The 60,817-nt window shown below is 36.4% G+C and overlaps 1 protein-coding gene across 9 annotated transcripts; it reads right to left on the minus strand.

The window, feature by feature from the left end:
• Positions 1–1,307: 1,307 nt before the first annotated feature.
• On the minus strand, positions 1,308–53,469 carry LOC129257479 (inactive histone-lysine N-methyltransferase 2E-like). 9 transcript variants are annotated; one of them, XM_054895809.2, is made up of 24 exons: positions 52,951–53,469; positions 43,501–43,653; positions 38,768–38,969; positions 31,770–31,878; positions 29,596–29,771; positions 28,632–28,816; positions 27,043–27,272; positions 26,351–26,421; positions 24,198–24,482; positions 21,182–21,299; positions 20,272–20,381; positions 19,247–19,427; positions 18,200–18,769; positions 16,979–17,085; positions 16,039–16,288; positions 15,262–15,480; positions 14,137–14,254; positions 13,533–13,741; positions 12,655–12,729; positions 9,789–11,123; positions 8,949–9,475; positions 7,878–8,101; positions 6,003–6,115; positions 1,308–5,377 (listed from the first exon to the last, which is right to left on the minus strand). In XM_054895809.2, exons 3-24 carry the CDS (start codon positions 38,839–38,841, stop codon positions 4,859–4,861), a joined length of 5,805 nt encoding a protein of 1,934 aa, XP_054751784.2. In that variant the 5' UTR covers positions 38,842–38,969; positions 43,501–43,653; positions 52,951–53,469; the 3' UTR covers positions 1,308–4,858. The 9 variants fall into 9 exon arrangements, with proteins under 9 accessions (XP_054751784.2, XP_063952854.1, XP_054751782.2 ...); XM_064096784.1 differs by having other exon boundaries at positions 16,039–16,285; positions 26,351–26,445; XM_054895807.2 differs by having other exon boundaries at positions 26,351–26,445.
• Positions 53,470–60,817: the final 7,348 nt, after the last annotated feature.

Genomic DNA, 60,817 nt, shown 5'->3' on the forward strand with positions numbered 1-60,817 from the left:
AGCGGGGAGGGGTGGTAAGTGTTCAGGTTAGAACAGTTAACTTATGTGACCCTAGAAAAATATTTAACTCTATTGAATGCTGTGATTCACATAGGCTTTGTACAGGTTCCAGTAGGCAATGGATTAAAGCAGTAGCGTAATATTGAAGAAAAAAAAATATTATAATTCTCACCTCTGCATTTAAAGACAAACACCCACTTTGTTCTGATGATTAAGTCATTATAGTAGGCCGAAAGTGACAGAAAGTGAGGCGATAATTGTCTTGTTGGGACAGCTAGATGCTACCTGGGCTTATTTTCTCTTAGGTCTTCTACTCAGTCTGTTACCACATTGGCTTAACACATTTAGTGTACTACCAATTTGGTCAAATTGTCCCTTTTTCTACATTACATTTGGTCTCATACAAACTCAGTACAAGTCTGATTTAGTCAGATGCCTAGTTGGTGTAATTCCCAATTGGTTTATTTTTATTATTTTTACTTTGTCAAATGAAAATTTGGTTCATCAACAGTTCACTTAACTACAGTATATAGACCACAAGCATATTGGACCAATTGGCCCGTATTCTGAAGTCGGGTTTAACTTAAACTCAGGTTTAAAGTTGTGGTTTAAGTATGGACAGCCAATTGTTACATAAATCACTAACAGTAGAGATATCATACTTCAGCTCATTTGGCTCTCAATCATTCATAATTTTCTAGGAAATATGAAAAGATTATTGTCTTCACCATCGATGAATCAGGAAAGAGCACAGTAAACATAAGAAACGTTCAACTTAATTAAAAATTTTGATACTTTTGGCTTCCCATACTTAAACCACAACTTTAAACCTGTGTTTAAATTAAACCCGACTTCAGAATACGGGCCATTGGGTATGTCCCAACTGGAAATAAGACAAATTGGTATTAAAATGGGCTAAATAGCAATCATACCAAGCTTGCTTCTCTAATACCCCTCCACATTACTTCTCATGTTTCTTGCATCTGCATACATTTTTTTGCAAATGTATTGCTTATGTTGTATCATTACATGTTATTGTACTGATGCATCTTTTGTTTTGTGGAAATATTGAATGAACTAAACTAAACTAAAATGGTTAGAAGACAAACTGGTTGTAGAGAACTAGAGCAAATCGCAATACAATAGAATGTAAACCAGGTATCACATTTTCCGCTTCCCATAATTTTAGCAAAGAGTTAGACCATGGCCCAAGTGAAGAATACGGGCAACTCACCTTTCACACTTTCACCACAGATCTCATATCAAATGAATAAACAACTATGACATCACAAATCGCGAAACGTTAGTTGTCTTCAATATATTTATTCTCTGTCGGTCGGCCATTCAGCAGAACGCTAACATGACCAAGGAGTATGTATTATTATCAATACAGACTAGCTCAGTGGACAAAAAAGGCAATTTATCTTACATACACATGTACACTTTGTACAGTCTAACTCTATGGAAAACAATATGAAATAGAGAGTGTCCTGCAAAGTGAGTATTAATCAAGGAAAGCTGCAATGGAATAAATTAGAATTAATGTCATTTCTTTCCTTACCAATCTGAACAAACTTCATACCAAATAAATAGAATCAGCCAATTTCATCCTTTTACATATTTAAACAAGTCTATGGTTTTACATTTAGTTGAATAAGGATCATATTGTGAAATTACTTTGATGAAGAGTAGAATATGATGGTTATGATATGGTCTATTCAGAACATTTGGTGCAGGTACAAAAATAGTTATCCAACAAAGAAATACATAGAGTACAGTTTTACAAGCAATATCAAAATAAACAGACACAAACACAATTTAAAACTATTTACATTCAGAATGTAATTTACAGTTCATACATATTTATAATACATATATACAGATGCTAGATAATTACAATGGAGTGTATGTACACTTAAGTTATCGGCAAGGAACATTTTTCTTAGGTAATCAACACATTAATATCATTAAACACGACACAAATTTGAAAAATGCATATCTGGGAGAAAATTCATCTGTATGAGAAAAATAGCTGTTCTATTTTACAATGACACTGAAACTCAACCATTCCAAGACCCAAACAGTGAACTTTCTACAACTGTTCCTTTAACTAAGAAAGAAAATGAAGAAACGAAAAACAAAACTACATCATTATCATTGACTTGACCTTTGAAAATGATCATTAAACTTTATTTTTATTTGATTCATTAGTGTACCAACAGGAAGAAATACACACAGGAACTGAAAAGGATCAACAAGTGTTATCTTCATTTCCCTCCTTATTAATTAGTGTACCAACAGGAAAAATAAGACACACAGGATATGAAAATTGTGCTTCTTTGTTTGTTAAACTCTGAAATGGAATAGATTTTGGACATTAATAGAAATCACTAAATATTTAGACCTATATTCCATCTTATTATTGTTCTTGATATTGAAGTGTATTTAAAAAAATATCAATACTTTTTTGTGAAAGAAAACCTGATAATTTGATTTTCAGTGTTAATGGAAAAGAAATGACATGCCCCCCCCCCAAAAAAAAAAAAATCCCACTGAAGAAATGAAAACAATACATCTGTGAACAATGATTCCTTGGTGATCAGTTTAGATAGAAAATACACACAGAATAAAAGGGAAATTATGAATACAATCTGGCTAAAAAAGAAAGTTTCTATAATCTCTACATATGGGTAATAGACATTTAGAAAGTCTATCAAAGAATACTATGCTGTGACAATGACATCAAAAATATAATTCAAAGATAACTATACACAATTAAAATGCGTCACTCTTTGTAAACTTTCTATAACAAACGATCAAATAGGTTATCTTCTGATTTTATACAAATAAATTAATTTAGCCTGAATGTCTACGTCAGGAAATGATATCTTGGGATGATGAAAAAATAAATACACAATGAAAAACATCACCAGAAATACATGGATTTCACATGCAATATGCAAAATGGTTATCAGTTGAAACCATGGTCAAGAAAAAGATATAGCTGGTAGTCACATATTCTGTTGGGGGAGGGGCAGGGTCATATAGATGTTTGTAATGATATGCATGATTTTATGAAAAAAATGAATATCATAAGATATTCTAATTGTTAGATTTTCTTTCCTGATGTTTAAATGAACTAATGGGGTTGTATTTTAATAGCTAGTATTGATTTCGTTAACCCTTAGTTAACTTCGACCACTTTTACGGAGTGCCAGTTGTCATCTAAATTACCAAGTAAATCATCAAAATTTTGAGGAGAAACATTGTCAAAAAAGATAATTTTATTATGACTAAGAAACAGGAAGAGTGGGTTCACTTGAGTTATACAATGAATTTCAACAAGGATTTGATACATCAACTTATTAACAAATATTGTAGGAATACAATGACACTTAGCATTACATAGAAGTGTGTGGACCAAAATCATTGTTTAGTCTGAAGTTTCCCGCTTCATAAAGACTTGTTATTACGACAAATACTCAATTTTTGCCAATCAGATTGTATGATTTCAGTAGCTTTTAACTGCTATTGAAAATTTGTTATAATAACAAGATTATGGAATAGGCCCTAGGCTCTCATTATCAGAGTAGCACTCATGGCGTTCCAAGACTACTGTGGAATTAGTATCCAATTTCAATCCACTTCTATATTTATACAGAAAAGTTCCAAGTTATCAAAAAGCCACAATGATTTTGCAAGTACATGTATCACTGGCCACCTGCAACAATTAAATAGGCTTCCTATCATGTACCCTATTATCAATGTCATTTGATATTTTAGCACAAATATGGCCCAATAAAGAGCTCCTCCAAACACAAAACAACAAAAACAAGTCCGCATCAACCACAGAAAAATCTCAACAATCAAACCTCATAAACAACACAACAAAAAGCTTGTCTGTACAATGAAAGGAGAGTCAGATTGCATATTTTGATGCATAGAATGATATCCTTGATTTAAGAATAAGATATTACCACAAAATGGCATCTAGTGATAACCAGTTCGTGTGAAGTAAGCTTAATGACATGTAAATGTACTTCTAAGGGAACAGGTGTAATAAAATTAAAGAAAAAAAAACCCTCTCTAGATTGTAGCGTGCTGATGAGACTTGAAGGACGACAGTTTAACCGATGAGAATTCAACTGTGCATTGTTTAATGGTTATCAAGTATAATGAGAATTTGTGTATTAGTTTCAAACTTCAGAGGAGTGTGATTGATATCACAAATGTTCTATTCCATCAAAGTGTAACTCAACTAAACATAGTACAGTTTGCTTTAATTATTCAGAAACTTTCAGAATTCAGAATACTTTCTTATAGTTGACAGTTGTTTAATTATCACTCTGTTCATGTTATTCTTAAAGCCTGACTAAAGCTTAGGTAAAAGGTTCATTAATGTGGATTTCATCAAAATTTTAATCTTTTTAATTTGTATGTTTCAAATGTGACGTGATTGTTTACATCACTTTCTATTGGCTGATCCTTAAAAAAGTCATCTTACAAATTAAGTGATTGCTAATAAGAAAAAAATATGCAATAATTATATTCTTAAGTTTGCGCCCAATTCCTTGCTTGAGCATTGGTTTTATAACCATAGGTTAAAAAATAAACATTCTTTTTTTTTCATAGGGAACGGACTCCAGATATGTTAAATGTTCAATTTTATTTGGGTGAAAAGTGATGTCGGGTAAGATTACTGATGTGATCCAGAATGAATTAGGTTTGTCTGCATGAAATGTTCAGTCTTTCCAAGGAATAGGGCAAAGACATCACTGATTTCATTATCATCTAAGGAAATTGCAATATATACAGACTAAAATCCAAAGATTTTTTAAATAGAATAAACGGACAGGCTTCACTTTGCGTGAAAATTCTTCTGCGCAGGATACGCATTGCTCTTACCCCGATTGTAAAAAGTGTGTTGTCTATTGGAGTCCTGGCTACCATAGGGGGATTTGCGTCCATTTGTGGGGAACTTGTTCTGAACCCCAAAGTGATTGTTGATCTGGTTTTGGTTCTGAAGGTAGGGTAGGGTGGGGTAGCCAACACGCTGTTGCTGCTGCTGGGGGAATCCTGGAGCACTGGTTTTCTCTGTAGATTGTGTGTTGTATTGGAAGTTGAAATTGCCGTGTTTCTGAGGCGGGGGCACAGGAGGAGGTGGTACCGGTCTTGGGGCTTGCTGCTGCTGCTGCTGTTGTGGTTGGGTGATGGCCGCTTGGGGGTGCTGTGGTAGGGACGGTTGTGGGGCTTGTTGTTGCGTTGGATGAGGATGGTAGGTAGTGGTCGCAAATTGAGGCTGCTGTTGAGGTGGCTGCTGACTATACTGCATTTGGTATTGTGGATTCTGGTTCCGATGAGCTATCCCATACTGGGCCTGTGATGAGGAAAAATATAATAATTCTGGTTTATTCACATTCACAGGTTTTTCATCTAACAAAGCCTATTTCATCAGCATAAAACAGGATCCTGTATCACTAAAAACAAAGATAGATTAGATGACAGTCAAACTGCAATTGATCTAAATTTCCTATCTCTCAACTACACAAATTTAGATTAAGTCACAATTTGACAATGATTTTAATCCATCGCAACTCTTCGTAAGACTGGGCCCAGGTATTTACAGGGCAAGTGCAAAGTCAACTTATATCAGATAGTTTTTAGCAATCATGACTGAATTAAAATGGGAATCCAACCTTGGAAATAACTATTTGCATTCAAGGAGAACATTGAGAAAAAAATGTTGAAAGTTTGAAAGAAATCAGACAATAGAAAAAAGTTCAGGCTTTTAAAAAAATGAAGACCACTAAGATAGGTCTAAAATTGGCAAATTGGGAATTTTCACATATTTGCCTCTCTGAACAGACGGACAGATGGATGAGCCTAGGACATAATGCTTCCAGTAACCACCTACGGTGGGAGGGAGCATAAAAACTGATATTGTGAGCATCTTAATCAGAATTGGCCAAGTTTATGGTCCAGTTAAGAAAGCAACTACTTACAGGAATAGCATTTGCAGACACATTCTTCAGAGGGGAGCTTGTTGTCACAGGACCAGGAACACAGCCTCCGGGTGCACTGTTCTGTCTCAGGGGACCTGTCGGACCATTCTCCACTGTATTGTAAAAACCAAGAAGACAAATCACATTTTTTAGTACAAATTTCACAGTACAGCCCACTGCAAACTACACAACCCGATATAATGGTTTTTTGTGGACATATCGCATTTTGCATTAAAGATAAATACCAGTTGTGGACTTGTGGTAACAATTTCAAAATGAGTTCGAACAGAATCCAATGAAATTATCACCAAGGTATTTGTATGTAAAAATAAAATATATGTGCCAAATGACTGGGAGAAAATGTGTAATTGCTGAGAAATGAGCAAAAGAAGCACATAATACCATCAAATGTCAGGTATTTTCCAAATCAATATTAATAGTGTCCATATGCTTTTCTGTTTTAGTGATCATCAGAATTGTCGATTTTGAGCCAAGATTTCATGATTTTACAAAGATAAGTTTACATTATTGAACCAGATCTAGATGTATGATAATAATTTGACTATTAACCTTGATTTAAAAGACTTTCTCAAGAAATAATTGTTTGTTGCAACTATTGTCTTTTACCTTTAAATGTGAGAGTTCCAAGAAAGAAAATAATATTATTTGAAGTTCGGCATAATGCTAGGAATACTAAAATCGGAAATCTGCTTTTCTTCAAGCCTTGTGGTCGGAGTAAAGTCCAAGTCGCAGCCAATGACATCATTACAATTTGGAAATGAATTTGCTTATTTTTCTTCCAGGGAGGCTTGAAATAAACATGAATTTCAACTTCAGTATTCATACGACCATTCGCAACGTTGATCATGAAGATTTGATAGGTTGGAATGGTCATATCAAATGCTACAACAAATTTTTTGAAAATCGGATCACGATGGATCATGTAGTGTGTATCACCAAGGCCCCACAACATAAAGCTTAGCGACTCATTTTTACACTTGATCATACACAACAGGTAATTCATTCAATCATAGAAATCAGCCCAATGATCAACTGCTAAGATTTATGTCACAGGGTCCAGGGTAAAAGAATGTAAGAAACTGCCCACATGATGGAACTCAATTCCTTCTTGTTGAATGGCAGTATCTCAAGTACTTTAATTTACCAAAGCTTTGGCCCTGATATCACATGGAAACGCAATGTCAGGAATTTGACGACTTTGGAATAATCATTTTGGGGGGATCAATTTACAGCACATGTGCATGAGTTCATCCTCATCAAATTTCAACATAACAATATAATATAATATAAGTTGTTGCATATTAAGGCACTAAGTTTAAAGTTGCCTAATCAATGGCACAGTAACCATTACCCATGCTTAAGCTTGGTGCATTCAAGGAATTAATGCTGCCAGGTACCCATTCACCTCACCTGGGTTGAGTGTGGCAGAGTGTGGATAAATTTCTTGATGAAGGAAATTACATCGAGGCTTGGATCTGAAACCACAACCCTTTCATTCAAAGGAGAGAGTCAGAACGATCAGAACACAACACTCCATATCACAAGTAATTACGAGTAGGGGTAGAGGTGTTGTGGCTAGGTGGATACGTCTCCAGACTTTGAACCACAAGGACTGAGGTTCAAATCCCACCATTGCACTCACATCCTCTGGTTAGGTGATTATCTACATTAGCCACTCTCCACCCAGGTGTGGTAAACTGGGACCCAATAGGAACGAATTCCTTGAATACTGGAACGCCTGGTGAGAGCAGCCATGAAAAAGCCCAGGTAGGAGTATGCAGTACTTAGCAAAATGTATTAAGCGCTTTATAAATGTTGGATATAATCATTATTAAGTGGATTCAAAGACCTCACCTGGTCTTGCCTCTCTTGAGATGGCACCTTTTGGAGGTGGAGGAGGGGGCACGGGACCTGTACAGAGCTTCTTGCCTGGTGGAGGAGGGGGAGGTTCAGGGGACAGGGGTCTCTTCAGGCTCCCAGCAGCATCACCTCTTCCATCTTTCTCCCAGGGTTTGTCCTGGTAGTTCCTCCTGGAATATCTTGAATCGCCTGGGACACTGTCTGACCTTCGGATAGTCCTATACAGTCAATGGATAGAGGAAGTAGGATTTGAATTGATGATTAGGACAATTGGGGTCAATAGTTTACAAACACTCATATATCTTGTCCACTAGCCCAAATCATAAAATATACCATATCTTAAGACTAATTGTCCAATCGTAACGAACTTGGTATCACACAACAGAGCTAATTCTTGTTAATTTGACAGATTTGTGTTTTTCCAACGTTGACATATATGTGATTTTCATTAAAAATCTTGTTTTGGGGATAAAACAATGTATCTAACTTAAACAAAGATATCGTCGGCAGTCATCGGAACCGTCTTATCACACATACGACGGTTTGGCTGACTGCTCATTTTCATATTAACTGCACACAGCTGTTGTTTGCTTTGCTACAGCACACGTTTCTAATGGGATTTGCGTATCAACACTTTGTATGGCATCACCTCATATCTCAAAAACAAAAATAAATTGCTGCCTAGAAATTTTGTTATGAACAGAATAGGACTTTCTGCAAAAATCTCAAAATCAATTTAAAAAAAAAAAAAAAAAAAAAATTGACTGATACAACGGTTCGGGTGAAAGCTGACGATTTGTCATGTGTTGTTTGTGTTTAACAATATTACTGAGATTTGATTTTGGGATGTAAAGTTTGATAAGAGGAAGATAAGCCAGCAAGAACGATATATAAGACCTTTTAAAGAATAAAGAGATCACAGGTAAAATTGTATATCTGGGCTCCATAACACAAAACCCTAGTGATTGACCATGGGGCTTTTTGCTACGATTGATGGCATTGGTTATTGTCAATCATCAATCCTAATGAATAGCCTCGTGATCAATTGCTAATCTCTACGCTTACCTGTCCTTGACATCTCCATTGTGAACGTGCGATTCCTCCATCAATAATGAAGTAATCGAGTTGATGACCTGTTGGGCTTCACTGGTCAGCGTTAACGTGGGCGTCTGACCATCTTTGGTCTTAGTACTGAATATGGCAAAGCCAGCTGATGACTTTGAGTCTGGTTTCCCTGCTTTACTGGTGGTGCTGCTGCTGCTATTCTTTATTGGAGGAGTGCCTTTGACCCCTGTCTTCAGCGAGGGGGTCGTCGTTGACGGACTGGAAGATGATAGCTTGGTAGGAGCCTTGGACGATTTCTTTCCAGGTTCATCCTTGAGAGGGTCTGCAGGTGGGATATCAGGTAGAGGGATGTTGGGTAGCGTGATGAGCGGAAGCTTTCCAGAGCCTGTTGTGGACGTTGCTACGAGACTGGCAGCGAGGGAGGTGGTAGAAGTGGTTGTGGACGTGCTGGTGGCGGAGGAAGAGGAGGATGAAGAGGCTGGTTTCACCGACGAGCCTCTACGCTTCCTGTACTCTAATAAAGATACCTGTAGAATTAGAAATCAATATGAATTATGAGACTGCAGTGCTTCATTGGGAAAAGCTAATGAACAATCACAAATTGCTATGCCAAAATTATCACCGAATTAAACATTAACAAAAGATCAGATAATCTACAATATAACAGGATGGCTTGTTTCCTTCAGCAAAATACCGGTGATCTTCCTTATTTTTTTACTTTCCAGAGATTTGGTTTTTATATTACAGCAGTCACTGGATATCGGGAATATCTTTTATACTTGACATTCGAACTCTTGAAGTGCGCCTCTATACTTTTACTTTATCAGTAAATAGATTTACCTTTTTCTTGACAGGTGTAGACTGTGCAGAGTTTGGCGCACTTTCTCCAGAACTAGCTGTGCCACCTGTTGTGCTACTTGATACACTACTAGTAGTTTGTGAAGTTTGGACCTCTGTTGATTCCTGATTACCCTCTGCAGCAGATAAGGAGGTTCCTAGATTACGGACAGCCAACAGAGGAGGGGTTCCTGGTTTTACACTACCTTGAGCAGGTGCACCAGATGGACAAAGTCCTGGAGATGGACTTGGTGATGGAGTTGTTCCTGGATCTAATTTCTTGGGTGATACTTCTTGTCCGTTGATATAAGGCCTTACATCTGATCCCCATGAGGCAGATAACCTATCAGGTGATCCCTGCACTGGTTGTGCACTTGATGGCACTCCAACAGTTGGTGTCACAGTATCTTTGTGTGAAAGATTGTGATTTGGTCCCCGAGACTCGTCTTTGGGACTGACGAATCTCTGCGGTGATGTAAATTTCTGCTGAGGCCAAGAGTTAGCCATCGAAAGCCCAGCATCACGCTCACTGGGATCTGTGTTCTGTCTCAGTAGACGCTTTTTAGGTGAGAAAGGAGTGTACAAGCTGCTCGATGAAACATTATGATCATCGGCAAAGGAAGTAGTCAAGGTGAGTGGTCCAGATTCGTTTTTATGTCCCTGCATGGCTCCTGGGCCAGAAACGTGCCGTGTTCTCAAACTATTTACATATAGAGAGTTAAGATCACTCCTGGTCACATTAGTCAACAATTTATTTTTTAGATCTTTGGATTTTTCCACTACATCATCATTTTTGCTCTCATCTAAGAGTTCAGGCTTTGCCGTTTCATGTGACTCAACTGCAACTGCTGTGTTTTCTTGTTCAGATGTTGGAACTTTCACTGAAGTATCAATAGCAACATCAATTGTATTATTGGTCTCTAAAGTTTTCTCTCCTACTGGAGACCTAGTCCTTCCGTCTACTTCCATACTGACAGTTCCGTCTACTTCATCTTTTGCATTCTCTTCATTTTCAACCAACTTAATCTCTTCTTTGTTTCCTGTCATATCTTTGCTCTCATCATCTTCTTTCAACGACTCGTCCTTGATAAGATTATTGTTGTCTATAGTCACCACATGGTCATTTGTGTCTTTGGCATCACCCACAGGACATTCTGCAGTCTTGGCTGCGAGTTCTGGTGATGCGTCTTTGTTGGCCTGCCGACCTGAAGTTCCTTCTGATGAAAAATCTCTCAACCTCTCCTCCAGAGCAGCTCTGTTTGTGATTGGTGACTTTTCCAGCTCAGCGGGTGTAGTGACAGAAAGGCCACTGTCAATGGACGAGTTCTTCCGTACATCCTGATTATAAAAAAAGCAATCAGTAAGCATTTGAAAATTGATGATGGACTGCAGATACAACACCAATTTAAAGAGGAATTTTAGTGGAATTATGGTCAATCATGATTAGACAATTTGGAAATATATAAACAATGATGTGCATGAATACATACATGTATCGCAAAGGTTAAAAATAATGTCAGAAGTTGCAAATACTTCAGTACATTCACAGGCAAAAATTAAAAGAAATCAAATGATTTTTTAAATAATGTGAATTTATAGCTATTTATAATTAAAGTGCAAATGAAAAGATAACATAAGCTGCACATAAATTATAGAAGTATGTCGAAAAGATGTTTTTATAGGATGCTTTAAATGACCATTGAAGTGTTAGTAAAAGTTGAAGAGATTACTAAATCCAATACAGAATGAAAAAGCAAATTCCTCGGATACATACATATTCCTTTCAAATCTCTTCTATATCTTGTGTTAAGATGTTGAACTATTATTTTCTTAATAACGCCTGACAGAATTTTATGAGAACTTGAATAACCCCCTCACAAAATAACCTAAAACCAGCTAAAATAGACTACCCTGAAATCAAGATAATGGGTTAAGCTGGAAAATGTTATGATAAAAACAGCTACATGGGTTCAAGGTACAAAGTGTTTATAATGTGAATCGATTAAAATCTATGAATACAGAAACATAAGAGTCACTAGATTGATATCAATTAGTCAAATACCTTAGATGGTCAACCAATACTATGCAAAAAAAAACCTTTATTATCAAGTTCATCTTATTGTTTTCTGACCAATCATCACATGGTCTAGCAACTACTAGGGCTGGGATCTCTTTCATAAACATTGTTATTATAACAAATTTGCAACAACAGTTAAAACAGCTTGATCAAATGGTTAGCCTTAGAAGAAATGATTGCTAAAAAAAAAATTGGGACATGAAGAAAACAGGCATTTAATGAACTAGGAAGGCCTCAACGCATTTGACAGGCAAAGAAAACCCTTGAGAACATAGAGCACAACAAAAGATGGAAATATAGAGCATGTGCTCAATCAACAGAACAATATTGAAAACTGCAATGGGGTCCTGAGAAACAAAACTAGTTATCAATGAAATTGATGAATCTGCTCTTGGCCAATCGAATTGCAGGACTGCAGTAGCTTGCAACATCAGATTGCAACTTGTCAATGATAACAGATTTTATAAAACAGGACCCAGGCTAGCACAATGTTGGTCCCTGTTTGAGGGAAAGCCACCTTCCCAAAGCCACACGGATAATCACAAATTCCATAATCCTCCGCCAAGCACCAATCTCCTACAAGTTGAAAATGAGTGCTGATTGGACTGGCGTTGGGTTCGGGGAATTTGTGAGTATCCCTATTTGTTTATTTCGGAAAAGGTAGCTTCCTTGAACAGGAGCCAAACTGGACTAGGCCCAGACCCCAATGAACATGACACATGATGAGAGGAAGGTATGCATGTGGGTTAAAATGGAGGATGACCATGACAAAGAAACATAGAGATAGCTGACCTTCCTAGCTGGTAGAGGGAATGTAAGAGTAAACTGACTCTTCATCCTTTCAGAACATGTCACAAACAAGGAGTCCTGAGAGAAACATAATTCAGGTTGTCACTACCAAGCCATTACACCATGGCTTCAGCACGTTTTGCTATCATACATAAAATTTTCTTTATAAGAAATTCAAGAACAATATTCAATTTGTGTATTGAGCACCCTCTCAGCACCGAAATGCTGAATCCCAAAATATCTAGTTTACATCTATAGAGCATGAATGTATTGACCATTGCCCTGTAACACAAATGGCAAGGTAAACTTCTTCATTGTGGCACTATAAATAAATGAAAATCGCTCTTTGAAAATTAAGCTGTTTGTAAACTGACACATACTTCACAAAAGATTTTAATAAGCCCCTGTTTGCATATAAAGCAACGAGAAGTAAAAAAGGTCAGATTCTTTTCTCCACATCCAGAATGGTTGGAAGATTGGTATATAGTAAGATGAACAGTCATGGATATGCTGTATAAATATATATCTTCATTTCCAGATTGTGAACCATTTTTTCTATATTTACAATTGGATAGATAATTAAACTTTCATGAGCACATCTCAAGTGTTTTTTTTTTGGGGGGGGGGGGGTACAAATTTGTTAAATATAAATTGTCTTATGTGTCTATCAACAGGCCTATTTGATGAATCATATTTCTAGAGTATTTTTCAGGTGTAAGATTAGAATTCAAAAATGGATGCTGCAATGAATGGGAGAAAAGGATACAAGATCCAAAAAAAAAAACAAGTTCATGAAGAAATTCCAGCCTAACCTCTCCACTAGTTCCAATGAAAAAATGACTTACTCTCTGACGTTTCCAAGAAAATAACCAGACACATACCTCTTCTTGTACAGGTTCAAGTTCTGCCTTTGCCTGGATGAGGATAGGGGCCTCTTCGGATACAGGTTCATCTTGGCTGGCAGGAGTAGCCGGTGCCGTTAACGATTCCTGGCTTGTTCTAGGCTCATGCTTGGGAGATGATCCACCGAGGGTACCTTCTTCTGCCATGGAATGCCGCAGCATGCGCTTCTTCAGTGGAGTCATCAGATCTACAATAGAAATCGTAGGATGGTTGTCAAAATTTACTGTGCTCATGTGAAGGTTCAATTGAAATCTGGGATATATAATTAAATGGTAACTAGAAAGCGGGCATTGGCCACATATGATTGATATCAATGGAATCATGTGGTCTCGTGGTTAGAGCATTGGACTCATAATAGGGAGTTCAAATCAAGGCTTGGCCATTACTTCAAAATTAACAAAAGAAGGCCAGAGAGTAATTTTTATGTTAATAAGGCTGGCCACTTTGACTGATAAACATAGACATGAAATTTTTCCTCTAGAATTGGTTATGCCAACCTGGTGATAATGAGGCGGAAAGCTGCTTTGCTGACTTCCTAGAGGAGTTACTTAAACAGAAACATTAAACAAAGACGATTCTTACCACTTGAAGCACTTGTATTCGGTGAGAGAGCTGGGCTTGCAATGGGACTGACTGTACCATTACAGGTGATTGGATCTTGGTTGCTGTTTCCTTCACTCATGGCTTGGCGCAGCCATCGCTGAAAGAAATTGGGAAATAAAAAACTGCTAAACATATTGCTAAACTAACAGGAAGAACATACAACAGCAAAACAATGAAATCAGAATCAACAAGGTTGGTTGAAGTAAAAGGAAAAATATCAAAAAATCAGAAAATTTGAATCATGAAGCTGGCAAGACAAAGACTTTCTTTCTGATTGAGTATAAACAGTTTTTAATTACACACACACAAACAAAGTCACTCAGCCTTTCAAGTATTTTGTATGTCCTCATATTTAATTACGTATCCTAGTTCCCTATCTACTCTGAACAAATGCAGTGATATGAGGATGTAGGAACAATGTTTTTCTTTAAATTAAATGCAGAAAACAAAAGAAAAACAAACATGTATTTTATTTTGCATCAACTCTTAACTAGATAGATCTATAATGCAGTCACACTTTGATATAGGGCGATTCCATACGTGTCCTACGGGACATTTCAACAACAATTTCCAGTCTCTTGGCTGAATGCTTGATCAATAAAATACTCTTTTTTGTCAATGATAAAGTTATAGTGGGTAGTCATGTGAAAAACTGATAACCAGCAAAAATTGATTGATTATGGATTAATTAGAGGTGAAAATGTTGTGTCGTACGGGACTAAAATATGTCCAGTACAACACGCAGCATTTTCACCTCTAATTCACCCATGGACGACATATTTTTGTTGGTTGTTATTTTTTTATATAACTTATATAACTTCATCATATTAGGGATGAAAATGAAAAAGAAATTCTACTATCAAATGACCCCTTTTTGCAAGTAATCATGTGCATCAAGGGTAATGTGATATTTCCTGCATCAATTGCGCCTCTGATATTTTTTTTCAAGATATAAGGTAAGGTTAGGATTGTGATAGGGTTATTGGTCCAGAATGTGAGGATTAGGATTAAAATTAGTTTTTATGTTTGGCTTAATGTCTGGATTTTGGAAGGAGCAACTGACACAGGCGAAAATGTTCATAGCACCGCGCCAAGAGGCATTACCTTTTTCGCTGACCCTGCGAGTCCTCCACTGGATTCCAGAGGGTTATTCCTTGTTTCTTTGACCAGAGCAGATAGGGAACCGGATCTCTGCAGCAGAGGAGTGTTTGGCGATGAAAGATTGCTAGAGTAGGATAGGTCTAGCTGCTCTGTTTTGATGGTTAACGGCTTGCCAGCCCAAGATTCATAGGCTTTCTCATTCAGCCATTCATTCATGAAAAACTGTATAAAGAGAAAGGGATGACGAATCAAAGCGCATTAATTTAAGAGACAACAACAAATAAATAACAAAATAGAAATATTCTTCACCATGACAAGAAAAGGAAGGATATTTCTATGAGCTTTTTTTGTGTTTCGAGCTCACAAATTTCTCTGTGCTGTCAACTAACACTACCATTTTATGACATAGCCTTTTGTACAGCAGTCTCAATAATAAGCAGAATTATGCACCGGTTCATGGAACTTTTCTAAGATGAGAACATGACCTTGTCACAGTTCGTGGAACAAAATAGGGTATATATTATAAAAGTTGTTGTTAATTGTTTATCAACAAGCTTGTGGCCTGTGCACCAGAGATATTACCTAGCTGCTATGAATTTAAATCTGTTATGATGAAAGTAAAATTAAAAACCTCCATACATAACTGGCTCTTAAAAACAACACAGCATAAATGTCTTGGCCTGTCTCATAAAGCTCGTAAAAGAATAAACTGTGCAAAGGAAATCCTTTTTAATGGCATAAAAGAAATGTTGGAATTTCACAAGTTTCTGGTTTACAAACCTTCTTCGTCTTGGGGAATCTAAACCTTTTGCTACTCGAGGAGCCGGGCGACGCCAGTGGGGCATCCCCTTTCTCCTGGCCAAGGGTGCTTGTTGAGATGGAGAGGGGTGTCGATGGAAAGGAACTCTTCTCTGCACCCATCAATAGAGGGGGCGCTTGGTTAGAGTCATCATCAGCAGAAGAGACCTCGACACTTGTTGACGCCGATGCCGCCGATGTGATGCTGTTGGACCGGTTTCTTCTACGACTGCTGTAAACAGATCACATAGTAAAGTTCAACATTTCCACACACGCAATGCAACATAATAGAAAATCAGGAAGAGGACCAAGAAAGATATAAAGAAAGTTGGTAGAAGGGCAGAAAATTAGAAATGGACACAAGAATTGCTGTATATATTACACAGTCTCCCCCTGAAATACTTGTAGACCAACACTGGAAAAAGAGAAGATGAACTGTGCTGGAAATAAAACTTTTACCTGGCTAAAATTTAGTTAAATGTAAAATGATCATGAATGATTAATTTTTGTAACTTAGATATACAAACAAGTGCAATGTGAAATTTTTCTTTTTTCCATCCCCTCTGCATTCATTTGGATTAAAATAAAACTATGTTTGCTGTAAATTAACATATGCTTTTCAAGCTAGATCTGTATGGAAATAAACGTTTTCTGATATTCTCAGTATTTTAAAATGGTTTTCTCTCATGTTTTGTATATGTCACTGATGGTACAATAATAAACCATTTTCAAGTTCTTGAAATAATGTCTTTTTAATGATTTTATCACTACACGATTTATGGGGAAGCTGCTCGCGTATGATGTCCCAAATCAATTTTTTTTCCCTCAATCTTTGATGGATTTTCCTCAAACCATAACCAATATTTTTCAATCTATTTTTACAATAAACTTTTTGCCAGGGTGAACTCCCCCTTTAACTAACCTCATTGTGCTTCTTCTCCTTCTCCTTGGTTTCCTGGATGTAAGAGGTGTTGTTATTGGTGCTACGGTATTGCTTGATGATTCTTCTTTGGTTGTTGCGTCACTGAACTGAAATTGGAAGACATACTTATATAATATATACGGCCTTAGAACACAATTTTTTATTTGTAAACTTGGAACAAAACATCTCTCTAGGTGATCTCGTGGTATTCACTTCATGATGTTACATTTAATCTATCAGTTCATAGATATACTGCACAAAAAGACAAAACAATTTAATGACTTATTAATTATCAATACATACTGTCAGGAAAATTTATAAAATTCTGATCAAAAGAGAATTTCTTATCAAAAGAAAGTTTGCTATTTTAATATCAAGAATACTTATTCTGCTTTGGGTTGTATGCATGTTTGTGGTAGCAGGATTCTCCCATTTACTACATATGAATTAACAAACATACTTTGCACTAATGTGGAATAGGTTAGTACTTAGAGGACAAGTCCACCCCAACAAAATGTTGATTTGAATAAAAAAGAAATATCCAACAAGCATAAGTTGAAAATTCCATCAAAATCAGATAAAAAATAATAAAGTTATGACATTTATACAGTTCCGCTGAATTTCACAAAACAGTTATGTACATCCTGGTCGGTATGCAAATGAGGAGACTGATGACGTCATCCACTCACTATTTTCTTTTATATTTTATTATATGAAATATTCTAATTTTCTCCTCATTGTCAAGTGAAACAACAATTAATTCCTCCATGAACATGTGGAATTAGCATTGTTTGATACTATATGGTTCAGTCTAGTTGGTCCTTACTGTCAAATCTGTAAAAAATGAAATATTGTATAATTCAAACAATAGAAAACAAAATAGTGAGTGAGGGACATGATCGACCATCTCATTTGCATGTCACTGAGTTTAAGCAAAACTTTATCATAACTTTCTTATTTTACATCAGATTTTGATGAAATTTTCAGCGTTATGCTAGTTTGATTTTTATCTACTTATTCTAATCAACATTTTTCTGGGGTGGCTTAACCTTTAAAAGGACTGTTGAGTGGTAGAGTGATACAACTGAAAATCTCTATCACTTTCAATTTTATCTCTATCATTCCACCAAACAAATAGTCCTTTTCAGGACTAACCACATGGAGAACCATAAAAATCTCCCACAGTATCTGTACCATCATGAAAACCTTGTAAGATCATACCTTGCACTGCTCATCCTTTCCTGAGGCCGAGTCACTCTGAGTGACTTGATTTGTGTCCTTGCTGGGTAACGAACTCTGCTCTTCCTGCTGATCTGATTTCTTGCTCTCGCCTTGCTCTATCTCTTTCTCTTTCTCATCCTCTCCTGCCGAAGGAGTAGTCGCATTGTCCTCTTGAGGTTTTGATTGTGATAGCCTCACAAGAGCTTGCTGTCTCCTCTCCTGCGCCTTCTCCATCTTGGCAAAAGCTTTCATGATGGCTTCCATCTTGCGTTCCTCCCTCGTCATCTTCGACCTCGGCGTGGCCTCCTCCTCTTTGGGTGCGCTGCTCTCTGAAGTGGATTTCTCCTTGTTCGGATCTTGAGGCTGAGGAGGGTCTACAGCTTCAACATCTACCTTTTCTTTGTGTTCATTGTCTGAAGAAGCATCAACAACCACCTCTTTGGTTGCCTTCTCCACTGAGTTCCTGTTAGACCTACTCTTGTGGTGGGATACATTGGTGCTTGTTGGCGGCTTTTCTTCCTGACCCAATTTCGATTCATCCTTGTGATCGATGGTTTGCTCAACTCGTTTCTAAAAGATAAAACCCAAGATAATGAACTGGTGACAATTCTTCTCATTCATCCAGAAATGATTGAAAGGTTGGTTAGTGATATACCTAGAATTCACTCACAAAGGAGTAACATTTGCCAGGTGCCAATCAGCTTCTTTGGGGTTCTTCCTATACATTACATTTGAGAGAAAATATTTTCCCTTTTTTTTCATACAAAAAGCTGTCGCTGAACATAATCATTTAAAATGTTTTGAAGAAGAGAAAGGGGTGGTATTATTCAATCTACATCAGCATGTGAAATTTATTTTTTTTCCTCGTGATTATTCACAAATTTTGATGTTTTAACAATAATTAACATGAAACTCTTCACAAATTTTAAGGCTTCTGTACAAAATATTTATCCCTTTCCTTCACATGAGATCCAGTACACATGTATAACGAGTTATGCTTTTCATCATAACTCAAATTTGGTTTTGTAAAATGAAAGGGGAAGTTACCTCTGCACCATTTGCAGCGGACAGTGAGACACGTAAGGGTGACACAGTTCTCTTTGATGATGCCGATGTTTCCCTATCAGTAGGTTTCTTCTGATTTCTTGCCTCCAGTGATCGTCGTTTCCTCCAGTATCGCTTCACAGGACAGTTCTTCTTGGAGCACGCACATTTCACAGGATGGGTACTGGGAAAGAGAGTAGCACATAATATGAGATGGGTCATATGGAAGAAGGCTTCTGATTGGTCAGACATGCTGTTCTTTGCCATAGCACAATTCATTATATGGCCACAACTGCTGGATAAACCAATAATTTCTGCAGGAGTTTTTATATACATCAACACAGGTCAAGCTGTGTATGAAGCAAGTTACCAGAGTAACAACGTCAGTGCCACCTGTTTTATGTATAAATTTGAATTGCCTACGTGACGTAACAATGACGAAACTGTTCTTCTTACCTAATCAGATTGGAAATGTATACATTATATATGATCATTATTATGCAATTCAATTCAATTCAATTCAATTTTATTCAACCATCAGGTACTGACAATTACATAAATACATAACAATATAGATAATTATACAAATACTAAATATAACAATAGAAATGATGGTTTGGTGACCCCGGAGAAAGCAGAGCTTATAAAAAGGGGCCACCGAGTTAAAATTATGATGGTTTATATGTGCAAATTTTGCAAAGCAGTCAAAATTTGGACTGCAATACATTAATTTTTTCATTTTCTATTTGAGAAATATTACAGGGATTATTAGGATGGGGAGGGAGGACCATGCCCCCCCCCCTTGATCTCCGCCACCATATATAACAGCCCAATCCTTTTAGGGTTTGTTTATATAAATCCAAGGTTGATGAAGGCATGGCATGGATGCCCTGCTGACTGGACCTTGATGACCCTCTAATTGGCCATAGATATTTCTTAAGCCCTGCTTTTGTTTTCCCTCTTATGCTGTAATCCAAAATGTAGTCTTGCCCTAGAAATATTGAAATATAAACCCTGGAATTACTTACCAATCTTTGTAGCTAAAATCGAAAGCCACAGTCACTTCACTGCCCTTAGAAATATCAACCAGTGAGAAGAGGTACAGCCTAAGAAGACCATCGATAGCAACGTGTCGAACCTATATACCAAGGTACATGTATAAAAACAAATATCTTTATTTCCTGCAGGAGGTAGTCATATAAATTAATCAATGTGATAGTCTGGGATTTGATCCAAGGACCCAAGTTCATATGTCAAACCTGTCAACAATCAACAAGCATAGGTGTATATTTCTTCTTCAGTGGTCACATTGGTATTATGATTTTGATCATGTTTGGATGATGTAATATATCACTGCACATACCATGCTTGCTCATTTACATGATGCAAGAGGTCAATGAGAATTCAGTATGGTGTCTACATTTTTTCTTTACCATGAAAATGATGTTGTCTGATGCAATACAATGTGAAAACATGTATTCATGAATTCAAATTGAGATGATTTCTATGAAGAAAACCTAGAGGGAGAAATAGTATCCTAATAATGCAAATCGACGAGGGCATTTTTACAAGCACAAGGTATAGCTGACAATCTTTCGGACTATTTCAAAGGTAACAAGTGGGGGCAATTATTAAAATAAATTCCCTGATTTTCCCCGACTGGAAAAAAGTAAAATAATTTTCCCTGATTTCCCTGATGGGCTGGGAACCCTGTAAGAAGTTGAATAAGATAATAGTGGACTCTAGTTATTTCATATACCATCCTCATATAAAAACTATGACCGGTCATTAGCACAAGTCCTTAATACCAGCCATTAGCAAATTTGCATGTTAGCTAAAATAAATGACTGGTCACAAAGGATCCATATCACCACTTTAGGACAAAGTTTATTGAAGGGAGGACTCCCATTACCCCTCTCATTCTTATCATATGCTTACCTCAGCATTTGGAGAGCATGACTTCCTCACATATCGCGCTATATTCCCGTACTTCCTTGCATCAACACAGAGTTCAATGTTACTAAACTTTGTGTACATCAGCACATGAAGGTAGGGTCTGTGTAACAAACAAACAACATCCAATAGATGTAAGCAATAAATTGTCATACAATATATACAAGAAATTATAATATTCTGCTTTTACATGATACCATTCAATACACCAGAACAATGTCAATACTGCCTTGTACATGTATGTAGTTTCTAAACTGAATTACTACAATGCATTAGCTTTTGCATCCTACTATGTATCCATTTAACACCTTGCCGTATGATGCCTAGGCCCGAATGGGTCTCACACACGACAATAATCACAAAGCAAGAGTCACCCTCTTATGGCATAGCAAGCAAACAAGTGACAAAATTGAAATATCCTGTAAATAAGCAAAATGTGTCATTTACACTGCAATTATAATAATGATAATAATAGGCATTTATATAGCGCCATCTAATCTAGAAATATTCTATTCCAAGGCGCGTTGTTATTATTATCATTACCCCGGCTTTAGCTCGAGCTGCCTTTCCGCGCTCATGCATTCAAGGCATTTCTTCCTACCGGGTACCCATTCACCTCACCTGGGTTGAGTGCAGCACAATGTGGATAAATTTCTTGCTGAAGGAAATTACGCCATGGCTGGGATTCAAACCCACGACCCTCTGTTTCAAAGTCAGAAAACTTATCCACTGGGCCACAACGCTCCACAAGTGCAATCAATGCACTACCAAGATATATTACCAGGTGGATTTCTGAGCAGGGTGAGTGAACATTCATTCATTCATTTAAAAAAAGTGCACACTTGGGAACAATACAAAATATCAATAAATCATATTTGGTTGTCGTATTACGAGCTCACTTTTGTCAGTACTATGAATAATGACTTCAAATAGGTAACGTTTAAAGCAATATACAGTAGGACAGCAACAATGGCATAAAGTTAAGGTATTGAAAGAGAAATAATCAGTAGTTGTTCCTGACCTTTATCAAAGAGAAAACAGTATGATTTACAAAAAATTGTGGCAATTGACAAAACAGGAAATAACATTATGTTTATCCTGAATACATGTAGAATTGAACTTGTAAGGATTTAAAAGTAGTTTTTGATAATAGCATGGTGGGCCATCTTGTAACAGTAACAAACAATACACACACAAATTCGTGAAGAAGATTTAGGTTTGTGAGTCACCATTCACGCTGATTTTGTATGCTTAATAAAATCAACTTAACCTAATCATGCGTGTAGCCCAAAGAGTGTGGAATAGATCACTACTTGAAGAAGGGAAACATCACTGGAGAATTTCAAATCAAATTTGAACTACTAATTTGTTCGTTCAGAATATCACAGCATCTAGGAGCTTTTCAGCACAATAGAATATGTCTATATAACTATTGTGCTTTACAAATTAATAATACATGTGTATGTATCATAATTATTACCACATGGATAGCAACATGTGTTCATGAATATCCAGGCATCCCTGACGAAATATGAAAGATGGCATTTAGTTGATTTCAGATCGTACATGTATGGGTAGATAACCTCATATGAAGCGAAAATAATCATGGCCATTGAACAAACAATATCATTTGCAGTTTCATCTCAAGATGAAACAGAAACTACATGTTTAAACTGAACATCCCATATGGCAATTCACAAAAGCACACACACAAAGTTAATCTTCTACACATGCTCTGCACCAGAGGCACAATGTCCTTGATCCGTAGCACGATGAGTCTGCTTGACATCGATTCAGAATTCATATTTTGCCCGCCAGCCCAGGCCCCGCTATTTCCTTCTCCCCTAATTAACATATCCTACATATCCTGTTTGTTGTATTCTTCTACTGAGCACAAACACACTTCACTGGGTTATTAATTATCCGTGCTGTTCTGATGCACCTTTTCCACATCTACTAAACAACTGATTACGATAATTTCATCAATGAGGCATACTCTGAAGGATTTTACTTCCTTATGCCGAATAGCCCTTTGAAAAAAATGAGGTTTGATTACCATGAATCATGAATATACATGCCAATTTTGAGAATAAAGTGACAAATAGGGGATAGCCCATGCCCATACCCCCCCCCCCCCCATAAATATATGGGTGTCCATTTTTTTTATATGAAATCATAGTATTTGTAAACTAAGATAAACTTAGAGGGACTTAGAATAAACAATAACAAAATTTCTTGAATACATGTACCTCCAAATTAAGTAAAATATAAAATTATAACAATTTATGATAGGATTGGCCTAACTTCATGAAGGTGTTAACTTTAACCCATGGGTTAAATTACTTAATGTGACAATATGCAAAATTATACCCTTTAGGTGATCAAAATTTGTGATACACACAAAAAAATTGGTTAAACCAATTCATGGGGGAAAAAAGATGTCAGAGCCTAATTTCACGATTCATTTGACATCAAATGACACATTCTAACCCATGGTTGAACTTCACCCAATTTTGTGACATGCAAGTTTAAACAATGTCTTTAATTCTCATGTGGAGATGAATAAGAATTGCTGACCCCACCATCAGAAAAAGGAGAGAATAACTATTACAAAGTTACATCATTGGAGCCCGCAACTCTCTCCATCCAAGCAAGAAACATTCATCACCTCTCTAATGTATGAAATAAAATTCTACTCTCCCCTAAACACTAAAGACTACCCTCACTTGCCATCCATATCATATCGTCCTATTACACAATTTATGACATGTAAAGAAGTGACTCTTTTCTTACTTTATGGTAAATGAAATGAGAAAGTGGTCAGTATCTATCTCCCTTTTAACCCAAAATTATGGCCACATTTGAATTATTCAGAACAAAACGCTGCAAAAACTGAGAAAGTTCATTTACCAAAATTCAACAATTGATGTAAATGGGACAATATATGGCAAGTGAGGCTATATAAATGCTTTGAATAGAAATAAAACTTGTGTGGACTCACTTTTTAGTCCATCCGTTGGCAGGAACAAACTGATCCCTCAGCATGAGCATGCCACGGTACTCCACGATGGGCTGATTGGGAGCCAGCTCCTCGGTAGTCAACAACCCACGTGCCGTCCTTCCAGTAGCACCGAGCTTGATCTTCTGGGGCGAGAGATCATCAAGGATGCAGCCAAGGCTGGGCATGGTCCACATTGCATTCTGGCGTTGGTCGGAGAGGTACTGGTTCAGTTCCGTGCTGTATTGGTTCTCCGCTGCTTCGACAAAGCTGTCTGAATTGTCCAATCTGGAAGAAAGGGTTTGATGAGAGCATATATCATTGAAAATACTAATGCCTGATAGATGAATACCATGTTCAGCTGTGGACTTTCTAACAAGTTATCTCCATTATTTGAAAATAGCAACTTCCCACAGCTGGTCTCGTAATGTATTAGAGCCATTTAAAAAAGGACAATAATAATAGCTGGAATTATATTGCGTGGACACAAAGTGCAACTATTATTACCCCAGTGTTAGCTTGAGTTACTGCTTTATCAGCAGCCCTCCGTTCAAAAAGCTGCACATTATGAATCAATTTTTCGCTTTAGGAATGGTTGGGAATTGAACCCACTACCCTCTGTTTCAATGTCTGGAAACTAATCCACTGGGCCACAATGCTCCAGAAGCTGCCCAAGAGAAAGAGAATCGTCTTAACCAGAACAAGGCAATCCAGTGCAGAAGAGTACCATTATACAGAGGAAATGCTTGGATGTGGGCTTAAAGAGTACCTCAAAGATCAACCTATTAAAATTGTCTGATGACAAATATCCTGCTTCACACAGGGGGGTTTCCTCGAGTTGGAGCTCGATGCTGGTCTTTGATATCATAAACATAATCCAACAAGGGATGACTTCAAACAGGCAAACTCATGATATTCAGCTAGCAGGAAATCATTCCCATTTTTTATTAACAATCAAAACTAGGTATATTTTTCCCAGTTTACTTGTTTGCTCACTCATTTGCAAGTATAATGAATCGTTTAGTTGCTCGCTAATTGAAAGGGGGAATTTATTCTCCCCTTTGTAATGTACATTTTTCATGGATATTTACTCTGGAGTCTCAAGCATATGGAAGACTAACTTCATAAAATGCCTGCTTAGCTACAACCTAAGGTATGCAATATTAATCCATAATAGGTTTATTTTTTATCCATTCATTACTTTACGCAGTCCTCCTTGTTTTGTCACATAATATTGTTAGAAATCCTTCCACAAAACAAGTAAAGCAATGAAAAAAAGGCGAGGTACTTAAAACTAAGTTGAATCTTAAATAATTATATAATTCTTTGATGTGTAAATAATAAGCATTTCATACTTGTATGAGAGGATCTCCATAGCATTAGTGATCTTGACATTCAAATGCTCATAACTTTGATATTATTTGTCCAATCGTTCTCAAACAAATATTGTTCATATTCTTTGATTTTTCTATTTTCACACAAGATAACTTATACCAAGGGTTTCATTTTCCTATTAAATATCACTGGCAACATCATTTTTACATCAGATCAGGCTCATTAGGTGGCATAAGCAAAATTGTTTATACTGATTGTCTAGACAAGAGTCTTCAATTACAATTTCCCACTGTGAAATATAATAGCTGAACATCTGAAAACTTTATATACCAGTACTCTAGACATTCTTATACACTTTGAGTGACAATTTTATCACACTATCAAGCTAAATGCCTAGACAGTTATGTCATTTACTGAGCCAAGGGGGAACTCGTTAGGACATCACAAAGCCTATATAAAGTGCACTGGTGCCTAATATAGATTCAGCCACTGCAGTTAGTGAATAAGTCCTCGTATTGAATCTCGCAGTCGCAGTCGCAGCGGCAGTGGCAGCAGCAGCAGTAGTATTGGTCCCAAACTTTCTATGATACAAATTTGCAATAACAGTTTAAAGCTACTGAAATCATTCAATCTGATTGGGTTACAGTAAACTTTGTTATATTAACAAGTCTATATGAAACAGGACCCACAGACTGGATAAGAGTAAACTAATACACTCTTGCAATGGAAAGAGAAAAACAAAATTAAATATAATACTTGAGGTTTGCATGGTAATATGGATAATCCCAGAAGTTAAAATCAAATATGTAAAGTAAACTCACATTTGTTCTCCATGAAGAAGCAAATCCCCTATTCCAGGCTCTGCCCTTCCTCGATTCTTCCTGTGTTTTCTCTGTGAAGACAAAATCAAATCAAACTGCTGGTTTGCAGTTCACAGTGCAGAGAGGTGATTAGGATTTTGGCCACATGCATAAGGGTAAATGAATAACGTGAATAACAAATGAAAATAATATAATAGACAGGTGAGAGACACATGTGTGTGGAATACAGAACAGGGGTTTGGTTTGGTGTGGTAACACTGACGAATTGTAGTAGAATGGCAGACAATAAACATGTTTACATCCTAGATAAAGCCTGCTCATCAAATCTGTTAAAACATAAACTAATCATAGAAATGGCACGCTTAAAATTCATTCCAACCAGAGGACCAAAGGCTAATAAGGTCCTCTCCAAGGGACCTGGTTATAAGGATAACTGCCTTACCAAAAGGCACTCGCCAATCAAGTGGAAATTGAACTAAGTTCACTGGATTGTGAAACCACCACTCTACCAAATAAGATATCACGCCTCCTCCTGAAAATGCAGAAATAAGATTTTCGTCTTCGAGAATGATCGTAACCCTTTTGAGGAACATTGTTCTCATGAATTTTCTTAAGCAATCTGTCATCGCACAATTATTCAAGCACATACACACGCAAAGAATGCAAAATTAGAACACCAGTAAACATCACACCTTTTTCTTCTTCTTTTTCTTGTGGTGTTTCTCTTGTTTCTGATCTTTCTCCTCTTCCTTCATCTTTTCTCTAATTTTCTCCTTTTCTTTCTTTTTCTTCTTCTTCTTCATCTTGTTCTTCCCTTTTGTTGAGGTAAGAGTGAGACTGGTTGGGGTATTGGAGATGGAGGAGTATCTTGTCCTCTTGGGTTTTCGTTTGGTGTCATCATCACTGCTGTCTAGTCGTTCAACTGAAAAATACAAATACATGTTGCATGCTTTTTGTTACAGGACGAAAAGTAAGTCACAAAGACGTCCATTCAAAACAGCCTTCTTAACCATAAATAATTTTGACACCCAAGAAGACTGGGGGATTCAGCCACCCCCCATGATCTCGGCTGTCAATCGAGGGATCGCGACAAAAATTGGCATGCGTGTTACCCATGGCATAATCTACAAAACAGTGAGATCAATTCTGCGAAAAATCTCATTGGTAATTAATAATGCTAATTTTGTGTTAAATCAAAACTTTGCTCTAATTAACTAAATAATGCCCCTAGAATGCTAAGTTTGTATTCACAGACTCTTTATAGGATTCTCATCAAATGAAATTTCAAAATCACAATTATTTTCTTCTGTATTTTATTTTTTTCTAAATTTCTTATGCATTTCTTTGTTTTGAATTATTGTTTTTTTATAATATTTTCGATGGAAATCATCAGGCACCTTATTCTGACCATAAACAAGATAAAATAAATGAGTTTAATCAGTAAAAGGATAAATAATGATGCATGTAATGAATTTTGCAACATACACAATTAGCATTGGATTTGTACACAAATTCTAGTTTTTGAGCAATTTGGGTTTGCATGCACTTACAAAATGTTGCGTAATTTCGGAACTACCCCGTTGGTCACAAATTTGGTCTCAAAGTTGCGTGAGACATGAAAGTAAAAAGTCAGTGAGTGGCACGGTGAAAAAATTTCACGCAATGGATTTATAGTGAAAAATGTTGAGGTGGTTGAATCAGCCCCCCCCCCCCCCCCCCCCCCCGTCTAATTAGGGTTAAAAACAAAAGAAATGGCAATGACTTTCAGGTCAAGTACTTAATCATGTTAACATCACATTAATAAAGACAAATGAAAATTTTGAAAAATTTCTGGTTATTTTTCCATAGCATTTCTTACCTTTTTATTTCACCTTAATTAAATCCAGCGGTAAATGTCCATACTCATTAAACCTAATAACCAATAACTACAAAATAAACAATGACACCAAAAACTAGATAAATGTAAAGTAGGCTTTTACATTGCCCCTAATTAGCTCCAATATAGTGTTCTATCACAATCTAGCTTAAATTCAACCTATCTTGGCAAACCTTCATTTCTCATCAATCAACAACCAGGGAGACTACACAACTATGCAAACACTTTGTTTCCCCAACAGCTATTCTTTTATTGCGATTTGAATCAGAAAAGCATACGGGTAAAGCTTGACAGCAGATATTATTTGAAATTAACAAACTGTGATCTATGAATGATGCAAACTTAATACATAGAATACCATTCAATTCGATGTAAACATGCAACCACAATATTTCAGAAACTCACGTATGTGTTTGCGCTTTATGGTCTGCAACTCAAGGGCTCGCTGTTGATCCACCATCCTCGGTTCGCACCTCTCACAGAAGTACACATCTGGAATGTTATTCCTGTCTAGTCCCATACACTCCACATGCTGCCAGACCAAGCACTTATCACAGCAGATCATGTAGCCATCATCATGGTCAAAGGTACTGAAAGAGGAAATGGGTGGCAACACACTTTATTATATTATGAGGGAGAGAAATGAAAGTAACTAATGCCTCCTGCAATGTATAAAGTAGCGTTTCCTGCTCAACACAAGAGTGATATAGGAAAAGCATGTTGCAATTACGAAACAATTACTGGACAAAGGTAAAACCAATCATTTATATTGGATACTGTATGTAAATATTACAAGTCCTGTAGTAGTTCAGTTTTCATAACCATAACGATTGAACAGATATCTACAAACTTACAATGTCATTACACTCATTCTTGAACAAGTAAAACATCCTCTATTTCAAAAGATTAATTAGGGTAGGGCCTACACATTAGTATTTTCTTAGTACATGATATACATGACATGACATAAACACGACCTATATATTGTTGAGGCATTGTAGTCTATCATATTTTTTGTATCGATCCTTCATGTGAAGGCAATCAATATTTGGAATAATTTTAGAAACAATAAAATATTTCCTCCTTGAATGCACCGAAGACGATTTCTGCAAACAGAAAATCAAGACCAAATGAAGTTCATTTTATACATTAATTCAACAACCAAACCTATTTATTACTGGCCACTGGAGACAGGTGGCCTTTAGAGACAGGATCTGTGTAGCACACATTTCTTTCAAATTCAAATGAAAGACAATTTTGTCAGCCACTTAAGACAGGCTTTTACTACAGACTGGTGGCCGCTAAGACAGGTTTGACTATATCTTAAAATAAAGAGTAAATGAGGCATAAAATTGTAGCACCAGCTTACCAGATACATCTTGTGACTCCTTCATCCTTTTGGGCTTCAACATTGTCTTCAGGAGGGGTGAAGGAAGGATTGCTATTTTCATAGATGGTAGTAAGCGGAAGGACAGGGATGGTGTCAAGGGTGGGCGGGGGAGACTGAGGTGGTGTGGGTGGTGGAGGCTGCCCATAATTATGATCCTGAAGGTTGAAAAAAGAGGGATATTTGTTTCTTATTATTCCTAGAGTCCGAGTGGTTGTTTCAGAAAGCTATAAGTTAGGAATGACTTCATGCATTCATGAGTGGTGGCCCTTTTTTTAGCTACATGTACACAATAAAAACTGTATGCAAAGTCATACAAACAGCTTTATATAACACCCACTGGATTATTTTACAATTATAGATGAGCAACAAAGGCAACATAATCAATCATCACATATAGCTTGTACATACACGTACACGTATATGCATCCATGTGAACTCCACATTTGTTCATGTGTATACGCTAAATCCCTGCTTTGTTTGGACAATAAAAAACTAAACAATCACATAAAGTTTGTATAGATAGACTCTGTTCCCCCTGCCCCACCCCCTTGAGTTTCTTGCAGAAAAAAAAAACACTATCACACCTGTAAAAGGTGTCAATTACAGTTATAATAAAAACTGATAGACTACAAGCAGCCTATAATCTTATCACAATTTGCTGTTAAGTACATGTAAAACCTTGAAGGGATACACATATGTAGGTCTTCATTAATCTCTTCATAATAATGCTGGTAGCATTATCCTCATTACCCTTTAAACGGATTTGATAATCAATTTAAGAGGATAAGAAAGACAGAGAATACACACCAATGGATTATTATTCCCCCCCCCCTTCCCCACCAACAGATCATTTCATCATCTCTTCATTAAAGAAGCACACATACAGTAATAATATATACCCCCCCCCCTGCCTGGCACCAAAAGATACGTTTATCATCACATGTACAGTAGTATAGCATAAATGTCATTTCTATTCCAACTGACAAAGGAACAGAAAGTCAACTTTCCTCATGAAAAGAAAACAGGATAAACATGTAGTTTCAAATTGGTACACATTTTGGAATAGACACAAAAATATTCAAATGAAATTTTTTAAGAATCAAAAGAAACAAGTCTAATCTTTACTTTGTGAGCACTGCACCTTACAACGGCACATTGATTTTTGCTAGCCTGTATACATGTGAATAAAGGCAAAACACGTTCTTACATGTATGATATAAAAGTATTATTGTTTGATGTGATGTGATGAACATATTTAATGTCAACAAACTAAATCGTAATGGCTCAGACTCTGACCTGTTCCTAATAGGATCAATACAATACAATTTTATTTAGTTGGTCAAAGTTTAGGTTCAAGCAGTCTTAAGTCATTAACAATAAACATACATAATGTACATGGGTGTACATACTGTACAGTACATGTATATTTGTTGCTACATGTAGGCATGACCCTGGGAAGCAGGGGTACTGGTTGTGCTTCAGCACCCCCCCCCCCCCCAAGATTTAAGATTTTCCTGGGGGTGGTGCGTGCGTTATACATTATAGGCAGCACCCCCTGGAAATCAGGTATGTGTGCTAAAAAGTAGAGTTTATACCAAAATAACACCCTCTTTTTTTAAAAGTGAAAACCTTGTCAAATTTTTCTTCTAAACCACCATTCCCCATTAAAGGTAAATTCCAGTTCTGGTAACGATCTCAAAATGACTTTTTACAGAATCTAATATAATGACCACCCAAGTGTCTGTTTGTATGAATAAAAAATATGTGCCAAAGGATTCTGGAAGAAATTGTGTAATTGTTGAGAAATAAGCCAAATAAGCGCGGATTCGGTCACTTCCGTCGGGTCTTTATTCCAGCAATAATAATACACTGTCCCACGTGTGCCTATCTGTGTAGCCGATCTTCAGTGTGATCGTATTTCAGCTTAGATTTTATGATTTCACAAAGTTCAGTTTATGTAACTGTACAGATCTAGATCCATGATGATATAGTCATACTTACCCTTGGTTTTACAGACATTCTCACAAAATTAGTGTTTTACTGCAACTACTGTAATTTAGCTTTAAAAAGTTGTTCCCAGGGCCATGCATGTAGGAAAGAGGTCTGTATCGCAAGATAAAGACAATAATGTAAGACTAAATGTATTTCCTTACCTGATAAGGTAGACCAAGATAATGTGACATTGACATGTGAGTACTCTGAGCTGAGATGCTTTGACTCTTCACATCCCCAGGTGCCACAGGTTGGTCAACTGCTTCAACACTGCGATGAGGAAAAAAAATATTTTGGATGAGAGAATGTTGAACTCCTGTCGACTCATTGTCTTTTGTACACTACAGGGGTAGCAATTTGAGATATATAGATACAATATAGAAAAAAAATACAAACATGTCGTCAATGATAATAATACTCTGTCGGGTTAAACAGGAACTAAAGTGAATTTGGCTATCAAGTAAATGAAATTATTGCAAGACAATAAAATATATTTCAATCAGAAATCTTAATTTTGCTTACTTTTTTTTAAAGAATGAATGTTCAACTACAAACTATACTGTTGGCTCCGGGCTGAAAATATTTTTATCTTAAAAAATAAAATAAAATTCACAGAACAAAATGCTGAAAATTTCATCAAAATTGGATAACAAATAACAAAGTTATTGAATGTTAAAGATTTGCATTATTCCGGTGAAACAGTTCTAGACATGTCTTCAGGAATATTCATTAGGTAGGCTGATGATGTCCCCACTTTCCTTTTTCTTATGTTCTTACATGAAATCATAATTGTTTTATTTTTCATGAATGTGTAAATGATGTGTTTCCATTATAATGAAATAATAAGTTCAATAAATAAATAATGCACTTACGATGGAATCAGTTGTCAATCCAATTGTTCTAGTTCTTGGTAGATAAATTTTCAATAAACCTTATTTCATACAATAAAATACAAAAGAACAAGTGGGGATATGACATCATCAGCCCACCTAATGAATATTCATGAACACATGCCTAAATCTGTTTCACCGGAATAATGCAAATCTTTAAAATTCAATAACTTTGTAATTTGTTATTCGATTTTGATAAAATTTTCAGCAATTTGCTCTGTGAATTTTACTCTATTTATTTAGATATAAATATCTTCAGCCCGGAGCATCCCTTTAATGACGGGGATTGCAATTACACTTTTATATTCCATATACCGTGTATATTTTCAGACAAAATTAATAAAACCAATGAAGAGAATCTTTATCAAATGAAAGGATATCATCTCCTCTCAATGAAGAAGAAATGAATCATGACCACTGAACCATTACAAGCTATCTTCAATGATCACAGTAAGGTATGAAAATTTGCATTATCGTAATTAATTCACAATCATTTATGCATGACTGATAACAATCTAAATACAAAGTATGTGTAGGCAGAAACAAAGGTAATTCTTTTTCTTTCATGTACTGTACAATATTAAAGGACAAGTCCACCCCAACAAAAAGTTGATTTGAACAAAAAGAGAAAAATCTAACAAGCATAACACTGAAAATTTCATCAAAATCGGATGTAAAATAAGAAAGTTATGACATTTTCAAGTTTCGCTTAATTTCACAAAACAGTTGTATGCACATCCTGGCTGGTATGCAAATGAGGAGACTATGACGTCATCCACTCACTATTTCTTTTGTATATTATTATATGGAATATGAAATATTCTAATTTTCTCCTCATTGTCAAGTGATACAACAATTCCTCCCTGAACAGGTGGAATTAGCATTGTTTAATACTATATGGTTCAGTCAGTTTGGTCCTTATTGTCAAATCTATAAAAAATGAAATATTGTATAATTCAAACAATAAAAAACAAAAGAAATAGTGAGTGATGGACATCATTGACTGACTCACCTAGTTGTGCATATCACTGTTTTGTGAAAAATAAGCGAAACTTTAAAATGTCATAACTTTCTTATTTTTCATCCGATTTTGATGAATTTTTCAGCACTGTGCTAGTTTGATTTTTCTCTATTTATTCAAGTCAGCATTTTTCTTGGGTGGACTTGACCTTTAAAGAATAACTCTTGATAACCTGATAATGAACTATAATGTAAATGGAACAAGGTGGGAGAGAGTTTATTCCTAATATAATGATATTTTATAAATCATGTAATTTTTATAGTATTTCCTTATTTTTCCTGCAATTTAAATTCAACATCGGGCCATAAAAATATATTGTGATTGTTGTAGCGCAAATGTACCACCATCAACAAAACTTAGTGTGGAGTCTAACAACATATACACATACATGTACTTCTTGTAAATAGTAGGCCTATAGATAACAAGTGGAATGCCTCTGGCTGTCTCACCTGCATCACGCGATTCAATATAGCAGCAGTGCTGATTTTGTAAACTACTATAACTCGCACAAGATGTTCAGTGATACTTGGTTACTCTTATTTCCACGTTTTATGAACTAGACCAATACACTTATAGAGATATGATGGCAATTCAACAAATACCCCCAACGTGGCCAAAGTTCTTTGACCTTACATGACCTTTGACCTTGATCATGTGACCTGAAACTCGCACAGGATGTTCAGTGATACTTGATTACTATTATGTCCAAGTTTTATGAACTAGACCAACACACTTTCAAATTTATGGCTGTAATTCAACAAATACCCCAATTTGGCCAAAGTTCATTGACCCTAAATGACCTTTGACCTTGATCATGTGACCTGAAACTAGCACAGGATGTTCAGTAATACTTGTTTACTATTATGTATAAGTTTCATGAATCAGATCCATAAACTTTCAAAGTTATGATGGTAATTCAACAGATACCCCCAATTCGGCCAAAGTTCATTGACCCTAAATGACCTTTGACCTTGGTCATGTGATGTGAAACTCATGCAGGATGTTCAGTGATACTTGATTAACCTTATGTATAAGTTTCATGAACTAGGTCCATATATTTTCTAAGTTATGATGACATTTCAAAAACTTAACCTTAGGTTAAGATTTTGATGTTGATTCCCCCAACATGGTCTAAGTTCATTGACCCTAAATGACCTTTGACCTTGGTCATGTGACATGAAACTCAGGCAGGATGTTCAGTAATACTCGATTAACCTTATGGCCAAGTTTCATGAACTAGGTCCATATACTTTCTAAGTTATGCTGTCATTTCAAAAACTTAACCTCAGGTTAAGATTTGGTGTTGACGCCGCCGCCGCCGTCGCCGTCGGAAAAGCGGCGCCTATAGTCTCACTCTGCTATGCAGGTGAGACAAAAAGAGTGTAATAAACAATGCCAGGATTATTTATTTTCTCCACCTTAGAAAACTATTTATAGTACAGGTATCATTAATTTCAGGTTGTTTTTTAAACCTACACATACATGAAAACAATACAATAAGTTCATGCATGTAAAAGCAGGAGAGTAAATTTTTATCATTATTTTGGGTTAAAGATGTAAACAAGTGGAGCGCCTCAGCCGCCTCTGGCAGTCTCCAATGCATTACACGATTTATAGCAGCAGTGCTAACTTTGAAAACTACTATTATTCACATAAAACACCATTCATATAATGATACAATACTACCTTCATTGACCCTAAATGACATTTGACCTTGATCATGGAACTAGGTCCATTTAAAAAAGTTTAAAAAAACTAAACCTTCTGTTAAGATTTGATGTTGACACCGCAGCCATCGGAAAAGCGGTGCCTACATGTATAGTCTCACTCTGCTATGCAGGTGAGACAAAAATTGAAACACACAAGAAATTTTGTGTAGCAGTCACAAAAAATGTGAAGAAAATTGCAATGCGATACCAGGAAATTATTCCCGGCATACATGTTGACAAAAAGATTTTGAATTTTGGTCCCAATAACCTTGCATTTAAGAAGGGATAAGGTTTTCTTTGTGTCTTTTGTTATATTCCCTTCACTAGTTACACAGTGAGCCACTGCAGTTTTTTCGCCCTTTTTTAGCCGTTTTGTGTGTTATATAACCTATGGGAAATTCAAAGTTGCATTTTTTTCGCCGTTTTGAAAACGGCTAGAAAAGGGCGATGAAAGGGAGAATTTTTGGAGAAAAAACGGCAAAAAAACGGCTACATTAGGTTTCCTACGTAAACCTTTAATTATTATGGAGTGACATCATTGTCCAATATAAGCAGAGCTATTTATTTCCCCATGAAAACGGCGAGAAAACGGCGAATGTTAAGGCCGAGGATCCTGTTAGAGGAGTGAAGATACTGAAAGAAAACGGCTAATAAACGGAGAGAAAAGGGCAAGAAAACGGAGACAAAAGGGCGAATGGGTAGTAAGGCGTGCATTGCATAACATGGAGAGAAAAGGGCGAGAAAACGGAGAGAAAAGGGCGAATAAAACAGAAAGGGCGGATGGGTAGTAAGAGGTGAGAGCATGAAACGGAGAAAAAAGGGTTAGAAAAAAAAGAAAAGGGCAAATGGGTAGTACGACGTGCATTGTATAAAATGGCTAAAAAATTATGAAAATGTGTGATATGCATTCCATAAAATGGGAAAAAGCGACTATAGAAAACGTAGAATATATATTTTCAACATTTCTATAAACTTAAGATTTTCTTAAGAACTCCTTTTGGATATAAGCTCTCGTTTTCATGGGTAATATTTAGTAATAATTCTCATTTCATACATATAAAAATATTGTTATTTTACCCGGGGTAGCCACTTCAGCTCTTATGAACGTTTCTATACTCCCATCGGGCCCTGCGCATAACATACTTGCTTTCTGTAGGGGGGGGGGTACGCCTTCTTTCATAAATCTAATTTACATATTGTATAGGCCTACATTCATTGTTTTATTTCAATATTTTTTTATATTTCATTTGAAATTTGATAAAATGTCAATCAGAAGAAAGTAAAATCCAATTGAATTCGATTGAAACTTCATTGAATACTTTATTTTTTACTCTTATTTTCCCTTCTTCATGGGCGGGAACCCGAGGGGGACGCGTCCCTCACTTTTTGGAAAATATCAAATCCCGTCTACTATTTGTGGCCTTTTGTGGTAACAAGCCCAAGAAGATAAAGAAAATAATAGTTAAAGGGGAATCCAACCCAAATAAAAGCTTGTTTTTATAGGGAAAAGAAAAATCAGACAAGTTGATATGTGAAAGTTTGAACAATATTGGACAAACAACAAGAAAGTTATGAATTTTTAAAGTTGTAAATATTTGGTAATCACTATACCCATGGAGACTTCAAATTGGCCGCATATGGGATGTTATAGTGATGTAAGGCAAGGACTACTCTTCCATGTACTCGCAATTCATATTTTGGCTAAAATGTCATTTTTCCCAAAAGTTTTATTTCAAATAATATTTTTCTTTCATGAGGACATAAAACAATATTCTACCTGGGTTATATTTAGATTACTGCCCCAGGGGAATGGGTACTTAGGAGAAAACCACAAATCCCTGATAATAAAGTACATGGCCTATGGGAAAGTTGTCCTTGCCCCTTGTCATAATTTACTCACTCAGTTGCCAATTTGAAATCTACATAGTATTAGTGATCTCAATTTTGAAGCAGCTATAACTTTCTTATTGCTTGTCCGATTTCTTTCAAACTTTCACCATTCTGTTTAATTTATTTTTCTCCTTCCCAACACAACATTTTATGGCCAAGGCTGGATTCCCCTTTAATACAGTACAGTACAGTATATTGCATACATTTAGCACTTTGCAACATCTTTCCAAAAGAAAAAGATGATGAAAAAAAATCATATTTATGAAGTATCTATTTTCTAAAAATAACAAAATATGGTGAAAATTAGTTAATTATAGATTTTTGTTAATATACCAAACACATGTTTGGTATACGAACCACAAGTGAAAATCATTTCAGATGTGAAGAGGGGCGCAATAGGAAGCTGATAAGTTTTTTTTTAGATATAGGCCGATTGATTTCAGCCATTATTAAATCTTCATATTTTGTAGGTATTTGTGATTACTTTATGGTGGAAGTTTGATGAATTTTAAGAAAAGGTTTGATATGATTGAAAAAAATGAAGATTGCTCGGTATTATATATCACCATACATTACGGCAGTATCAATGTTATTCCAAGTTGTCACAATTGTACACTCACCCGCTTGTGTGGTACATTATTTGCTGATTTGTACTTGTTTAGTCCTATTTATTATTACTTTTGTGCCTTTCGCCATTTATTAGCGGTTTTGAAGGCTTTTTCCCCGAGGGAGGTATCACCCTTATATTAGCCGTTTTACCGTTTCCGCAAGGGAGATATTAGCCCTTTAGCCATTTTGTAGTCGTTTTCCACAAGGGAGGTATTCGCCCTTTATTACCCCTTTTGTAGCCGTTTACCACAAGGAAGGTATTTGCCATTTATTAGCCGTTTTCCACAAGGGAGGTATTCGCCCTTTATTATCCGTTTTGTAGCCGTTTTTCACAAGGAAGGTATTCGCCATTTATTAGCCGTTTTGTAGCTGTTTTCCATGAGGGAGGTATTCGCCCTTTATTAGCCGTTTTCCCCAAGGGAGGTATTCGCCATTTTATTCTGATGAAAATCATTGTTGCATACAGTTAGCTTTCCATAGTCGGTACACTTTTTTTGTCGCCGTTTTTTAGCCGTTTTCTCACCCTTTTCTAGCCGTTTCCTGTGGGGAAAAAGGGAGAAAAAAGAGAGAAAAAACAGCGAAAAAACGGCGAGTCACCCAAACCAGTCTGGCTCACTGTGTTAATTAAGATCAAATATTGACTTTGCAGACAAATGACCATTCCACATGTGACATATCTTTTAATTGTCAATGATTTGTATATAATTTTTTTTTTAATCATGGAAATAAAGTTGAATTTGAAAAAAAATGTCATGAGATATTTTTTAAGTATATGGTGTATGTATTGGAGCTTTCTTCTATTCAATCAACTAAATTTTTAGACAAGGGCCCAAAAAGTCCTATTAAAGGAGATTCAAATACCGAGTACTGCCGGATGGCACTATATATATATATATATATACTAAATAAATTCTAAAATTTCAATAAAGATTCAAAAGATTTTCCAGCTACTACGCTTTTGTAAAAATGGAATATAATTGTACCGATGTGTAAAAATTAAACATTGGCGTGCAAAGGGTTAATATCACATATACACTCACTCTGTTCCTGCAGCCATGACTACATGATGACTACTTGTGATGAAAGGTGAGGGGTCAAACAGTGGCTGGCTCATTACTTAGGTGGGAAGGTGGCTATCCTACATTTGAGTAGAAGTAAGAATGTCTTCTGGGGGAGAATTGCAGACGTTTTGCGGTTTGTGCCACAAAAGGCACACATGGCAAGCACTGGTCTGATGTGCACCTGCAGAACATGAAGAGAGAAGAACACACACATTACAATTACTGCCATTATAATGCATACAAGGGCATCCACGTACATGTACAGTACACTGAGCCGTCTATTTGTTATGCACTGCAACACACATTTCAATTTGGGTTCACTGCATGCACACATAATATGTACATGTAGAAGTATATTGAACATGTACTCTGCTGTGTTCACGGGATTGAGCATACTAATGTCCATAGTCTACGCATAATAATGTCCCCGCTGGTGAAAGCATTATTATTGCATTTATTGGACTTCTTCAACTCAGACAGTCATGTACTCAGAGTCATACATAGTACAAATACATGAATAGTTTATTATCACGATTGTGTCAGTACAATCATGTTGAGAGATAGTGTACATATATCCATAAAGTTGCAGTTCACATTTGCTTCTCTCTTCACTTGAAACTTTCATGTATTAAAAGCACACAAACCTAATTTCTTTCCTTATATAATCTAGACCTCATGATGGATGAAAATAACTCTTTAGAAAACCTTTTACATGTACATGTAAGCATAAACATTGTCTCTCAATTTCTCGTTATTTTAAACACATTTTTAGGACCTCTGACAGCCTGAGTCCTGCAAGTCTCATGATTTTCTACATGTAAAATGTATCTGAAAGGGGGGGGGGGGATAACCTACAGTACATATAGGCTAATATGTACACACAGTACCCTACAAAGTACATAACATAATGAACATTACACACAACTAAAAAACTATTAAAAAACACAACCTCGAACAAGTCTTCTTTTTTTTTCTTCAGCTGTTTCTGTTTCTATTTCTAATCTTTATTTCGATGTTGTTCATTCTCCAGTATAACAATTTCCAGCTTCATATAATAGTAAAGAAATAATCGATAACACTCAACAAAATAAAAAGCAACCTTGAACAAGTCTATTCTTTTTGTTTTGGCTGTTCCTGTTTCCAATCTTTATTTCGATGTTGTTTTTCTCTATTGAATATTTTCCAGCTAATACATATACTAAAGGTGGTAGGAACAAGTAAAAGAGGATTGGAAACACAATATGAAGACAAAAATATGTATTCTGGCTCCCTAACATCTGAATAAAATTCAATCACACACACATGTACGTACTTGCATGAACAAAAGTACATGTAGATGCATCTCATGGACAAAATTTTCTATTCAGTCGAATGCACAATGCTAGGCTACATGTTGTCAGCTGTCATCCAAATCGTCCAAATTTAATTACGTATAGAACTACATGTATAGGATAGGAATTCGTTTGACAATGAACAGAAGATGAGACCTAACAAAAAGAAATTTGTGACACCAAATTGTAGTTGGGATATCGTGGAAGTTTGAAAGATATTGGACAAGGAATAAGAAAGTTATGGCTGTTTGAAATTGTCATCAATGATCACAAAACTGTAAATGGCAAAAAAGCAATTTGGTAAGTAAATTGTGACAAGCAACAGGGACAATTTTCCTATATAAGGGATTTGTGGTTACCCCCCCCCCCTGCACTATATACATGTAACTTAAGTAGCTTATTCGCCTGTATTTGCCATTTGACATAAAACAAAACAACAAATCATTAACAACACATCAAAAGAGACTATAAAGACGGAAATAACATGTAAAAATTTAAATCGAAAGAATAGAATTAAAGCCCAGGTCCCTGGCAAGAAAAGCATGAAACTACTTGTAAATGCCAATGGCAGGGCAAACAAAAGTTAGTGTATACAATCATAAGAAATACATGATGTAAGACAGGACCTACAGTGTAGGTCACAATATACAGTAGGCCTATATAGAGGAGGAAGGGAAGAAGGAAAGAAAGGGAAGAGACAAAGGGAGAGAGAAAGAATAGAAAGATAACAGAAGAAAGAAAGAAAGGTAGAGAGGGTAAGAAAAAAGAATAAGTCATCTCGTGTCATGTGAGTAATGTAATATTGCACACTAAAATTTCATCTTAATTTCATTTTTTTTAGTTCCTTCTGAATATTATATCTTTTTCAAGAAATTTTGTGTATTGGAGCAAATAGAAGTCCCTTCTCTACAACACAACATCATCATCAAAACATCCAATGTGAAGTCTCCATACATTATGTGTGATTACAAATTTTTACAACTTTTGAAAATGGACAACTTTAATGTACATGTATATTACTAAATAGGTTCATTATTGCGGATTGAAATAATCGCTAGAGGGTATTCATTTGTCTCGCAATCTACTATGGTCAACAAGGAAATTCGTGATCACTCTCGCAAAAAGTGTTCACTGGCTTTCTAGGAAATTCGTGATCACTCTCGCAAAAAGTGTTCACTAGCTTACAAGTTCACAAGCTTTCGAGTGCCGCTGCAACTCTTTATCAAGTGACGAAAATTATCTGAAAACGTACTCTATTTATACTAATCTCCAGGACCGTACGCACGAACGCGAGAACAATAGGTGGGCATTGACGCAACGGATCAATTGACGCAACGGATCAAGCGAACCGACACATCCGCGGTGGCAGAACATGCTTGGGAGAAGCAACACCACCTAGATTGGGAGGGTGTACATTGCATTGCCAAAGAGAGACATTGGTATACACGCAGGATTAAGGAGGCTATTAGTATACGTCTTTGTCCTAACAACTTCAACAGAGACAGCGGGATCGACATCCCCGACTTCTGGATGCGAACCATCCGACAGCACAATACCCCCTTACCTGGCAGTGCACGCCGACCCGATCGTTCCCGGCCCCGAACGAGGGACCGCTCAGCTAGTCAGCCCCCGCCCACGGGAAACTAGCGAGCCCGCCAATTTTGTCTAATTTGCATATTGCCGACCCACGGCGTATTTGCATATACCCCCGGCTTATTTGCATATACGGATTACCGGCCGCACCGCATACCGACGCAACGGATCAATGCCCACCTATTGTTCTCGCGTTCGTGCGTACGGTCCTGGAGATTAGTATAAATAGAGTACGTTTTCAGATAATTTTCGTCACTTGATAAAGAGTTGCAGCGGCACTCGAAAGCTCGTGAACTTGTAAGCTAGTGAACACTTTTTGCGAGAGTGATCACGAATTTCCTAGAAAGCCAGTGAACACTTTTTGCGAGAGTGATCACGAATTTCCTTGTTGACCATAGTAGATTGCGAGACAAATGAATACCCTCTAGCGATTACATGTATATTGTTAGTTTGATATTTTCATCTATCTCCTTGTCTGATTTTTCTTTTTCCTATATATACAATTTGCCATCTGGGTTGGATCAAGTTTCATTCTTTCTTATAAACTCCTACAGTATAGCTCCCTCAAGTAAACGCAATCTTTTGTTTCCATCACACTGTCTAGGCCCATAATACCCCCTTCACTGTTCATCTTCAAGTCTGACCTCTTCTCCAACTTTTCCATATACATGTATGAAAGTAATGTACCCTCCCTCCTTCTTTTCTATCTCCCCCTCTCTCATTCTCTCCCCAAACCCTGTGGGATAATTTTTCTCAAACTTAGTTCAATAAGCCATACTTGTACACCAAATGAAACCCTTGCATAAAGCAAAAATAACAGTATATCAATTAATCTACAAGTTTGCATGAGGATTGCTTCCCCCGCCTCTGACGGAAAAGCTTTTTGCAACAACCACCTCCCTCTTACTTTTTAGTTAGACTGATTAGAATTTATTTTGCCACTTGGCAGCCACTGTGTGTAGTGTTCCGCATCAGACACAATTCTTATATTTAGTGCAACAGCAAAGATAATAAAGCTACAGCCTCCGCCTGGATAATAGGCTACCTTCTCCGTTGAATAGAGTGTCTTCATTGCATTTCATTTGCCCTGGCCATAGCTAGTGTCAACATACATGTAAGTACAGTACACTGTACTTTACAAAATGAGCCATTAATATAACTATCATGAAAATGACCAGGGCTGGTATTCTGAAAATTGTCTTAACTTTTCTTGTAACTCGGCAAGATAACAGCTGAAAAGTCTACCAATCCGTCGTTATAACGTCTTTGGAATGTCTCATTTTGTAAAACATGTTCTTGCGGGATGCAGCAAAAATTATTATTGATGACCGAGAAATATCGCATTCAACATTAAGTTACAATAGCCCCCTACCTCTTGTAAATTTTCTTGTATTTTGCAAGGAAGTTAACAGACCGCAAAGGCGCAAATATAAGATAGTTTTTCAGAATACCTTTTATCTCGATATATGTTATCTTGCGCACAGAGATATATGCGCCGTTTTTAACTTTACGCATCATTGTAACTCTGACGTCATAAGCGCTTAGTGAAAGTTACAAGAAAAGATACAAGAGTTTTCAGAATACGGATATTATTGTAACTCTAAAGATACAAGAATATTTCTCTTAAGACAATTTTCAGAATACGGCCCCAGATCAGCTCAAACTAGAAGTCTCCAAAACTTGCTCATGTCTGAGATCTACCCTGGCCCAGCTCAAAACATCTTGTCAGTCATATTTTAAAGGTACAGTAAATTGAAAATATTTAGAATTACTTTGACTGTAACTCACCCTGTTATAAGGTTACAAAAGTCTGCAGATTTCAGGTTATACTGTAGAGATCGTATAAGAAGAATATTTTCCTGTGAAACATCTGGTAGAGTCAACTGTGCTGCAGTTAATATAAGCAGGTGGATGGTCAAATGTACAGAGGCAGTTTCAGGTCTAAAAGAAATGTGAAAGAGGAAGCAAACAAACAAAAATTTAATCATACAACCAAAAATAACATCAAAATTAATGATCAGATGCATGCCTTACACTTTAAGATTTGTATAATTCCATCCAAATGTATGTCAATCAAATATCGTACAGCAATAAAAACAGGCACCAGGACAAACGAAAAGACCAGCGTTATGTTTAAAAAAAAAAATTCTCCCAGAGTTTGACAGAGTCGTCAAAACCGCCACAAATTCAAAAGGCAATTCCTTACTAGACGTATTACTTTCTTAATTCTAATGTTAGCCACAGGAGTCGGTCTTCTCTGAGGTCGGGTTTAAGTCATAGTACCCAAGTGATTCATTCCATTTCTTTTTCTTTTTTTTTATAGTTTTCTCAATTTGGCAGGCTTTAATGTGAAAGGCTGCATTTTGAGCCCTTTGTAAGAAATGCCTGAATTGAAAAAAAAAAATTGCCAATTTGACTGAAGTTTTTTGTATCCTGTCACATATTGCAGATGCCAAATTTATGGTGGTTGTGCATCTTCTCTGATTACATGTACAGTAGAATCACAAATGTGCACTTGTCAATCAGCATGAAATTTTTAGTTTGAAACACCAGCTAAACCCTCTGACCTACTTAATTATTTTGTCAAACAGTCAAGCACTTTTTTTTATTCAAGGAACGTGTCTTCTATTCAGGAGTCGTTCTTCTCTGAGGTCGGGTTTAAGTCATAGTACCCAAGTGATTCATTACATTTCTTTCTTTTAGGGGGCATAGTTTTCTCAATTTGGCAGGCTTTAATGTGAAAGGCTGCATTTTGAGCCCTTTGTAAGAAATGCCTGAATTGAAAAAAAAAATTGCCAATTTGACTGAAGTTTTTTGTATCCTGTCACATTGCAGATGCTAAATTTATGGTGGTTGGGCATCTTCTCTGATTACATGTAGAATCCCCTTGATCTATACACAAATGTGCACTTGTCAATCAGCATGAAATTTTCAGTTTGAAACACCAGCTAAACCCTCTGACCTACTTAATTATTTTGTCAAACAGTCAAGCACTTTTTTTTTGTCAAGGAACTTGTCTTCTATTTGGCAGAATTAGGCAGAAGTTTTAATAGAAGATCTCCTTAGAGGCATTGGTTAACCTTGATTTTACTTTCTAAAAATCTGAGCTGCAAGGTCCCATTTGTCACCTGTATCTGTGATATATGTTGTAAAAATTAAGCCCTGAAAAAAATGCACACAATAATGATTATTTAGTGATTCAAAAATGTGAACAATGAAATAGCCTGGAACTTCTCGGCAGACCATCCCCATTCGGGCTACCAAAAAAATAAAATCAAGCACACATTTGATTTCTATTCTCGGTCACCCAATCAAAATTAATTTTCTTGTAAAATTGCATTTTCATATCATATCTGCCCCATAAAAATGGTTTTAGGGCATACACAGTAATAATTTAGTAATGAATTGGAAAAGTGATGGACACAAAAGGGGGATAAAAAGCTATCTATAGGCTTTAATCATTATTTCAAAAATGTGTGTGAGTTATGAACAACCCATCATTACTGACATTTCAAGGCCCCATATCTGTGCACCTACAATGTAAAATGGTTCACAAATCAACATTAAACATAAATTAAATAAATTTGGGGTATTCTGAAAAGTGGGCCAAAAATCTCATAGAGTAAAAAATAAAATATATATGCATTCCATGCATATAAAATTGTGGCCCATAACTTCTAGAATTCAAAAACAATTAATTGACACATGTCTGTGATGATTAAACACATTTTCTACCCAATAAGATTTGAATAATTTTTCCACCCATTACGATTTAAATAAACATGTAAAGCTCTCTCTCTCTCTCATTAATGACTTTTTTCATATGAAATGTCCATTTTTGAGCACTTACAATAGGCCTACTTAGTAGGATGTTGGAAAAACTACCATAGGGACGGTGATTTTCCATTAAAAAAAATGGCCTTTTCCGTTTCAGAAATGTCTGAAATTTTTTTTTGTTTCCCCATAGACTACGTGTACATGAAAAAGTGATAATTCCGTTTTGATACATAGAAAATAAATACGCATTGAGTAGCGATGTCACAATAATCGCGCTGGTCAAAATTTTTATCTGCCACTGTAGTAACGTATTATAATCCGTACACAGGCACACAAAATATTTTGACAAACACATTTAACATGAATACATCCTCACCTTTCACATTATTAGCATTATTTTACAGTTGACTGAAATTTTATCGATAATTTGGGGATTTTTAGGACATCGTTTTGAGCAGTCAACAATTTTTGCCTATACGCCATTTTGGATTTGGAGAATTTGGAGAATGCGCAGTATAGCAACAGAAATTACTCCCAAATCCTCAACAAAATACGAATATCAACTGGAAAAAACACGATCTCACTTCGCTACAACAATCATGACAATCCACACATCGTGACTGCACTCGAGCCCCCCACCACTCAATCGTATCAAAACTAGTTTACACTCACGTCCGCATCAAGGCAGAAACATGGTCGTGTGTTGCTGCCCTCTGCGTTCGGTCATAATATCATGATCGCGCGCGGTATTCAAGGATAGGCGAAAGTCGTCGACTGCTCAAAACGAAGTCCAAAAAGTCCCCAAATCAGCGATAAAATCTTATTTAACCATACAATAATGCTAATAATGTGAAAGGTGAGGATGCATTCATGTATAGTTTTTGTACTTGAATCTCTTTGATTAAAATCAATTTTAAAGCATTGTTGATAGTGGCAGATACAAAGTTTGACCAGCGCGAGCATTTAGACATCCTACTCATTGCGTATTAAAACAGAATTTGTCATTTTTTCATATACACAAAGTCTATGGGAAACAGAATTTCCGTTTTCAGACATGCTGAAACGGAATTTAAGATTTTTTGAAACGGAAAAGGCAACTTTTAGAAACAGAAAATCACTATCCCTACAGGAGTGACAAGCGATTCTGCTCTCGTGTGCTCTTTGGGATCGCTCTTGCAACTGCCTAAAACTGCCAAGTATTGAGCGACTCCTAACATGAAAATCGCTCCCATCCAAGCCCCTCAGTCTCCCATCCCTGCATGCATAGTAACCAGACAACCAGGCCAGTGCAGCTGCAGTTTTTTTTACTTCCATGCAACGTCGCTTTCTGACGTGTAACTGAGTGGACTTTTTAGAACCGTGAACCCACTTCTTAAATCTGAACTAAGGCACCGGGTGCTCTGGAAATATTTATGGCTGAAATTTTAATTTGGCTCCTTAAAAATAAAAAAGTACTTTCAACACTGCTACATGCATGACGTTGAGATGGAAAATTCCTTTTTTTTTAGCTCTGTGCAAGGAAACACACCTATGAGCAATCACGATTCCTGCACATACCTGTTTGAGCCATTTTGAATACTACTTATGCAAAGAAGAGACCAAAGAGGTGTTTTTCTCCTTTTTTATTCAGAGTAAAGTTCTTTGATTTAGGATTCGATGGTAGGGAATGGGAAATCTAATATCCATGAATCAAGGTGGGTGCATAAATTCCATTTTTTTAAAGGAGGGGTGGGGGCGGTTACAGGTACATTTAAGCTAGCTAGCATCTCGATTTATCAATTACTTGGCACCTGGGCTACTGTACCATGTTGCTTTTGGCGGAAGCTGAGAAGCTCCTTTGGTTAAATTTCAGCATGAGTATATTTGTAAATTTGCGAAGTTTGGACACCCCATCATCAAAAGAGGTGCACAGCCCATAGGGAGACTGTACCCATATGGGAGATTATCTCCAATATCAGAGACTTTTATTAAAATATATATTGGTATCCAATTTCAAAGACAGTCTCCAGTTTAGGACTTTGGTACCTCAAGTGATGTTTGTGTAGGCTCCACTCCATTTCACTACCGCTACACTACGCTACACCTACCTGAACCTCGAGGTACAAAATTTGTTTAATTAGCGTCTGCAATTAGAGGGTTTTGGCTTATGACATGGAACTTGCCTTAGATATACTTGAGTGTTGTGACTTTTATCACACTACATGTAAGGTACAAGTTGTCAAATGAAATACATTCAGAGAATTCTGAACTTGAAAAAATTGTTTGAAAAATTTTCTTTTTATGCGTCCCATACGTAACCGTAACGGCACATCTTTTCTCACTAAAAGGTCAAGGTAAAGGTCATATGTCACCATTTTTTGCATATTCTTCTCCTAGATGTCCACCATCATGAGGGTATTCAATCTAATCAAAGTCATTTAACACTATTTTTGAGGTCATTAAAGCCTCTGAAATGTCCTATACATAACGCGTGCGAATTCTTGGACTTGCCCGAATATGACTACAAAAATCCAAACATTTGCTGGTTTTCTCTGCATTTAAGGATTTCTTGCAGCCTCTGTAGAAAAATTGAATAGGGATCGTTCATCACTCTGCAGTCACAGCTTCACACACAGAGCTAGAGTGCGCATTTATTTTGCCATCGAAATTGCATAATGGAGTGGTGCGTAGCTTTAGGACCCCCTACCATAGGATGGGGGGTCGGGTGTCCGGACACTTGATATTTTTGAAGCCTTCTTTTTTGTCTTTGGATCACACTAAAAATATGAATTCAATACATGTAGTTATAATCATCTTATATTTTGTTCTCTATAATATTTCCTAACATTTTGTACTAAACATTGATGAAACTTCGCTTGTAAATTTTTTCCAAATGACTTTCTAAAATTGATCGTCCGGACACACAACAACTGGGTATACTAGTTGTAGCCCCCCAGCGAGACAAAAAACGGGGGCCTTGAAGCGGGCTTATTGTAAAAAGGAGGGTCCTCGGAACGGGCTTCGGAACTACAAATGTTTGTGAAAACGGGGGTCCTTGGAACGGGTCGCCTGCGTGTGAGTGCGTATGCATCCCTATGGAACGTGCATGCAGCTAGCCCGGCGGCACGAGCGCCGGGTGCGCTAGCGCAGAGGCGATGGTCGTACAGCGCTCTGCAGCCGCTTTTCACCAAAATTGCGGCTCATTGTACAGATCAATGCGGCCGGAACGGCGCAACGGAAAATATGCGAAGCTTTGGAACAGATTGCTTTCTTCTTTTTCCTCGATAAGAAGAAAATGCCATGCTTTGGAGCAGCTTTCTTTGTTCTTTTTCTCAATAAGACAAAAATGCTATGCCTTGGAACGGAACTTTGAGTGAAAAAATGGGGGTCCCCTCCGCGGCACATACCCACTATGCATTATATACTGAGTGCCCCCCCCCCCAGTTGTAGCCAAGTGAGATCATGTTTTTGGCCAGTTGATATTCGTATTTCGTTGAGGATTTGGGAGTAATTTCTGTTGCTATTCTGTGCATCTTGAGGGAAAATAAGTTTTCCATGATTTTCCGTTTCAAAAGGCTGATTCCGTGACTTACGTTTTCCGCAATCGCGGAAAATCACTGTCCCTACACATTCGTCTATCGGATTAGAATTTTGACTTGATTTCGCGGATTACCAGTGAAACTCCTTGTCCTTGACGTTAGATCCTACTTCACATTTTCGTCAATTTTATATTATAGTTTGCGATTTTGATGTCGATTTGGTGTAGATCTAACTTAGCTATAGTTACCAATTGAATTGGTTTTGTGTACAAAATGTGAATATTTTGTGGACGAATAGCCTGATGTCTCATGTCTGAATACTTTAGAAATGTCCGCATCTTCACGAAGTTGGACACCCCATCGATCGATCATGTATTCATATTTTAACATGTTCAGTATGGTCAGTTCCCCCTTGTCTGCGCGGCCTCCCAAGTCTGCGCACCCGCGTATCTGCGCGATTCTAGTAAAAGAAGATACGCAACGAGCACGAACTTTACACATGCAATACATAGACAGGTAGGATGGGGGATCGGGTGTCCGGACAGTTTATCTTTTTGAAGCCTTCTTTTTTGTCTTTGGATTACACTATAAATATGAATTCAATACTTGTAATCATCTTCTATTTTGTTCTTTATAATATTTCCTAACATTTTGTACTAAAAATTGATGAAACTTCGCTTGTAATTTTTTCCAAATGACTTTCTAAAATTGATCGTCCGGACACACAACCTGTCATGCCTGTCCGGTCACACAACAACTGGGTATAGGCCTACAGGTATTCATTAAAAAATCCAACTCAAAATGGTGGAAAAATAATAGAATTCAGGGCATTTCATGTGACGGCCTCAAAATGCAGCCTTTGTCATCAAAATCCCTGAATCGTGTGCAAAGTGAATGAGTGCGCAGACATGGGGCCGATTGCACGAAAGGGTCTTTCCAAGGACCGTCTTTCGTGTCGCCCATCTTTTATGATACGCCATGTGAAACGCATTTCAAATAAATTATCTGCAAATATATTTTATTTGTCCGTTAAAATAAACAAAATATTTGTTTATAAAATGATGTGATATCTCATGAAATTGTATAAAATTTGATTTAAAAGCAAGCTTACGAATTTTATTTGTTTATCATAAATTTCAGAAACACCCCGCTTATAGCGCATCATAAAAGATGGGCGACACGAAAGACGGTCCTTGGAAAGACCCTTTCGTGCAATCGGCCCATGGGGTATACCAAGGCTCCACATTAACTTTTTTTGGTGGTGGCCCGTTCGGGCCACCAAAACCATCAAATAATTTTTTTTGGTGGCCCGATATTAAAGTTTGGTGGCCCGAAAAATATACAGAAAAACATTAAAAATGAATAAAACAAACTTCTGAAATATTAATTCTGCAGCCACTACCACTAAGTTACTTTCACTCTATACATCTTATATGTAAACCTTGTTTGCTGTTATTTTACTTTGCTAATTGATAATTGTTTCTATCGTTGTAAAAATGAAATGATTGAAAGTGAATAAATGAATTGTATTGTTCGCAGGTTGTGTGGACTTTTTTTTAAATCTCTGTATAGAGATAATGGTAAAGTAAATAAATAGTGCATAGCAAACTCAGATAGATACATAGTACAAAACAATGGTTTTTCCTTCCTTCCTCTTTGAATCCTAAAACCTAGATTATGCATGCCCCAAATCCAGTTTATTTCTGTTTTCTCTTTTGCAGCATATTATAGAAGGAGAAAATCACAGAAAAATATGCAGCAAAATTAGAACAATGCATAAAAGGGGGAAACAAACGAAAAAAATTTTCAAAAAGTATATAACAAAAAGAAAACAAAAATAATAAAAGAAATTAGTGAAATAAAACAAAGAAAGAAAATGAAGAAAGAAAAAAACAAAGAACAGGGAAAAAAAAGAAAATAAAAAAATTAGAGAGAAAAAAGAAAAGAAAATGAAAGAAAAATAAAACAAAGTTAATATAAAAATGGGGAAAAGGGGAAAATTAAGAAGCCATTACATATATTTTTTAACAGCTGTGGCAACAGTCTATTCTGACTGGAATATAATTAAAAGCCAAGCAAATAATTTTCACTTACCTTTTGGGAATGGCACATTTCTATTTTTATATCCTTTAGTTTGTATTATTTTATTTTCAGTAGAAACATATTTTTTTAATCAGGCGTATTCAATGGGAAGGGGTATAAATGGTTTAACCACTGTCAAAAAAAATGAAAGAAAAAATAAAGCAAACGGCAAAAACTATATCTGAGAAAAGTCCTTCCCTATATTTGCCAAAATGTTGGGGAAAAAAAATCACATTTCATATCAATGAAATGCCTTCCCAAAGTATTTACTTTCTCAAGAGTGGTTTGAGAAGTCATTTATAAACAAGAATGAAAGAAACTGTCTGTTTGTTTAAGGCTAGAAAATACACAGCTTCGAAAGAAACCAAGTATCAACATACATACAAATGCACACGTGGGACTGTGATGTACTTGCCTATGTGTTTTTATGTGTATTAATTCATGTGGAAATCGGTCTTTTTGAGTCAAAAGAGAGGTCATAATTCCTCTTCTTAATACTTGCAAATAATCAGGGTAGGCCCTACACCAGATTTTCGTAATATAGACTGTAGAATTGCATTTCATTGGTGTAAAAGGTGACTTTAACTTAGATTTTCAAAGTTCTGTGGAAGATTTCTCAGCAGCAACATTTTTTATCGCAGCTCCCCGAGTCTGAATAGGCTGAGCTAGCTAGATCTAGAGCACAGCTGTATGCAGTGGCTTCATGCAAAGCTCACACCAGCCGGCCGGCGCGGCTGGCTGGATAATAGCTACTGTATGCTATAGCTGTAGGCATAATATGCAAACTTTGTGTGTGTATTTGTGTGTAGATCAACAAAAAGGGCGCATGACGAACTGGCTTGCAATTTGAGCTGTAGAAAGTTGATAAATGCGTGCAAAAATGGGAGAAAAATTGCGCTACTTTGAAAATTATTGGTTGCCCGATTCGGGCCACCAAAACTTAACATTTTATAAATAATGGTTGCCCGAGGTGAATTTTTGGTGGCCCCGGGCCACCGGGCCACCGCTAATGTCGAGCCTTGGGTATACCCAGTTGTTGTGTGACCGGACAGGTTGTGTGTCCGGACAATCAATTTCAGAAAGTCATTTGGAAAAAATTACAAGCGAAGTTTCATCTATTTTTAGTACAAAATGTTAGGAAATATTATAAAGAACAAAATAGAAGATGATTACAAGCATTGAATTCATATTTATAGTGTAATCCAAAGACAAAAAAGAAGGCTTCAAAAAGATAAACTGTCAGGACACCTGACCCCCCATCCTACCATTTTTGTTTCAATCTGAGTGAAAATGACTGCCCAAATGTTTTTTCAAGAAAATCTTATATTTTCTTTCATTATTTAATGAGAAATTTGGTACACTTACTCTTTATAATATAAGGAACACTATTAACCAAAAGATTTTGTGAAATAAGAAGAAATTCATGTTAAATCTTAACTCAAATTGTTAGGTGCGCAGACTTGGCATGATTGGGTAAGTTCAAAAGTTGGGGCCCACCAAGGCAAGGGCAAGGCACCATCAATCCAATATTTTGTTAGAAAGGTCTAAGTTAGATCTGTTAGACTTGCATAAATAATAATTCATGAACAATGTGAAGTTAAACATTTTGGACAAAAGAAGAAAAGTCCAACATAAGACTAGAAACAGAACCAGGCTGATAAATTGAGTCTTTTGAGATGGGCTGAAAAAATGAAAAAGGGTAACGCCTTGTCCGTCGGTCCATAGCCCCACACACACATAATTCCTATCCAGTTCACAACCGCACACACAATTGATGCGAAGCACACGCGAAGTTCCCAACATTGAAAATGAAACCCTCTCGGAAAAAATGGCTTGAAGATCAATTTTTAAATGATTTTACCTGATTAATTGTTGTTGACGAAAACCTTTAAAGTTTTCAGGTCGATTTCCGTATCACCAGGATGTCCAAATGTTATCACTAAGTACAATTCATCAACGCCAAATTTTTAAGAAGTCGTGTTTACAAACACTACATTTCTCGCACACATTCACCGTAGCCATAACTAAGATGTTCATGATGGCGGCCATTGAAATATGAGTGACGGGTCGCCGTATCTGTCGCAGAGGGACCGGCCGAGCGGATACTCGTACTACTAGTATACTATATGCATGCTACGCTATTAAAGCACCGACCGCGCATGCAGTGCATTGCCTAACAAGTTACAACGTTTTACACACATTTATTGGCTTCTGGAATAAACCTCTTATTTAAATTTCATCTTCAGATGGAATAATAGTAATTAGCATGCTAAGGGTAGCGAGTTAACCTCTACATTGGATAATTTGTGTTTATTTAGATCAACTTTCATACAGTAGCTCATTTGGAATTCGGTCTGATAAATCCTAAACCCGGAAGTACGCTCCATTGCATATATTCATATCCCAACGTACCATATAATACCACTTCTCGGGGCGCGAACCCCGTCCGAATGATCCCCCCAAAAAAATTTTTGAAGAAGAAAACATCCGGTTTCCTGACAAACTTTTAGTATACCACATGATCATAAATATATAGTAAAATGTCGCCTTTTTGTCTAATGAACTGATATTTCGTTTGATCAGTTGGTCTATAATAATATCGACCTACTCAACTGGTCCATGTACGCCCGACTTTTCTTCATATGTGTCCATCAATAGTGCACACACTGAATAGTTCAGTGATAGTGTAGTGCATTATCATGACAAAGACCTCTTAAAAGTCAAGTGGACTGGAAGCGGGAGCGGAGGATATATATATAGATATATATTTATATGTATATATATATATATATATATAAATATATATATATATATTTGTTTTACTAGTCCCTATCTAGATAACTGTTCCTCAAAGAACTGCGTGAATGACGGTGGTGCAAAAGTCTAGCCTTGCAATTCCATGCAATCACTTAGTTGTTTTTTTCCATAAAATTCTTGAGGCAACCGAGTTTTAAATTTGCCCCAATGTGCCCCTTTAGAGTTAGAAATAATCAATTATTTAAAGACAAAAGAAAATGAAAATGAATGGTTTCTGCCGAGGTTCTGTCGAAAATTTTCAATTGTTAGACCAAAACCATTTTTTTCATAATTTCAATTTCATAAATAAAAAAATATCATAGATGGCAGATTCGCGTCCTTCGGCGAGGCACTGCCCCCAGCTCCTGAAAGATACCATTGATAACTCTTTTACCTTTTCCTCCATTATAAAAACAGACCCATGCACGTAAAAAAAAAATTAGGTTAACGCACGCACTGACCTTAAAGGGGAAGTTCACCCTGAAGAAAACTTTGTTGTAAAAATAGCAGAAAAAATAGTAAAAAATATTGGTGAAGATTTGAGGAAAATCCATTAAAGATTAAGAAAGTTATTAGAGTTCAAAGTTTTGGATTTGTGACGTCATAGACGAGCAGCTGTCCCATGTGTTATGTAATATAAAATGCATGAATTTCAAATTTTGCATGGTTCCTGATGACTTATTTTTGTTTTCTATTCATGATCGGGTGTGAAATGATTTGTATATTGATATACAAAAGTTATAGTGAAAACCATTTTCAATTTTCTGAGAAAATGACATTTCATTGATTTTTTACCATTCGCTATGTAGGAATGCTGCTCGCATATGACGTCACAAATCAAATAATTGAAATTCGAATAACTTTTTAATTATTTGATGAATTTTTCTCAAACCTTCGGCAATATTTTTTTTTATTTTTTCTGCTATTTTTACAATAAACTTTTTGTCAGGGTGAACTTCCCCTTTAATAATGATTGGTCTCTGACCCGCTGATTTCAAAATAACATGTAGTAAAATCAAGCATGAATATTGAGACAAAGAACATCTCATTCTGTTTAACTCTTCACCCAACAAAAGTTGATTTGAATTATAAGAGAAAAATCCAACAAGTATAAATTTCATCAAAATCGGATGTAAAATAAGAAAGTTATGACATTTTTAAGTTTCACTTAATTTCACAAAACAGTGTGCACATACCGGTTGGTATGATGACATCACTCACTATTTATTTTGTCATATGAAATATTCAAATTCTCCCCATTGTCCTGTGAAACAAAGTTTTATTTCTCCCTAAACATGTGGAATTACCATTGTTTAACATTTTATGGCTCGGTCAAATTGGTCCTTATTGTCGAATCAGTAAAATTCGTAATATTGTATAATTCAAATAAAAATTAAAAAAAATAGTGAGTTTTTTTTTTTGCATGAGTGAGCGAGGGACATCATCGATTCTCTCATTTGCACGTGACTAAATAAGTGTGAATATAACTAATTAGTTACAAAGATATTTTGTGAAAAATAAGCAAAACTTCAAAATGTCATAACTTTCTTATTTTACATTCGATTTTGAGGAAATTTTCAGCATTATGCTGGTCTAATTTTTCTCTATTGATTCAAATCATTGTAGGCCTATTGTCTGTGACTATGCTACCATCCACGAAAGCGAATATCTTGTCTATCTTTTGCTACGATATGAAACCAATTTGGCCTTTATTCCAAAATAAACCATATGGCAATCATCAAAAACTCTTATATTAATATTGTTACAATTGATTTGAACCTCAAATAAGAAACACTCTTGAAGTCCACGTTTTTGGAATATAAGCAAAATGCTATTTGTTCCCAAATTGGGACGTGGGCCAGTCGTAAGTGTACGGAAGCCTTATATACCTAAATAATTTGAACTATTATTTTCCCTGACAAATTCAAACATATGACGTGTATTTCTTGTAAAGATATCCAATGCACATTCCAACAGGTTTTAGATATGGTTAGATGAAAAATTAATGATAAACATATATTCTTTGAAAAATGAGAAGAGATGGGGTCGTGCTATCCTAACACCTCATTTTGAAAGGAGGGTGATGATGGATTGTAGAAATAAATTCGATTCATATGCAAATCCAGAGAAATTATCTTATAATGAATTATACAATTTTATTGTTTTGATGAAACACAGAATGTAAGAATGGAGAGAAGAAAAAAGCTGTGCATCTCACGCTTCGCGCTCGCATTTATTATGTAGAATACGTATGTGCTATACTCAAGTGTAACACTTTTCGGGGTAAATTATAGAATAAATCAGTCGCACTTCGCGCTCGCATATTTGTTTTATGGGATATGTATGTATTGAAGGCCTTGTCACGCTCAAAATAAAGCGCTTAAACCCGCATAGGCGGATCCAGGGGGGGGGGGCCGAGGGGCCAGCCCCCCCCCCTATTGGCGGAGCAAAAAAAATGGGAAAAGGGGGAAAAGAAAGAAAAAAAAAGAAAAAGAAGGGGAAATAAAGGAGGAAAAAGTAGAGGAAAAATAAGAGTAGGGAGACGAGTGAATAAAATAAGGTTAGGGGAAGACTTGGAAGATAATTTACAAAAATATTTCATGTCACTATAATGAATTTTCGCTTGCGCTTCGCGCTCGCATTGCCTGTTCGATGAGATACAAATCTTGCTCAATAGGCTGATAGAGCTTAAACTATCAAGTTTTCAAGTCAATATACAAAACATATTTTAGCTCGGACATCGAGCTTTCATTATTTTGTTTGATTTACAAATTGATTTTTTAAGTGCTCTGTAAAATGTCAGTTTTATAGTGTGAATATCAACATTTTAACGCTTGCACTGTGCGCTCGCATTATTTGATTTGCCAAGTAGGCCTACCTATTGTCTTTGTATTCCGTATTCCATATAGATTATCAAAATATCCCTTCTCATGTGCGATTGTAAAAAAACAAAGGCCTATCAGTTAGCGCTGCGCGCTCGCATTTTGATTGGTGAGTTATGCATACCTCTGTATTAATTCTATAACAAACTCCTTAAAATCCCCCTTTATGACAGTGTATCAAAAATTTCGGCTCGCAATAAAGTGCTTAAATATTCAGTTTTCATGCCTCAACGTTAACAAATTTCACGCACTCATTAGGCTTATAAGATTAATAAATATATACTTTTTATGAATTCCTAATAACTAGATTTCCTTTCTCAGAAATGAATATCGACAAGCTTCATATCGCGCTTAGGAAGAGAAATAGGAAGATAGTCATCATTTTCATTGATGACAAAATGTCCTTAGGCCTAGAATGTCCCGGTCCGAGATCAAAATGATAATAACTAATATCAGCCTGCGCTTCGGGCTCGCATCATTTATTAAGTGCTATCCACATCAACTTCACAATGTCCCTATCCAGTGCTTTAAATAGTGCTTAAATTTGCCCTTTTCATACCGGAATATCAAATATTTTCAGTTCGCGCTTCGCGCTCGCATTATTGATTTTCATGATAAAAAATGAAATGTATTCAGAATGCCCAGATTCTGTCTAACTCTAAAACACGCCCACGCATGTTTATTGAGATACGCAACTTGATCTTTATCAAAACATGCTAAAATTATATTATCAGAATATAAAAAAATATCTGCTCGCGCTTTGCGCTCGCATTATCAATGTAGGAAGATACCAAATTACCCATCGTTTTTCACGATTTACAAAACGTAAATAGAGTGTTCCGTTTTTAGGTAAGAAATTTCATTTTTTCCGCTGGTGCTTCGTGCTCGCATCAATTGTTTATATACCTATACGGGTCAATGATTACAAAAAGTGCTTAGAACGTCAATTTTTAAGGTCGGAATGTAAAAAAATTTCAGCTCTCGCATAATTTAATCGTTGAAATATGTATCGTCTTAATGACTAACTGCAAAACGTCCTTAACAAATCCCTTTTCGATCAGGTCAGAACGCATATATTAAAGATTTCTGCTCGCGCTTAGCGCTCTCAGTTATTATCTGGAATGTCCAGAATGTTCGATTATCAGGACAAAATATATGAAATTCCAAAAAAAAATTAGCTCGCGCTTCGCCCTCTCAGTAATTATCTGGAATGTCCAGAATGTTCAATTTTCAGGACAAAATACATGAAAAAAAAAATTAGCACGCGCTTCGCACTATTTAAATAAGGCGTATGATATTATTACACATTTATGTTGTTTTTATAAGAATAAATTAAGCTAAGAAATGACTGTTAAAGGACATGAGCGTTTTGCCCCCCCCCCCATTTTTCACGACCAAGAAAAAAAAGAAAAGGAAAGGCATAAGGGTGAAATATATTATTTTCTAAATGTTATGTCAAAATCTATTACAAACTTGGATTTTCGTAATTAAAAATTTAAAAAATTTTGCTTGTTCGCTCGTAACTTCTTATCAATTTTACGCGATACGCCATATCGAGCCCCCTCAAATGTTTTGGCTCATTTCGCCACTGAACCCCTTCAAAGAAACAAACCAAAATCAACTTTGAGTGGCCGATCGGGGGTAATATGGGTGAATTTTTTTTGGGGGGCCCCCCTATTGGCGGAAGCTGGATCCGTCCCTGCATTTTCTGGTCAGTTTGTCAAAAAAGTTCAGCTCGTGCACTCCGCGTTTGCATTCATTTTTTTCCTTTACTTTGGCATGTTCTTAAAACCCCCATTCCACAGAGAGCAAGACCTCTGAAAGACTGCTGTGCATGAAACTTGCTTGATCTTTCAAGGGCCCTTCAACGAACTTTCAAAGATCTCCGAGGTCTTTTACGATTCCTGATGGATCTTTTGCTTGTCAAATATTTCGGCAAAGAAATGGCCAACCGTTTTGACCCTGACTTCCCCCTTTTATTTTGCTCGTCAAATTTTTCAGCAAAGGAAGCGAAGGAATCGGCGAACCCCACTAATTGAAAACCCTGGCTACGGGGCTGCACATATATATATATTTAAAATGATATATCCTGTTCTATTTCCCTATTGATGTGAAACAGTATTAGGTTCAGTAGAGTGAACATTTCGTACATTTTTTTAGCGAGGTACGCGTATCCTGTTCTTTATCATAAAACGGGATAAACTCTTGCAAAAATCTCGAACAGGATGTGCCTAATTAGTACGAAAATTTTGGGCCTATATAATGACCCCTTTTAGGAAAATTTGAAAGAGTTCTTCTCTTCTTTTTGTCACCTTTGCACAATAGTGTGATGTATACTTCAATAAAATGGTCAATTTTAATCACTCTCTTCTCAAAAGTATTATTCTATGGAAGTGAACGGATGCTCTTTGGAATGAGAATTAGGATCCTCCAATGGTAGAGAGTTGTATATAATTTTAAAGCTGAGAGTCCCCTCTTTCACTAGGTCTAGGGATATTAAACTAAAAAAAAAATTGATGGCAACTTTTTGTGGGCTTTTGCCCTGCTTTGACTAATCTTGAATGTCTCATCCTAATTTGCTGGGTTTAACATATCAGACTTTTATTCAATTTTTTCTAAACTGTCATTTTGTTATCTGGTTACAAATATGACAGAAATAGTAAGAATGAAATCTTTTCTGCGACTTGAGATCATATGCTTTTGTAAATCGTTCGCGCATGGTAAATTGTAAACAATGTTCGGACGATAACTGGTCTATTTGCTAATAAAAAAAAATGCGCACGCGAGGTCAGATTTTTATATTTATCCTCTTAACACAGCCCACACGAAGGTTCCATGACAATTGCTCCGGCGACAATTGCTCTGATGAAAAACCTGCACTGTAAGCTAAACATAAAACCCAACCTCCAAAACTAATTAATCCTAATCATTATCATTTAAATCATTCTGATCGAAGAACTCTATTACCATCCCAACTCTAACCCTAGTAGACTCCCGAGACATTAAGGCGGAGCAATTGTCGCAAGAACACATGCCGCGTCACACACACAAAACATATAATACATTTCGGGAAATGTAACATCAGTCATCAATTTGAATGTGTTATGATGACAAATTCATTTTCATGAAATGGGTTTATTTTACAAAAAAGGGAAAAAGCTAAAATGGCTCCAATTATAAGATGACTTATAATGACTAAGAAAATCTAGCTTGGGACATTCTGCCTGTTGGAGATTGGTGCGACTTAAAAAAAGTGGTGTGTGTGTGTGATTGGAGGCAATCAGGGGGCCATGTGCACATTTTTTCCAAGGGAGGGGAGACATATTTTTTCCAAAGAAACAGAAGTGCCAAAAAAAAAAGAAAAAAGACCGAGCTTATCAAGATCGCACTTATGCCAGGGTTCCCAGCTTTTCAAGAAAACAAAATTCCCTGATTTTTCCCTGACGAAGTTTAAAAATTCCATGATGATTATTTAAACCCATTCCCAGTTCCGCGTGTTTTCTAAGTTGTGGCAGTGAATTACATGTATTTTCAGCATAAAAACAATAATGTAAAACTAATCAGTATCACCATAACCAGTCATTCAATGGATGTTGTTTTGATATGCAACAAAATATAACAGAGTCTGACTGACTACCATGCTTCGACTTTTGGGCTGATCAAAATTCCCTGATTTTCCCTCGTTTGAGGCATTTTCCCCTGATTTGAGATATTTTAAAATCAAATTCCCTGATTTTTCCCTGACTGGAAAAAAGTAAAATAATTTTGCCTGATTTCTCTGATGGGCTGGGAACCCTGTTATGCAAATGCCCCCACATCCAGCACTCAATACCTGCACATTGCAGACTCAACATCAAAGAACATATTCATGTTGTGCATAAAGTTGTATGTAAAGTTGTAACTTACAAACGGCTTAATGAAGCACAAGCCTAATCCAAATAACCAAGTGTTGATAAGGTACACATTTTTCTTGTTCGCTTCACTCACTCAATTGCAAATTTGTGTATAGTTTCAGGCAGCAATTCCATGAACCCCTATGTGATAAATTAA

The sequence above is a fragment of the Lytechinus pictus genome, chromosome 3 (genome assembly GCF_037042905.1).
Source record: "Lytechinus pictus isolate F3 Inbred chromosome 3, Lp3.0, whole genome shotgun sequence".
Taxonomy (NCBI): Eukaryota; Metazoa; Echinodermata; class Echinoidea; order Temnopleuroida; family Toxopneustidae; genus Lytechinus; species Lytechinus pictus.

Excerpts from the sequence above, each read along its gene's own strand:
- LOC129257479 (XM_054895806.2), bottom strand. The coding sequence starts at position 38,841 with ATGAGCCAGCCACTGTTTGACCCCTCACCTTTCATCACAAGTAGTCAT. Across the intron at positions 28,817-29,595 it reads GGAGTCACAAGATGTATCTG|TACCTTTGACCATGATGATG; the intron begins GTAAGCTGGTGC and ends TTCCTCTTTCAG. Across the intron at positions 17,086-18,199 it reads GAAAGGATGAGCAGTGCAAG|TTCAGTGACGCAACAACCAA; the intron begins GTATGATCTTAC and ends TTCCAATTTCAG.